The sequence below is a fragment of the Microtus oregoni genome, unplaced genomic scaffold (assembly GCF_018167655.1).
Source record: "Microtus oregoni isolate MIOR12 unplaced genomic scaffold, Mior012 000013F_ref0000133, whole genome shotgun sequence".
NCBI lineage: Eukaryota > Metazoa > Chordata > Mammalia > Rodentia > Cricetidae > Microtus > Microtus oregoni.
The window spans coordinates 8809307-8878855 of NW_024543072.1; the positions used below are offsets into that span (position 1 = coordinate 8809307).

Below are 69549 nucleotides of genomic sequence, written 5' to 3' on the forward strand. Positions count from 1 at the left end.
TTTTTGGGAGCCAAGTCCCAAGATCATACAGGACCAAATCAGGCCATGTTTCCTACTCTGTCAACCCTCCTGCCTCTGAGAAGTGAGGTTCTTCATTATTTTTATTGTTATTATTGTTGAGATAGATAATGTCTCATGCAACTCAGGATTGCATCAGACTTCTCATCCTTCTGCCAATTTGCCCTTGGTGCTGGGAGCAGTGTCATGTCGGTACACCACCACGCATGGTTTCTCATCTTTATCAGATGTTTCCTTAAGTGACATCCCTTCCATAAATTTTATTTGAGGGAACACATTAAGGGAAGATAAAGACAGACTTTTTAACAATCAGTAGCAATCTAAACAGATGCAGAAAATGGTAAATAGTAGTGGGATATTACTCACATCAGGGAAGAGAGGGGGAAGACATTTTCTCCCCTCGACTGGCACAACAGTGTCAATGCCCCCTTCCTTTGGACCTCTGTCCATCCAGAAGACATCAGATAAGATGTATATGCTCATTACCAGATCCAAATATACCTCCTTCCTCTGTGAACAATAAACCTTCCAGACTATCAAAACCCCCTCCTTAGCAGCATGCTTCCCTTCCCTCATCCAACCTCTGTCCAAAATCTGGAGAGAAACTTGTTTTTCCTACATTAATTTGTCATGAATGTCTACTGTCATGAATGGTCATTCACCAGTCTGACCGTTAATAAATTTTAATAAATAAGAGGCTTATATTCAGATACTGAAGCCAGATCTACACCAGGGACTCAGGATTCCCAAGTGGAGTGCCCAGCGACATCAGCGAGGGATTTATCAAGTCAAAGAACATTGTTTATGTGCAAACAGAAGGTTATCTTGAACAAAATAAGCTTTGGTTTACAGAAGCAGAAAGAGCTATAAACCTTATGCTTATCTTGCATAAACAACAATTTTGTTAATTGTACAAGACCAGGCAATTTCAAAAACAATCTTTATCAGCCCTTTAGAATTAGAAGTCTGGGCTGGAGAGATGGCTCTGTGGTTTGGAGAGATGGCTCAGTGGTTAAAAACACTGACTGGGTTCAAATCCCAACACCTTCATGACAGCTAGCAACTGTCTGTTACTCCAAGATCTGACACCCTCACACAGACATACATGCAAATAAAATAAAAATAAATGAATTGCTTTCAAAAAAGAATTAGAAGTCCAATTTTGCTTTTTAGTTTTCTTAAATACAGTAATGTAAGTTAGCATCAACATAACATTGGCTATCATAGCCACCTCGCTAGACAACCCAGTGTTTAGAGTTTTGAAATCTTTTCCCCAACATTCATTACATTTATTTATTTGTATGTATACCTACATAAGTGGGCACACTTGTGTCATAGCATGTGTGGGGGCCGGAGGACAACTTATGGGAGTTGGTTTTCTCCACTCACCATGCTTGTCCTAGGGTCAAATTCAGGTTGTCAAGTTTGGCAGCAAATGCTGCCTTTGCGCACTGGGCTGTCTCAATGGCTCCTGGTTTTGAAATTTTTTTTTTTTTTTTTGGCTTTTCGAGACAGGGTTTCTCTGTGGTTTTGGAGCCTGTCCTGGAACTAGCTCTTGTAGACCAGGCTGGTCTCGAACTCACAGAGATCCGCCTGCCTCTGCCTCCCGAGTGCTTGGATTAAAGGCGTGCGCCACCACCGCCCGGCTGGTTTTGAAATTTTTATGTTTGTACTTTTTCTTCTGTGGTGAGATGTGTGTGTGTGTGTGTGTGTGTGTGTGTGTGTGTGTGTGTGTGTGCAACCTGTTTGTTTTGGAGTTTTACCTGGTGTAGCCATGCTGCATGCTCTAGTCTATCCGACAAACACACTTCAAGTAACTAAGCAATTCTGCTGACAGTTCATTTGAACTGTACATCATATTTCATGATGACTAACTGTGTTGCTCTCAGGCACACAGCTCTAGAATATTTTGGGGTCAGGGTATTGGTAACTTTCACTTTGTCAAGTACCGCCTCTGTTTTCTGAAGGAATCTATCATGTCTGCTTCTGGGCACACTCATCTGGAGTTCATCTTCCTCTATGACAGCAAAGCAGTGTGTTTTAACAGGGCGGTAATATCACCTACACACCCTGAGTGAATCTAAACAATGTGCTAGAAAAAAAAAATGGAACAGTGAGGATACAGGAGGGATTAAGTTCAAAGTTTAGTGGCTACTGTAAGGGCTAAATTATGTTTTCTTTAAGTGACAGAATTCCCAAATAATAGAGTATAAGTAGATTCTTTCCTTGTATAAATGAGGCCTAGATGTCAGCGCTCCAACCTCTCCACAGCACAGACTCCCTTGCACCAGCTGTGCGGCTTTAGCTCCAGCCCACAGAGCTGTATTCTTACTCACAAGCGGAGGTAACAGGCTGGGCCTGGTGCACAAATCTGTAATCCTAACACTGAGGATAGTGGAGTAGGAGGATTGAGTCTAGGCTAGCCTAAGCTACAAAGGGAGAACCTGCATCAAAAGAAAGAAGGAGAGAAAGAAATTTTTTAAACATTCGTTATGTTTGGGGCTGAAGAGCCTAACAGTTGAGATTGCTCTTCCAGAGGATGTGTGTTAAGTTGCGAGAACCCACATGAACTCAACTCCAGTTCCAGTAGAAACAGCACCCTTTTCAGGCCTCTGCAGGCACCAGGAAGACAGGGCATGCACACATGTACATGCAGACAAGATACCCTAGCTGGGCATGACAGCTCACACCTTTAATCCAAGCACTCAGGAGGCAAAGGCAGGAGATTCTCTGTGAGTTCAAGGCCAGCCTCATATATAGAGTGAGTTTCAGGACAATCAATGTTGTACAAAGAAACTCTGTCTTGAAAAAAACTAAAAAACACCCTGCCCATAAGAAAATAAACCTTAAGGTTTTGTCCTTTACATACTTTTTTTTTGGAATTTTTTTATTGATATTGATTGAGCTCTACATTTTTCTCTGCTCCCATCACTGCCTCTCCCCTCCCCCTGAAATCCTCCCCCAAGGTCCCCATGCTCCCAATTTACTCAGCAGATCTTGTCTTTTTCCACTCTCTACTTCCCACATAGATTAGATCTATGTAAGTCTCTATTAGTGTCCACATTGTTGTATAAATTCTCTGGGATTGTGGTTTGTAGGCTGGCTTTCTTTGCTTTATGTTTAAAAGCAACCTATGAGTCAGTACATGTGATAATTGTCTTTCTGTTCTGGGTTACCTCACTCAAAATTCGAGCTATTGTTATTTTTTCTGCTGTGTAGTACTCCATTGTGTAAACGTACCACATTTTCCTTATCCATTCTTAAGTCAAGGGGCATTTAGGTTGTTTATAGGTTCTGGCTATGACAAACAAAGCTGCTATGACCATAGTTGAGCACATGTCCTTGTGACACGATTGAGCATCCTTTGGATATATACCCAAAAGTGGTATTACTGGGTCTTGAGGAAGGTTGTTTCCTACTTTTCTGAGAAATCACCACACTGACATCCAAAGGGCCTGTACCAGCTTGCATTCCCACCAGCAATGCAGAAATGTCCCCTTTCCCCCATAACCTCTCCAGCATAAGCTGTATTCAGTACTTTTTGATCTTAGCCATTCTTACAGGTGTAAGATGGAATCTCAGAGTTGTTTTGTTTTGCATTTCTCTGATGACTATCAGCCATGTTAGATTCCTCTGTTGAGTTCTCTGTTTAGGTCTGTACTCCATTTTTTATTGGATTATGTGATCTTTTGGAGTCCAATTCTTGAGTTCTTTGTATATTTTGAAGAGCAGACCTCTGTCTGATGTGGGGTTAGTGAAGATCTTTTCCCATTCTGTATGCTGTCATTTTGCCTTGTTGACCATGTTTTGCTTTACAGAAGCTTTTCAGTTTCAGGAGGTCTCATTTATTAATTGTTTCTCTCAGTGTCTATGCGACTGGGGTTATATTTAGGAAGTGGTTCCCTGTGTCAATGCATTCAAGTGTACTTCCCCCTTTCTCTTCTATAAGGCTCAGTGTGGCTGGCTTTATGTTGAGGTCTTTGATCCATTTGGACTTGAGTTTTGTGAATGGTGATGGATATGGGTCTATTTTCATTCTTCTGCATGTTGATATCCAGTTATGCTAGCACCACTTGTTAAATATGCTCTTTCCATTTGATATTTTTTGCTTCTTTACCAAAGATCAGGTGTTCAAAGATGTGTGTTCATATCCAGGTCTTCTATTCGTTTCCATTGGTCCTCCTGTCTGTTCTTCTGCCAATACCAGGCTGTTTTCAGTACTGTAGCTTTGTAGTAGAGTTTGAAGTCAGGGATATTGTGATGCCTCCATAAGTTCTTTTACTGTACAGGATTGTTTTAGCTTTCCTGGGTTTTTTTGCTTTTCCATATGAAGTTGATTACTGTCCTTTTGAGGTCTTTGAAGAATTTTGCTGGGATTTTGATGGGCAGTGCATTGAATCTGTAGATTGCTTTCGGTAAGATTGCCATTTTTACTATATTAATTCTGCCTACCCAAGAGCATTTGATATCTTTCCAATTTCTGGTGTCTTCTTCAATTTCTTTCTTCAAAGATTTAAAGTTCTTGTCATACAAGTCTTCTACACGTACATTTGGTTAGAGTCATTCTGAGATATTGTATGATATTTGTGGCTATTGTGAAGGGTGTTGATTCTCTGATTTCTTCCCCAGCCCTTATATCATCGGTGTACAGGAGGGCTAATGATTTTTTTAAGTTAATCTTGTATTCTGCTACTTTGCTGAAAGTTTTTATGAATTGTAGAAGTTCCTTGGTAGAATATTTGAGATCACTTATGTAAACTATCATATCATCAGCAAACAGTGAGAATTTGACTTCTTTTCCAATTTGTATCTCCTTGTTCTCCCTTTGTTGTCTTATTGCTCTAGCTAGGACCTCAAGAACTATATTGAATGGATATGGAGAGAGTGGACAACCTTGTCATGTTCCTGATTTCAGTGGAATTGCTGGGAGTTTCTCTCCATTTAGTTTGATGTTGACTGTTGGCTTGCTGTATATTGCCTTAATTATGTTTCGGTGATGTGGGAGTGTCATCTATCTATCTGTTGCTTTCATTGGTTAAGTAATAAAGAAACTGCTTGGCCTTTGATAGGATAGCCCTTAGGTGGGTGGAGTAGACAGAACAGAATTCTGGGAGAAAGAAAGCCGAGTCAAGCAGACGCTATGCCTCTCTTCTCCAAGATGGATGCCAGTTAAGATCCTTCCTGGTAAGGTACCACCTGGTGGTGCTACACAGATTATTAGAAATGGGTTAAGCAAGATGTGAAAATTAGCCAGAAAGAGGCTAGAGCTAATGGGCCAAGCAGTGTTTAAAAGAATACAGTTTCCGTGTAATTATTTCAGGTAAAGCTAGCCGGGTGGCGGGGACGCAGCCTGCCGCTACTTCAACATTTAGGTATGTTCCTTGTATCCCTGCTCTCTCTAAGACCTTTATCATGAAGGGATGTTGTATTTTATCAAAAGTTTTTTCAGCATCTAATGAGATGATCATGTGGTTTTTATTTTTCAGCTTATTTATATGGTGGATTATGTTGACAGATTTTTGTATGTTGAACCAACCCTGCATCTGAGGGATGACAGGACTTCTTATAGCTTAATAGCCTGAATTTAATCTTACTGACATAAGCCACTGTAAAATAAATGCTGGGGAATGCTGTCTTTCCTGGTAGCCAAAATGCGCAGTTAAAAGCTGGGACTTGCAGAGCTAGCCTGGTCTAGAAAATGAGACCCTGACAGCATGGAAGAAAAACATACTATGTAATTGATTGTTTACTTTGTTTTGTTTTTATGAGACCCGGACTTACTATGTACTCTCATGATCTGAAACATGCTATACAGACTAGGCTGGCATATCTCATAGAGATCTGTGTGCCTCTTCTTCCCATGGTGTTAAAGCATGTGTCACCACAGCCCACTAGACTTTTGTTTCTTGCAGAAATTGAGAGAATCAGATTACCTGGGCTGTGGCATAAGTGAACCTGGTGTACACAGAACAGGAAAGTAGGATCAGATCCCTATATCTTATCATGTTATTATAAGGAAATAAGGAGAAGCAAGAATAATCCATGTGATCTGGGAAGGGAAGAACCTCAGGAATGTTTTCCAGAAAAAGGAAGTTGTGGCCACGGTCATTTATTTCTGGCCCTGGACCAACCCTACTGAGCACCTTCAGCACAAACAGGCACAATATCTCAGGAGCAAAGCCTCTGAGACAGCCGTGTTCATTGTTCTCCTACGTTGCATGGACCCCAGACCCAAAGGCATTAGGCAATCATTGTTAGAAGCCTGAGAAGCCATTAAAAACTCAGAACTGGTCCCCAGCCAGCCCCGCACTGGCTATTTCCTACTGTCAGGGTGATTTACTCCCCCAAATCGCTATCTGCTGCCAGCCTGGGCAAATGCTTATAACTTCACATCCCTTTGATTTTTTTTTTTAATTGAGAAAAGAAGAAAAAAAAACATAAACAAAAAACAAGTTTCCACCTCCTCCCAGCCTCCCATTTCCCTCCCCCTCCTCCCACCCTTCTCCCCCTCCTCCCACCCTTCTCCCCCACCCCCCACTCCTCTCCCCCTCCCTCTCGAGTCCACAGAGCAGTCCGGGTTCCCTGCCCTGTGGTAAGTCCTAGGTCCTCCCCCCTCCGTCCATATCTAGGAAGGCGAACATTCAAACTGGCTAGGCTCCCACAAAGCCAGCACATTAAGTAGGATCAAAACCCCGTGCCATTGTCCTTGGCGTCTCATCAGCCCTCATTGTTCGCCATGTTCAGAGAGTCCGGTTTTATCCCATGCTTTTTCGGTCACAGTCCAGCTGGCCTTGGTGAGCTCCCAGTAGATCAGCTCCACTGTCTCAGTGGGTGGGTGCACGCCTCGTGGTCCCGACTTCTTTGCTCCTGTTCTCCCTCCTTCTGCTCCTCATTGGGACCTTGGGAGTTCAGTCCAGTGCTCCTGTGTGGGTCTCTGTCTCTATCTCTATCCATCACCAGATGAAGGTTCTATGATGATATGCAAGATATTCGTCAGTATTGCTCTAGGATAGGGTCATTTCAGGTTCCCAATCCTCAGCTGCCCAAGGAACTAACTAGGAACCTCATCTTGGGCACTTGGGAGCCCCTCTAGGTCAAGTCTCTTGCCCACCCTAAAGTGGCTCCCTTAACTAAGAAATTGTGGTTCCGTGCTCCCCTATCCACCTTTCCTTTATCCCAATTCTCCTGTTTCCCCAAGTCCCCCCTCCTTCCCTTCTACCTTTTCTCTCCCCATCTCCCCTTACCCCCATCCCACCCCACCCCCAAGATCCCAATTTTCTCCCCGGCAATTTGGTCTACTTCCCTTAGCCAAGAGGATAACTATATGTTTTTCCTTGGGTTCACCTTCTTATTTAGCTTCTTTAGGTTCACCTATTGTAGACTCCGTGGCCCTTATTTATGGCTAGAAACCAATTATGAGCGAGTACATCCCATGTTCATCTTTTTGGGTCTGGGACACCTCACTCAGGATAGTATTTTCTATTTCCATCCATTTGCATGCAAAATTCGAGAAGTCATTGTTTTTTACCGCAGCGTAGTACTCTAGCGTGTATATATTCCATATTTTCTTCATCCATTCTTCCATTGAAGGGCATCTAGGTTGTTTCCAGGTTCTGGCTATTACAAATAATACTGCTATGAACATAGCTGAACAAATGCTTTTGTCATATGATAGAGCATCTCTTGGGTATATTCCCAGGAGTGGTATTGCTGGGTCGAGGGGTAAGTTGATCCCGAATTTCCTGAGAAACCGAAACACTGACTTCCACAGTGGTTGCACAAGATTGCATTCCCACCAGCAATACATCCCTTCGATTTTGCAGCGGGTGTCTGCCTGAAATGAGACAGACTAGTGCTGTACATTCTCTGGCTCTGAGTCTGAGTAGTAGGATAAACATTTCACTTCTAAGAGGCGTGTAGATGGCATGATAAGACAGTGCAGGTGACCTGGAGCAGCTGGGCATCATTCAGGCCACCTCATCCTCATTACAGATGGCACCAAGCTCCAGGGAGGCATCAACAGGGCGCAGGTGTTGGTAGAGGCCGCTAGTTCGTTTCACAACCACTGTGACTTAAAGTAATCACACAGAAACTGTATTTATTACAACACTGCTCCCAGAAAACTCTTACATCTTAAATTAACCCACCCCTCATCTGCCATAAGATGGAGTGGGCGAAGAAGAGAAAACCTCCCCCATCCCCACCCATCACAGCCCAAGTCAAGTGGGACAGTAGGCCCTGAGCTCATGAGAGTGGGTGAGCTGCCACCATCCCTTGCTGGCTGCAGCACACAGGAGAGCAGGACCTGCACCTCACCTGGGCATTACAGTAAAGCTCATCTGGTAGGGGGAATTGCAGGTGCACCAGACCTGAGGGCATAAGAGCAGGGAGCTGACCATGCTCCCTCCCCCATCCGCCATGCAATGGCATGGGTGAGGGAAAGATGCCCTTCCCCACCCCACCCCTTGTCACCTGCTGCAGGTAGGAGAGCTGGTCTTGGGGTCACAAAAAGTGTAAGAGCTAGCCCTGGCCCTCCCTGACTGCAGCACATGGAAGAGCAGGCCCTACACCTTGCCTGGGCAGCACACTAGAGCGGACCCTGATAGTGGGGATGCAGGTGAGCCAGACCTGAAGGTATGAGAGCAGGAGAGCTGACCCCCCCCCCATCATGTTCCCCCTACAACAATCAGGAGAGCAGGCTCTGCCTGCACCATATCTGAGCAAAACAGTAGAGCTGGCCCTGGTAGTGCAGGTAAGCCAAACCCAAGGGCCTGAGAGCAGGAAAATGGCCCTACTCCTTGCCGCCTGCTGCACTTGGTGAACTAGCTGGGGGAACACTAGTTTGCTCTGGTAGTGATGATGAGGGAAAGCTGGTAAGCTGACCAACCCAACTTACCACTCAGGCCCACAACAAGGGATATAAGCTGGTTCACCCCAACATCCACCTCATCTTTGAACTGCTGGAGCATGTGAAAGGGCTGGATATTCAGATCCAAAACTGCAGGATCTCCTTGACACAGGACAACAACAGAATATCCAAGCAGAGTCCCAGTGAGGGCTGATTATCAATAGTGTAGCAGAAGCCAGAGGCCTCAAACCACTGACTCATAGCAATGGACACTTACAAGTGAAGATCTATAGACTAAAGGGTAAAATGTGTGACTCCACATAAAATAAAAATGAATAAACATTTTTTAATGTCTTGAGTATATCTTTACTGACAAGCTCACAACCTCTTTTCATGCGGGTTCATGTGTTATGCCTTTTCTGATAACTCTTTTTGCTGCTGCTGCTGCTGTTTGAGACAGGGTTCCTGTAGATAGTCCTGACTGGCCCAGAACTCACTATGTAGACAATGCTGGCCTGAAACTTACAGAAATCTAAAAGCCTCTGTGTCTAATATTAAAAGTGAAGGCCACTATGCCCTGTCTGATCAGGTTTGGGTTTTGTTTAGCTGGGTTTTTTGTTTGTTTGTTGTTTGTTTGGAGGGAGGGAGGTTGTTGTTGCTATTTTTGAGACAGAATCTCACTATGTAGCCCTGACTGTCCTGGAACTCGCTATGTAAACCAAGCTGGTTTCAAACTCACAAGAGATCTACCTGCCTGTGTCTCCCAAGTATTGGAATTAAACACATGCGTTACCAGGTCTGGCATAACTTTCTATGAGTTTTTAATAGATGGAGGATAAGTGAAGGGCACTAAAAATAAATCACACTAGCTCAGAATTGAGTATAATAGTCATTTATTTAGGGATAGACACACAGATCACAGTCCTCTGCATGCACGGGGAAACAGGAACCAAATTCAGTAGCTGGAAGAGAGAGCGAGCATTAACTTTACATCGGCACTTGGAGTACAAGAGGCCATGCCCAAATGGGCTGGTAACTTAAAGGCTACTGGCTCATGGAGTTCCTACAGCAGATAAGGCATACTGATAGGCAAGAATTCCAAAACTACAGACTTAGCCTAGGGAATCCTTTTGTTTTTAGATGGACTATGATACAGGTTCCAGTCTCCAATTCAGATCTCCGAGCCCTCATTTGGATGATCACCCACGAATTCCTGCATGTTAATCTCAGTTCATATTTGGTTTTCAACATTATCAGATGGAGAAGAAGAATATTCTATACTCATCCGCTTTGATTGGGTTTGGTACTTTTGGGCAGCCTTGCTGAATGCTGAAGCAGCGATGGCCAGGAGGAGGTCACGTTTCTCACAGACACCCTTTGTTTGGATTCAGTAAGCATGGCTGCTGCTGGGTATCTGCATTGTCTTCAGTGCAGGAACTACAGAGCCTCAACACATTCATTTAGGGAGAAAGTGAAGCCACCAACAAGCTGAGAGACACAGGCTCAGGCTTGGACCCTGTGCTGTTAGCATGATGGTGAAACATAAGTCACATGCCCTTCCTTGTTCATAGGTAGAGACATGAACTTGACAATAATCTGAGTTTGCCTTTGTGAGACTTCTAGAAATTAATAAAATGTCACAGCATGCCAGAGGATGCATCCAAACCTCCTGCCCATCCTGGAAACTGATTAAGAGGAAATGTCCTGTCTGAACCAACTCTAAACTCTCTAGTCTTTTCTATGTGTGAAAAAATAGTGAGCATTTCTCTGCTATTTTAATGCCTTGCATTCTTTTGTAGAAATTTGAGCACTTGACAAACTGCAACAAAAAAATACAACAGCTTCTCCCAGTTTCAGTACCATGGCTTTGTTTAAAAGAAGATTATCAGTCAACCTGGATAGAAACTGTGTGCCCCTTAAGCCTAGTCTGGCTTGTGTGTGTAGGGTTTTTGTTTGTTTCGTTTTGTTTTTGTTTGGTTTTTGGTTTTTCAAGACAGAGTTTCTCTGTAGTTTTTGAGCCTGTCCTAGAGAGTGTGTAGTTTTTCTCTTGAGCTTTGTTTAGGCTCTTCTCCATAACCTACAATGTGACCCACACCGCCACCTGGTGTCTGTTGGCAATACTGCAATGTCTTTGACTCTAGAACAACTAACACCCCTTTGGAAATTAAATTGGCTTTCCACTGATCATCTAAAGAATGCTATTTTTCTCTACTCAGTATTTGTGTTATTTGAGACTCATCCACAGGCAGTTCTAATCTGGGTATGTTCCCACAAATATTTAAAAAATGACCATCAATAAAAAATGCTTTCCAAGAGCAGCAAGTGCTCTTAATGGCTAAGCCATTGCTTTTGTGCTAGAAACTTTAAAGCATCTTGAGGGTGAAAGATGTGCCTCAGGCACCCCCCCCCCCAAACACACACACATGACTTCAGAGTCATTCTGACAGACTGCAACCGCACAGAGTGGACCAAGAGATGAGCGATAGCTCCCCAGCTGAACAGTCCAATCTCTAGGACCTAGCTCCCAAACCAGCACCCGGGGCCCCTCCAGCACATGCCTCAGCCTCACTAGCCAGCTAGTAGGCAAGCATCCTGCAGGTAGGCTGTCACAACAGCTGCATATTATTTTTTTAATTTATTTATTTATTAAAGATGTCTGTCTCTTCCCCGCCACCGCCTCCCATTTCCCTCCCCCTCCTCCAATTAAGTCCCCCCCCCCCAGCCCAAAAAGCAATCAGGGTTCCCTGTCCTGTGGGAAGTCCAAGGAACCCCCACCTCCATCCAGGTCTAGTAAGTTGAGCATCCAAACTGCCTAGGCTCCCACAAAGCCAGTGTGTGCAGTAGGATCAGAAACCCATTGCCATTGTTCTTGAGTTCTCAGTAGTCCTCATTGTCCGCTATGTTCAGAGAGTCCGGTTTTATCCCAGGCTTTTCCAGTCCCAGGCCAGCTGGTCTTGGTGAGTTCCCAGTAGAACATCTCCATTGTCTCAGTGTGTGGGTGCACCCCTCGCGGTCCTGAGTTCCTTGCTCGTGCTCTCTCTCCTTCTGCTCCTGATTTGGACCTTGAGATTTCTGTCCGGTGCTCCAATGTGGGTCTCTGTCTCTGTCTCCTTTCATCGCCTGATGAAGGTTAATATTCAGGAGGATGCCTATATGTTTTTCTTTGGGTTCTCCTTATTTAGCTTCTCTAGGATCACTAATTATAGGCTCAATGTCCTTGGTTTATGGCTAGAAACCAAATGTGAGTGAGTACATCCCATGTTCCTCTTTTTGGGTCTGGGATACCTCACTCAGGATAGTGTTTTCTATTTCCATACATTTGCATGCAAAATTCAAGAAGTCCTTGGTTTTTATTGCTGAGTAGTACTCTAATATGTATATATTCCATACTTTCTTCATTCATTCTTCCATTGAAGGGCATCTAGGTTGTTTCCAGGTTCTGGCTATCACAAACAATGCTGCTATGAACATCGTAGAGCATATACTTTTGTTGTATGATAAGGCCTCTCTTGGGTATATTCCCAAGAGTGGTATTGCTGGGTCCAGGGGTAAGTTGATCCCGAATTTCCTGAGAAACCACCATACTGCTTTCCAAAGTGGTTGCACAAGTTTGCATTCCCACCAGCAATGGATGAGTGTACCCCTTTCTCCACAACCTCTCCAACAAAGGCTATCATTGGTGTTTTTTATTTTAGCCATTCTGACAGGTGTAAGATGTTATCTTAAAGTTGTCTTGATTTGCATTTCCCTGATTGCTAAGGAAGTTGAGCATGACCTTAAGTGTCTTTTGGCCATTTGAAGTTCTTCTTTTGAGAATTCTCTGTTCAGCTCAATGCCCCATTTTATAATTGGGTTGGTTAGCCTTTTACGGTCTAGTTTCCTGAGATCTTTATATATTTTGGAGATCAGACCTTTGTCAGTTGCGGGGTTGGTGAAGATCTTCTCCCAGTTAGTGGGTTGCCTTTGTGTCTTAGCGACAGTGTCCTTTGCTTTACAGAAGCTTCTCAGTCTCAGGAGGTCCCATTTATTCAATGAGGTCCTTAATGTCTGTGCAGCTGGGGTTATACGTAAGAAGTGGTCTCCTGTGCCCATGTGTTGTAAAACCCAGGATAGCCAAAACAATCTTATACAACAAAGGAGCGTCTGGAGGCATTACCATCCCTGACTTCAAACTCTACTACAGAGCTACAGTATTGAAAACAGCTTGGTATTGGCATAAAAACAGAGAAGTCGACCAATGGAATCGAATAGAAGACCCTGACATTAACCCACAAACCTATGAACACCTGATTTTCAATAAAGGAGCTAAAAGTATACAATGGAAAAAAGAGAGCATCTTCAACAAATTGTGCTGGCAAAACTGGATGTCAACCTGTAGAAGAATGAAAATAGATCCATATCTATCACCATGCACAAAACTCAAGTCCAAATGGATTAAAGACCTCAATATCAGTCCGAACACACTGAACCTGATAGAAGAGAGAGTGGGAAGTACTCTACAACAGCTGCATATTTATCAGACTCTGCAGTCTACAAGTTCCACTCCACTCCCAAACGCACACATTTCTCATGAACTCACTGACTCTCCGAGACACAGACAACAATTGCACAGAGCAGACCAAGAGGTGAGCTACCATCTCCACAGATGGACAGCCCAGTCTCTAGGGCCTAAGTCCCTGCAAAACCCCAGATCCCTCAAAAGCCCGCTGCAGCTGTGCTAGCTGGCCAGCAAGCAAGCCTCCTGCAGGCAGGCTGCTCCAACACCCTCCCATCAATCAGACCCTGTAATCTACAAATCCCACTCCACCCCTATCCCCAGAGATGTCAACTGCTCCCTGAGAAACAGACAGTGACTGCAAAGAACAGACCAAGAGTGACTCCCTAAGACATAGACAGCAACTGCAGTGTTTGCTCCAAGAGAGGATCACTGAGACATAGACACTGACTGCAAGGTACCAAGAGGCAAAGATACTGCCTGCACCAATTAGAGGAAGAGATGGATAGGAGCCAATGCAAGAATACATTTTTAATTGATATTCATTGAGCTCTACATTTTTCTTTTATCCCCTCCTTACCTCTCCCCACCCCCTTCAATCCTCCCCCAAGGTCCCCATGCTCCCAATTTACTCAGCAGATCTTGTCTTTTTCTACTTTCTACTTCCCATGTAGATTAGATCTATGTAAATCTCTCTTAGTATCCTCATTGCTGTCTAAGTTCTCTGGGATTGTGGTTTGTAGGCTGGCTTTCTTTGCTCTATATTTAAAAATCACCTATGAGTCAGTACATGTGATAATTGTCTTTCTGTGTCTGGGTTACCTCACTCAAAATTCAAGCTATTGTTATTTTTTTCTGCTGTGTAGTACTCCATTGTGTAAACGTACCACATTTTCCTTATCCATTCTTAAGTCAAGGGGCATTTAGGTTGTTTATAGGTTCTGGCTATGACAAACAATGCTGCTATGACTATAGTTGAGCACATGTCCTTGTGGCACGATTGAGCATCCTTTGGATATATACCCAAAAGTGGTATTACTGGGTCTTGAGGAAGGTTGTTTCCTACTTTTCTGAGAAATCACCACAGTGACATCCAAAGGGGCTGTACCAACTTGCACTCCCACCAGCAATGCAGAAATGTTCCCTTTCCCCCATAACCTCTCCAGTATAAGCTGTATTCAGTATTTTTTGATCTTAGCCATTCTTACAGGTGTAAGATGGAATCTCAGAGTTGTTTTGATTTGCATTTGTCTGATGACTAAGGATGTTGAACATTTCCTTACATGTCTTTCAGCCATGTTAGATTCCTCTGTTGAGTTCTCTGTTTAGGTCTGTACTCCATTTTTTTATTGGATTGTGATCTTTTGGAGTCCAATTCTTGAGTTCTTTGTATATTTTGAAGAGCAGACCTCTGTCTGATGTGGGGTTATTGAAGATCTTTTCCCATTCTGTAGGCTGTCGTTTTGTCTTCTTGAGCATGTCCTTTGCTTTACAGAAGCTTTTCAGTCTCAGGAGGTCCGATTTATTAATTGTTTCTCTCAGTGTCTGTGCTGCTGGGGTTATATTTAGAAAGTGGTTCCCTGTACCAATGTGTTCAAGTGTACTTCCCCCTTTCTCTTCTATAAGGTTCAGTGTGGCTGGCTTTATGTTGAGGTCTTTGATCAACTTGGACTTGAGTTTTGTGCATGGTGATAGATATGGGTCTATTTTCATTCTTCTATGTGTTGATATCCAGTTATGCCAGCAACACTTGTTTAATATGCTTTCTTTTTTCATTTGATATTTTTTGCCTCTTTATCAAAGATCAGGTGTTTGAAGATGTGTGGATTGATATCCAGGTCTTCTAATCATTTCCATTGGTCCTCCTGTCTGTTCTTCTGCCAATACCAGGCTGTTTTCAGTACTGTAGCTTTGTAGTAGAAGCCAGAAATTGTGATGCCTCCATAAGTTCTTTTATTGTACAGGATTGTTTTGGCTATCCTGGGTTTTTTTGCTTTTCCATATGAAGTTGATTACTGTTCTTTTGAAGTCTTTGAAGAATTTCCTGGGATTTTGATGGGCACATTAAACAGTTCATAGAAGCAACATGGCAACATCAGAACCCAGTGGTCATACAGGAAGATATGTATATCTTAACCCAGATGAAGCAGAAGAAAATGGTTTTAAATATAAATTGATGAAGATGATAGAGACCCTTAAAGAGGAAATGAAGAATTCCTTTAAAGAAATGGAGACAAAGACAAATAGAAAATTTTGAAGAAATCAATAAATCTCTTAAAGACGCCCAAGAAAACCAAGGAAAAACAACCAAACAGGTGAAGCAAATAGTTCAAGATTGAAAACTGAAATATAGGCAATAAAGAAAACATAAACTGAGGGAATTCTGGAAATGAAAAATATGGGTAAATGCACAGAAACTACAGATACAAGCATAACCAACAGAATACAAGAGATAGAAGAGAGACTCTCAGGCAATGAAGAATACAATAGAGGAAATAGATTCATCAGCCAAAGAAAATGTTAATCCAACAAATTCTTAACACAAAACCTCCAGGAAATCTGGGACACCATGGAAAGACCAAACCTAAGATATAGTAGGGATCGAAGAAGGAGAAGAACTACAACACTAGGCCAGAGAAAATATATTTAACAAAATCATAGAAGAAAACTTCCCCAACCTAGAGAAGGATAGGCTTATGAAGGTATAAGAAGCTAACAGAACACCAAATAGACACCAAAAAAGGCCCCTTGCATATGATGATCAAAACATTAAAGATACAGAATAAAAAATTATTAAGAACTGCAAAGGAAAATGAACAAGTAACACATAAAGGCAGATCTACCAGAATTATACCCAACTTCCAAATGGAAACCCTGAAAGCAAAAAGGTCCTGGACAGATGTACTACAGACAATAGAGACCACAGATTCAAACCCAGACTACTAAACCCAGCAAAGCTTTCATTCACCATATACAGAGAAAACAAGAAATTTCATTGCAAAGCCAGAATTAGAAAAATACCTATCCGAGACCTAAGCCAAGACCTCTGTGAGTCTGGTCGTGAGTCTAGGACCTCTGAGAAACTAGGCCTAAGCCATGACCCCTGCCAGTCTGCGAGTGAATCTGAGACTTCTGAGGCAGTAGGCAGGAACCAGAGATCTCTGCAGGTCCAGGTATGAGTCTGGAACCTCAGAGGGAGTAGGCCTGAGCCAGGACCTCTGTGGGTCCGGGCATTGGTCTAGGACATGAAAGGGAATAGGCCAGAACCTGAAACCTCTGTGGGTCCAATCTTGAGCCTGGGACCTCTGAGGGAGTAAGCCTAAGCCAGGACCTTTGCAGTTCTGGGTGCACCTGAGCCTGGGAACCCCGAGGCAGTAAATCTGAGCTAGATACCTTTGCAGAACCAACTCCAAGACAGGGACCTCTGCAGTAGTGGATCCATACCAGGATTTACAGAAACGCAGCAAAGCCTAGGCCAAAGTAGACCTGAGATAGCATACATCAAGGGAGTGGAGCAAAGCCCAAATGCTGAGCTATCTCCAGGAATAATCAATGTGCCACTAGAACTGTGGCACTGACTGTACCATGAGGAACAACCATCTGAGCTTTGGATTTACTGGCCTAGAAGATTAATCAACAGAATCTCAGACAGCCCAAACCACACCTATTAGAGGAAAAGATGAGTAGAAAAGGTAAAAACATAAGCAGCATCACAAAGAGCAACACAACACCAGCAAAACCTAAACACTCTACAACGGCAAGACTTGAACAAACAAGTATAGATGAAGCAGAAGAAAATTACCTAAAAAATAACTTCAGGATAATATTTGAAACTCTTAAAGAGGAAATGAGAAATTCCCTCAAATAAATGGAGTAAAAGACAAACAAAAAATTGGAAAGCATCAGCAAATCCCTTAAAGAAAACCAATAAAAAGTAATCAAACATATGAAAGAAACTATTCAAGAATTAAAAACTGATATAGAGACAATAAAGAAAACACAAGCCAAGGGAATTATAGAAACAGAAATCATAAGAAAATGATCAGGAACAACAAACACAAACATGAATAGCAGAATACAAGAGATGGAAGAGAGAATCTCAAGTGTGAAGATACAATAGAGGGAATAGACTCACCAGTTAAAGAAAATATTAAATCTAACAAAAGCTTAACCCAAAATACCCAGGAAATATGGAACACCATAAAAAGGCCAAATCTAGGAATAATAGGTATAGAAGAAAGAGAAGTTCAATTCTAAAGCACAGAACATATACTTAACAAAATCCTAGAAGAAAACTTTTCCAACCTAAAGAAAGACATGCCTATGAAGATACAAGAAGCTTACAAAGCATCAAACTGACTGGATCCAAACAAAAGTCCCCCTGCCACACAATAATCAAAATATTAAACATACAGAGTAAAGAAATAATATTAAGAGCTGCAAAGCAAATAGGCCAAGTAACATATAAAGGTAGACCTATCAGAATTATACTATACCTGACTTCTCATTAGAGACAATGAAAGCCAGAAGGGCTTGGTCAAGCATTATTCAGACATTAAGAGACCACAGATGCCAGCCCAGACTACTATACCCAGCAAAACCTTCAATCACCATAGAAGGGCAAAACAAGATATTCCATGACAAAACCAGATTTAACCAATACCTAGCCACACACCCAGCCCTACACAAAATACTAGAAGAAAAACTCCAACCCAAGAAGTTGGCTAAACCAACAAAAACACAGACAACTGATGGTCTCATAGCAGCAAATCCCAAAGAAGGGAAAAACACACAAATTAACATCACCACCAGCGAAAACTAAATTAACAAGAGATAGCAACCACTGGTCATTAATATCCCTTAATATAAATAGATTCAACTCACCTATAAAAAGGCTAACAGATTGGATACAAAAACAGAATCCATCATTGTTCTGCATACAAGAAACACATCTCAACCTCAAAGACAGATATCGTCTCAGAATAAAGGGTTGGGAAAAAATATTCCAATTAAATGTACCTAAGAAACAAGCGTGTGTAGCTATCCTAATATCTAACAAAATAGATTTTAAGCTGAAATCAACCAAAAGAGACAAAGAAGGACATTTTGTATTAGTCACAGGAAAAATCTATCAAGAGGAAATCTCAATACTGAACATCTATGCCCAAAATACAAGGGCACCCTAATATGTAAAAGAAACACTTCTAAAGCATAAATCATATATTAAACCCAACACACTAATAATGAGAGACTTCAACACTACTCTCACACCACTGGACAGGTCAATAAGACAAAAAATGAAATGAACAGAGAAATAAGGGAACTAACAGACTCAAATGGACTTAACAGATATCTATAGAATATTTCATCCAAACAGAAAAGAATATACCTTCTTCTCAGTACCTCATGGAACCCCCTTAAAAATTGACCACATACTTGGTAATAAAACAAACCTCAACAAATACAAAAAAATTAGAATAACCTAATGAATCTTATCAGATCACCACGACTTAAAACTAGAATCAAACAACAATACTAATTCTAGAAAACTCACAAATACATGGAAATTAAACAATGCTCACCTGAATCATCAATGGGTCAAAGAAGAAATAAAGAGAGAAATTAAAGACTTCCTAAAATTCAATGAAAATGACAACACAACATACCCAAATTTATGGGACACAATGAAAGCAAGAGGGAAGTTCATAGCCATAAATGCCTACATAAAGAAGCTGGAAAATCCCACACTAGTGAGTTAAAACTCTAGAACAAAAAGAAGCAAATTTACCCAGGAGTACTAGATGGCAGGATACAATCAAATTGAGTGCTGAAATTAATAAAATAGAAACAGAGAAAAAAATACAAAGAATCAATGAGACGAAGAGTTCTAGAATCATAGAATTGATGGAATAAATCACTCTCTCCTTCAATGAATCCATGTATGTATTTAATATGTATATCTATCTATCTATCTATCTATCTATCTATCTATATGGGGATTGATTGGAATGTTTTACAGGATGCAGTCCAAAGGGGCTAGCAGTGAACATAAAGTCTAAGAATCTAGATCTGTTCAGTCCCTCAAGGCTGAGTACCTCAGCTTGTATTTTGTATAGGCTGGAATCCCAAAGAAGTTGGCTTCAATGCCAGGGAAGAAATGGATGTGCTGCCAAAGTGAGAGAAGGCAGAGGAAGAACCTTCCTTCTTCCATTGTCCTTCCAGCAAAAGGTGTGACCCAGATGACAGGTGTGCCTTCCAGCCTCAGGGTCTGGAGTGAGGTGTGAGTCACCCAGCCTCAGGATCTGGATCAAAAGCACTCTGTCTTCTTGCCTCAGAGTACAGATCATAATTCTGCCCTTTATTTCTGAATTATGGTTCATTCCAGATATTACCAAGTTGTCAACCAGGAATAATCATTATAACAGATTCAAGGGAATGCCTATCAAAATCCCAGCAAATATCTTCAAAGACCTTGAAAGAACAGTACTCAACTTCATTTGAAAACCCAAAAACCCAGGATAGCATATTTAACAAGCGGTGCTGGCATAACTGGATATCAACATGTAGAGAAATAAAAATAGACCCATATCTATCACCATGCACAAAACTCAAAATCAAATGGATCAAAGACCTCAACATAAAGCCAGTCACACTGAATTTTATAGAAGAGTGGGAAATGCCCTTGAATGGATTGGCACAGCGAACCACTTCATAAACATAACCCCAGCAGCACAGACACTGAGAGAAACAATTAATAAAGGGGACCTCCTGAAACTGAAAAGCTTCTGTAAAGCAAAGGACATGCTCAAGAAGACAAAACGACAGCCTACAGAATGGGAAAAGATCTTCACTAACTCCACATCAGGGAGAGGTCTGATCTCCAAAATATACAAAGAACTCAAGAAATTTAACACCAACAGATCACATAATCCAATAAAATATGGAGTACAGACCTAAACAGAGAACTCAACAGAGGAATCTAACATGGCTGAAAGACATTTAAGGAAATGTTTAACATCCTTAGTCATCAGACAAATGCAAATCAAAACAACTCTGAGATTCCATCTTACACCTGAAATAATGGCCAAGATCAAAAACACTGATGACAACTTTTGCTGGAGAGGTTGTGGGTGAAAGGGAACGCTTCTGCACTGCTGGTCAGAATGCAAGTTGGTACAACCCCTTTGGATGTCAGTGTGGTGATTTCTCAGAAAATTAGGAAACAACCCTCCTCAAGACCCAGTAATACCACTTTTGGGTATATATTCAAAGGATGCTCAATCTTGCCACAAGGACATGTGCTCAACTATGTTCATAGCAGCATTGTTTGTCATAGCCAGAACTTGGAAACAACCTAAATGCCCCTTGATAAAAGAATGGATAAGAAAAATGTGGTATATTTACAGAATGGAGTACTACACAGCAGAAAAAATAATGACAGCTTGAATTTTGCAGCAATATGGAAGGAGCTAGAAAACATTATTTTGAGTGAGGTAACCCAGACACAGAAAGAGAGTTATCACATGTACTCACTCATAAGTGGTTTTTAAACATAAAGCAAGGAAAGCCAGTCTACAAACCACAATCCCAGAAAACTTAGACGACAATGAAGACACTAAGAGAGATTTATATAGATCTAATCTACATGGGAAGTAGAAGGTAGAAAAATACAGGATCACCCGGGTAAATTGGGAGCATGGGGACCTTGGGAGAAGCCTTAAAAAAAGAAAGCATAGTAGGGACAGAGACCAGTCCTTGGGAACAAGAATAGCAGGAGAGAGAGAGACAGACAGACAGACAGACAGACAGACACACACACACACACACACACACACACACAGAGAGAGAAAGAGAGAGAGAAAGAGACAGAGACAGAGAGACAGAGAGAGAGACAGAGAGCAGTTCATGGATTCTGGTCATAAAAGAAACCATACCACAGCTGGGCTGTGGTGGCTCACGCCTTCAATCCCAGCACATGGGAGGCAGAGTAGGGCAGATCGCTGTGAGTTTGAGGCCAGCCTGGTCTACAAGAGCTAGTTCCAGGTCAGCCCCATTCCACAATTTTATCAGGCCAGTCTCTTCAGGCTGCTGTGTAATGTGGTAAGATCAGTAGGTTCCATAACTGTGGGCCAACTGTCAAGCTTCTCTGCCAGATACAAGACTATGTTAAATAGTGTATTGGTGGATGTGATAGTCTCTAAATCCATTGATGGTGATTTTGGCAGAGGCATTACATGGATGAAAGTCAAATCCATAAGCAGAATTAGTACTACTTATTTCAGGACAAAGAGTTGCCTTTTCCATGGAGGAAGAGGTTCAACCTGCCACTAGGTTGCAGGCTGGTCACCCCAGGGAATGGTGCCATATCTGGGACTCAGCCTTGGACTCTGCTGTTGGCTGATCTACACTCAGCAGCAGCTGCAGCCAAGTCAGCTGTAGTGAGTGGAAGTCCATGCCTAACCCCCATCTCTGCCACCATGGTCACTTTGTTCAGGGACCCATTGGGCAATGACATGAACAATTGGAAAAGAGTCATCCTATTGACTTTTTCAATGAACTCCTTGTTGAAAGACCCTCAGAGAGGACCTTTTCCTCCAATGAAGTCCCCAGAACCAGGACACTCTGAGTCCAGACCACAGGATGCAATTAGCAAGAGGTTTATTGAGTAAACACAGGTACCTGCGGGCAGCAAAGTCTTTCGGAGGACTTGCGGGCCTGCCAACTGGAGGGCGAGCTTTTTATAGGGGAGAGCAAAAGCAAGTTTACAGAAGCAAAAGCGTGGTTATTGGTCGATCGGAATGAGGCGGGGGCATGAATGGTTTCCTCTCTCAGCATGGATGCCTGGCCTATCTTATAGATATCCTGTTTTGTAGTCAACCTGCTTTGTTGATGTCCTATCTTATTGACATCCTGCCTTGCAGTCTTCCTATCTCATAGACATCCTGCTCTCTCAAGCACATGGGATGTTCTTACGAGAGCAGGCTGGCTGCTGATCCGGAAAATTTTTTTTTTAAAGCAAACAGGGCATTCCCCCGGGAGCATGCTAGCTGCGGGTTTTGAGGAGGGGGTCTGTAGGGTCTTTCACTTGTCAGCTGAAGTCACTTTTTAGTGAGCACTTACGTGGGATTTACAAGGATCTTCACACCCTTTTCCCATTTGGTGAGATCTATCCACGTACTTATTCCCAGGTATCTTTTCTCACCAATTTTCCAATCATGCTCTTTCCAAGTCCCTGACCATCCTGTCAATCCATTGGCTACAGCCCATTAACTCATAAGTAGTTGCACATTTGGCCATTTCTCCATCCAAACCATCTGTATAATGATGTGTACTGTGTGCACTCTGTCTACTATGAAGGTTTCCCCTCACCAGTATCTTTCATGGTTTTCCCAGAATGGGGCTATAATGCTGTAGCTGTCCACTTATGCATGTTGCTTGCATGATGTACAGAACCATCAGTAAACCAGGCACCATGAGGCTATAGGTGCATGCATGGCAGCAGAAGGCATTGCAACAGGAGTGGAAGCCATGGGCATTTGGACAACTTCTTCAGGTAGCTTGCTTGAGCCTTCTGGACCTGCCTAGGCCTGATCTCTTACATACCACTATCATTTGATAAGAGATTACTGCTGTGCACGTTCTACTTTAAGATTTTCAGGGTACGATAACACCTAGTTCATGAGAGACATTTGAGATTGCATGGTAAGATGGTGGCCCACTGTCAAATATTCAGTTTCTCCAAGATACCAGGATTAGCAGCCTGTGCTCAAATGCCTGGCCATGTATATTTTTGAAAATGATTCCATGGGCACCAGTGGTAGACACTTGAATTTACTTTATGAGATAGGATATTGTCCCAAGTCTTCAATGTTCCTTTTCTTGTATTTATTCAGTTTTTTCTTTTCGTGTGTGTGTGTGTGTGTGTGTGTGTGTGTGTGTGTGTGTGTGTGTGTAGACTATGTGGTGCAGGCTTTAAACCTCAAAGTGATCTCCCTGCCTCTGTTTCCAGATTGCTGGTACTAAAAGAATGCACCAGCACACACAGCTTGTAAAATAATTTTTATTGTGCAAGTCTTCTCTTCTGATGGCCCAGGGGGCCAGGAGATGGTATCAAAACCCCTGATACTGGAGTTACAGACTGTAGTGAGCGTCCACATGTACTGAGAATGGAAGCTGGATTCGTTGAAAGAAGTTTTTGTGCTCTTAACTGCTAAGGTATTTTCCACCCTGTTTTCTATTCTCAATTGTGTTTCTTGTCCAAGGCAACATAGTCAGTATCAGACACCTGATGCTAATTAAAAAGTGGAATTCTCCTCCATTTGAGAGAATTAGCCTCAGTCAGGGATTAGCTTCCAAAAGTCATCCAGTGTAATGTGGCCTGTCCATTATTCATATTTATTCAGCCTACAAAAATGGATGCAGCAGGTCGTCCTCATGTATTTCAGCATGTTTATTCCCTGGTACTTAATAAGGAAGAAATTGGAAGGGTTTCAGAAGGGATGGCATGAAGAGATAAAGAGGAAAAGTGATGTGATATCTTTTAATTAATAACTTATGGAAATAAATTTTAAATAAAAAAGAGGCATTAGATAGATGCTTCAGCGGTTCAGAACACTGTGTTGTTACAGAGGACTCGCATTCCTTTCCCAGAACCCACATGGCAGCTCATCATTTGCTGTAACTTCAGTCCCACGCATCTCCTGCCTTGTTCTGGCCTCTGTAGGTACTGTGTACAGGCACACACAGGCAACATGTCAATAACTAATTTTTTTTTTGATGTTTCTAATCTCATGGTTTTTTTTTAAATTTTATTTATTTATTTATTTATTTATTATGTGTACAATATTCTGTCTTGTGTGTATGGCTGAAGGCCAGAAGAGGGCACCAGACCTCTTTACAGATGGTTGTGAGCCACCATGTGGTTGCCGGGAATTGAACTCAGGACCTTTGGTAGAGCAGGCAATGCTCTTAACCACTGAGCCATCTCTCCAGCCCAATAACTAATTTTTTTAAAAAAGTAGAATAAGGAAAGAATAAAATTCTTTATAGTGATGTCATAGCCCTGAGAAAGACAGCAGCTAGGGTTTGTTAAAATTATTTTCTTTTGGTCTTGCATGGAAGTAGCCATGGCCTTCTGCCAAGCCTGACCGCTCAGAGGTGAAAGCAGATGGTTCTGAGGTTAGTAGAGGTCATCATTACCTTTCATCTAAAAGCAGAATATACAGTGCTGTTGGGTGTCTTTCTCTTCATGTTTTCTTATTGTCTTCTCTGTCTTTTGCATCTGTGAGAACTGTGGCATTGGTACAGTTATCTTGAATTCAGATCAAGGATCAAGACTGACAGCCTGCATTGGTGATGCCAAAGCAATTGACTTTTATTTGTGTCATTTACTCGATTTTCAGGTATTTCTTTCCACCGTTTTTATAATTTAAATGACCCTGACAGACTTTTATGCAAGAGGGTCCCTATGTCCCTAAATGTCTTTAATTTTCAATTGTGATCTCGTTCAGAAGTGGATTTGTCATCTGAGCAAGCTTAGCTCCAGGGAGAGCTCCACCTGAGCACATGCAGATTCCCTAAGTAAAATCCCCATTATTCCTCTGTTTAGGAAAAGCATTGTTTTGGAAACAACTCCCATGCTCTCCTTGCCTCCTGCAGGTAGGAACTCTTTCTCATTTTTCTGTCTTGGATGTTGTGATGGCTATTCTTGGTAGTCAAATTGATTACTTCTGAAATTAAAACCCACAGAGTTGGGTACACTGCTAGGGATTTTTCTTAAGATTTTGAAATTAAGACCCATATTTAATCTGGATCATTTGAGATGATAATATCCACATTTAGCTGCTTGGTGGCAGTGCACACCTTTAACCTCAGCACTCAAGAGGCAGAGGCAGTCACATTTTCTGAGTTTGAGGCCAGTCTTGTCTATGGAATGAGTTTCAGAGCCACCCAGATAAACCCTTTCTCAATAACACCAAAAACACCCCCCCCCAAAAAAATCAAACAAAGAACAAAGTCCATTTTAATCTGAATTGCACCTCCTGAAGCAACTGACTTATTTTAAGGATATTGAAGAAAGAATTTCTCTATTTTTGCATGCTTCACCATTATTCGTTACCAAATTCATTTCTTTAAATGTTAATGTTGCAGGATGCTTCCACCTGTGTGACAGCATAGTATAGTGGGCTGTACATGCTAGCTAGACCTATTGTGTCCAGCAGGAAGAAGGGGAAGACCCTATGGAGTGCAGGAAGATAGCAGGGTCTGCTGCTATTTCAAGACCATGTGAAATTGATCTACTGAGACAGTTTGCTTGAGCTCACTAACTACAACTAGACTAGTACTCAACTTGAAGGGCACTGACAGTTGGGGCAGTCTGAGCGGCCACGGGTAATGACACTGTGATTTGTCATTACAGCATCTATTGGCTTCTTGGGATCCTATTCTCTTCGGATGCAAGCCTTGCTCAACGTAGATGTAGTAGGGAGGGCCTTGGACTTTCCACAGGGTGGGGTGCATGGCCCTCTCTTATGATTGGAGTGGATGGGTTGGGATTGTCTGTGGAGGGGGTGATAACTTGGATTGGTATTTTTTAAGTAATACAATAATAATAATGATAAAAAGAATTAAGTAAAGAGAACAAAGGTGCAAGTTAAAATAACAAAACACAAGTATAGATTAGTACAGGCAGGGAGTTCCAGTGAATACTGAAATCTGCCTGTGTTTAATTTTCCAGACATTTTTTATTTTTATTGAGCTCTACATTTTTCTCTGCTCCCCTCCCTACCTCTCCCCTCAATTTAACCATCTCCCGGTCCCCGGTCTCCCAATTTACTCAGGAATCTTGTCTTTTTCTACTTCTCATGAGGATTAGATCTATGTATGTCTCTCTTAGGTTCCTCATTATTGTCTAGCTTCTCTAGGATTGTGATTTGTGGGTTTGTTTTCCTTGCTTTATGTTTAAAAGCCACTTATGAGTGAGTACATGTGATAACTGTCTTTCTGTGTCTGGGTTACCTCACTCAAAATGATGTTTTCTAGCTCCATCCATTTTCCTGCAAAATTCAAGATGTTATATTTTTTCTTCTGTGTAGTACTCCATTCTGTAAATATACCACATTTTCCTTATCCATTCTTCAGTCAAGTGACAATTAGGTTGTTTCCAGGTTCTGGCTATGACAATCAATGATGCTATGAATATAGTTGGGCACATGTCCTTATGCACGATTGAGCATCCTTTAACTATAAACCCAAACAGTGGTATTGCTGGGTCTTGAGGATGGTTGTTTCCTAATTTTCTAAGAAATTGCCACACTGACATCCAAAGGAGCTGAACCAGCTTGCATTCCCACCAGCAATGCAGGAGTTTTCCCATTACCCCATAACCTTTCCAGCATAAGTTGTCATTAGGGATTTTGATCTTGGAAATTCTTACAGGTGTAAGATGGAATCTCAGCATTGTTTTGATTTGCATTTCTCTGATGACTTAGGATGTTGAACATTTCCTTAAATGTCTTTCAGCCATGTTAGATTCCTCTGTTGAGTTCTCTGTTTAGGTCTGTACTTCATTTTTTTTATTGGATTATGTGATCTTTTGGTGTCCAATTTCTTGGGTTCTTTGTATATTCTGGAGATCAGACCTCTGTCTGATGTGGGGTTAGTGAAGATCTTTTCCCATTCTGTAGGCTGTCATTTTGTCTTGTTGACTGTGTCCTTTGCTTTACAGAAACTTTTCAGTTTCATGAGGTCCCATTTATTGTTTCTCTCAGTGTCTGTTCTGCTGGGGCTCTATTAGAAAGTGGTCTCCTGTGACAATGCATTCAGTGTACTTCCAACACTCTCTTCAATAAGGTTCAGTGTGGCTGGCTTTATGTTGAGGCCTTTTATCCATTTGGACTTGAGTTTTGTGCATTTTTCTATATGTTGATATCCGGTTATACCAGCACCATTTGTAAAATATACTTTCATTTAAAAATTAGATATGTTTTGCTTCTATGTCAAAATCAGGTATATGAAGGTAAGTAGATTAACATCCAGGTCTTGGATTCAATTCCATTGGTCCTCCTGTCTGTTCTTATGTCAATAACAGGCTGTTTTCAGTACTGTAGCTCTGTAGTACTTTGAAGTCAGGGATTGTGATCTTTCCAGAAATTCTTTTATTGTACATGATTGTTTTGGCTATCCTGGGTTTTTTCGCATTTCCATATGAAGCTGAGTACCATTCTTTCAAGTCATGTGAAGAATTTTTCTTGGATTTTGATGGGCATTACACTGAATCGATAGATTGTTTTGGTAAGATTGCCATTTTTGCTATGTCAATTGTACATACTAAAGAGCATGAGAGATCTTTCCACTTTCTGGTATCTTCTTCAAATTCTTTCTTCAAAGATTTAAAGTTCTTCTCATACAATTCTTCCACTTGTTTAGTTAGAGTTACTTCAAAATATTTTATGCTATTTGTGGCTATTGTGAATGGTAATGTTTATCTGATTTCTTTCCCAGCCCTTTTATCATCTGTGTACAGGAGGGTTATTGATTTTTTGAGTTATGGTTGTATCCTGCTACATTACTGAAAGTGTTTATGAGTTGTAGAAATTCCTTGGTAGAATGTTTGGGTCGCTTATGTAAACTATCATATCATCAGCACATAGTGAGAGTTGGACTTCTTTCCTGATTTGGAGCCCTTTGATCTCCTTTGGTGTCTTATTGCTCTGGCTAGGAGCTCAAGAATTATATTGAATAGATATTGGGAGAATGAACAACCTTGTCTTGTTTCTGATTTCAGTGGGATCGCTGTGAGTTTCTCTCCATTTAGTTTGATGCTGGCTGTTTGCTTATTGTATATTGCCTTAATCATGTTTAGGTGTGTTCCTTGTATCTATGCTCTCTCCAAGACCTTTATTATGAAGGGATGTTGTATTTTATCAAAAGCTTTTTTGGCATCTAATGAGATAATTATGTGGTTTTGATTTATCACTTTGTTTATATGGTGGATTACATTGACAGAAATTTGTATGTTGAACCATCCCTGCATCTCTGGGATGAAGTTGACTTGAACATGGTGGATTATGGTTCTGGTGTGTTCTTGTATTCAATTTGCCAGTATTTTATTTAGTATTTTTGCATCAATGTTCATGAGTAAGATTCTTTGGTAATTCTTTTTAGTAATGTATTTTTGTGGTTTCGGTATCAGGGTAATTGCAGCCTTATAAAAAGAGTTTGGCAATGTTCCTTCTGTTTCTATTGTGTGGACTAATTTGAGGAGTATTGGTATTAGTTCTTCATAAATCTTGTGGAATTGTTAGCTGAATCCATCTGGTCCTGTGCTTTTTTTTTTCCATTTAGAGACTTTTGATGACTGTTTCTATTTCTTCAGCAGTTATATGTCTGTTTAATTTGATTATCTGGCCTTGATATAATTTTGGCACCTGATATTTATCCAGGAAGTTGTCCATTTCCTTTAAGTTTTCCAACTTTGTGCAGTACAGGTTTTTGAAATATAATCTTATGATTCTCTGTATTTCCTGTGTCTATTGTTATTTCCCCCTTTTAATTTCTGATTTTCTTTGGTTAGTTTGGATATAGGTTTGTCAATTTTGTTGATTTTCTTGAAGAACCAACTCTTTGTCATATTGATTCTTTGAATTGTTTTCTTTGTTTCTATTTTCTTGATTTCACCTCTCAATTTGATTATTTCCTGCTGTCCAGTTCTCTTGGGTGAGTGTGCTTCTTCTTCTTCTTCTTTTTTTTTTTTTTTTTTTTTTTAGTTTTTCGAGACAGGGTTTCTCTGTAGTACTGGAGCCTTTCCTGGAACTAGCTCTCGCAGACCAAGCTGGCCTCAAACTCACAGAGATCCACCTGCCTCTGCCTCCCAAGTGCTGTGATTAAAGGCGTGTGCCACCACTACCAGGCGAGTGTGCTTCTTTTTGTTCTAGAGTTTTCAAATGTCTTGTTAATTCACTAGTGTGGGATTTTTCCAGCTTCTTTATGTAGGCATTTAGTGCTATAAACTTTCCTCTTAACACTGCTTTCACTGTGTCCCATAAATCCATAAATTTGTGTATGTTGTGTGGTCATTTTCATTGAATTTTTATGTCTTTAATTTTCCCCTTAATTTCTTCCTTTACACATTAAGATTCAGGTGAGCATTGTTTAATTTCCATGTGTTTCGGGGCTTTTTGAATTAGTATTGCTGTTGACTTCTAGTTTTAAACCATGGTGATCTGATAAGATAAATGCCTTTATTCCAATTTTTTGTATTTGTTGAGATTTGTTCTGTTACCGAGCATATGGTCAATATTTGAGAAGGTTCCATGAGGTTCTGAGAAGAAAGTATATTCTTTTCTGTTTGGGTGAAATATTCTATAGATATCTGTTAAGTACATTTGAATCATAACATCTGTTTGTTCCCTTATTTCTCTGTTCATTTTTTTTTGTTTGACTGACCTGTCCAATGGTAGATGTGGAGTGTTAAAGTCTCCCATTAATTGTGTGTGGGGTTTATTGTATGTTAAATCAAACAAGAAATGATAATTTATGTTAAATCACAAAGCTTAAATGCTTTAGAAGTGTTTCTTTGACATATGAAGGTGCCCTTGTACTTGGGGCATAGATGTTCAGTATAGAGTTTTCCTTTTCATTGATTTTCCTTGTGACTAATAGGAAATGTCCTTCTTTGTCTCTTTTGGTTGATTTTAGTTTGAAATCCTCTGTGCTAGGTATTAGGATAGCCACACCCACTTGTTTCTTAGGTCCATTTGATTGGAATATTTTTTTCCAACCTTTAAATCTGAGATATGTTTATCTTTGAGGTTGAGGTGTGTTCCTTATATCAGATAAAAGATGGGTTCTATTTTGTATCCACTTTGTTAGCCTGTTCCTTATAGGTGAGTTTAGTACATTTATATTAAATGATATTAATGACCTGTGATTGCTATCTCTTGTTAATTTAGTTTTCATTGTTGCTGCTATGAGATCATGAATTGTCTGTGTTTTTGTTGGTGTAGCCAACTTCCTTGGATTGGAGTTTTCCTTCAAGTGTTTTGTGTAGGGCTGGGTTTGTGGATTAATATCCAGGTCTTCAATTCGATTCCTTTGGTCAATATCTCTGTTTTTATGCCAATACCAAGCTGTTTTCATTCCTGTAGCTCTAGTATCTTCTTCAATTTCTTTCTTCAAAAACCTGAAGTTCTTTTCAAATAGGTCTTTCACATCCTTTATTATTACCCCCAAGATATTTTATGTGAGTTGTGGCTATTGTGAAAGGTGATGTTTCTGATTTCCCTCCCAGCTTCTTTATCCTTTGTGTATAGGAGGGTTACTGTTTCTTTTTTTTTTTTAGTTGATCTTGTGTCCTGCTACTTCACTGAAGGTATTTATCAGCTGTAGGAGTTCTCTGGTAGAGTTTTTAGGGCCACTAAAGTACACTATCATATCATTTGCAAATAATGAAAGTTTGACTTCTTTTCCAATTTGAATCCCCTTGATCTCCTTATGTTTTCTGATTGCTATTTCTAAAACTTCATGCAATATGTTGAAGAGATATGGAGAGAACAGACAGCCTTATCTTGCTCCTGATTTTAGTGGAATCGCTTTGAGTTTCTCTACATTTAATTTGAAGTCAGCTGTCAGCTTGCTATATATTGCTTTTATTACATTTAGATATGATCCTTGTATCCCTAGCCTCTCCAATACCTTTTATATGGAGGGGTGTTGAATTTCACCAAAAGCTTTTTCCACATCTAATGAAATGATCATATGGTTTTTTTGTTCTTTCAGTTTATTTATATGATGGATTACATTGATAGATTTTTGTATGTTGAACCAGCCCTGTATCTCTGGGATGAAGCCTACTTGATCATGATGGATGATTTTTTTGATGTGTTCTTGGATTCTGTTTGCCAGTATTTTATTGAGAGTTTTTGCATTGATGTTCATGAGTGAGATTGGTCTGGAATTCTCTTTCGTGGTTGAGTCTTTGTGCGGTTTTGGTATCAGGGTAACTGTAGCTTCATAAAAAGAGATTGGCAATCTTCTGTTTCTATTATGTGAAACATTTTGAGGAGTATAGGTATTAGCTCTTCATGTTAGTTCTGGTAGAATTTTGCACTAAAAGCATCCAGCACTGGACTATTTTTGGTTGGGAGGTTTTTGATAACAGCTTCTATCATCTCGTGGTTTATAGGTCTATTAAATGGCTCACCTGGTCTTGATTTAAGTTTGGTAGATGGTATCTATTTTAAAAAATTTTTAAAAAGACAATTGTCCATGTCTTTTATATTTTCCAATTTTGTGGAGTACAGGTATTTAGAGTAGGACCTAATAATTCTCAGAATTTCCTCGGTGTGCACTGTTATGTCTCCCTCTTCATTTCTGATTTTGTTAATTTGGATATTCTCTTTCTGCCTTTTTATTAGTTTGGATAAGGGTTTATCAATCTTGTTGATTTTCTCAAAGAACCAGCTCTTTGTTTCATTGATTCTTTGTATGGTTTTCTATGTTTCTGTTTTATTGATTTCAGCCCTCAATTTGTATCCTGTCTTCTACTCTTCCTGGGTGAGTCTACTTCTCTTTTTCTAGAGCTTTGAGGCATGCTGTTAGGTCACTGATGTGAGCTTTCTCTGTTTTCTTTATGTGGGTACTTATTGCTATGAAATTTCCTTAGTACTGTTTTGATAGTGTCCCATAGGTTTGGGTATGTGCCATCATTTTTGTTGAAATCAAGGAAGGTTTTAATTTCTTTCTTTCTTCCTTCCTTGACCCAGGGGTGGTTCCATAGTTGACTGTTCAATTTTCATGAGTTTGTAGGGTTTCTGGTAGTAATATTGTTGTTGAATTCTAACTTTACTCCATGGTGGTCTGGAGTAAGACCAGGGGATTATTTGAAGTTTTTTATATCTGTGGATGTTTGTTTTGTTACTGAGAATGTGATCAATTTTAGAGAAGGTTCCATGTAGTGCTGTGAAGTAGGTATATTCTCTTTTGTTTGAATGGAATGTTCTATAGATGTCTGTTAAGTCCATTTCATTCATTACATTTGTTAGTTCTCCTATTTCTCTCTTAAGTTTCTGTTTGTTTGACCTGCCCATTGTTGAGGAGTGTTGAGATCTATTTGTATGTGGGGTTTAATGTGCAATTTAAGTTTTAGTAATTTTTTTTACATAAGTGGGTGCTCTTATATTAGGGCATAGATATTCAGGATTGAGACTTCATCTTGATGAATTGTTCCTGTTATGAGTATAAAGTGTCATTTTCCATTTCTTCTGATTGATTTTAGTTTGAAATCAACCTTGTTAGATGTTAGGATACCCACCCCCGCTTGTTTCTTAGGTCCATTTGATTGGCAAACATTTTCCCAACCCTTTACTCTGAGATAGTGTAAGTCTTTGAGGTCGAGGTGTGTTTCTTGTAAACAGTAGAATGCTGAATCCTGTTTTCACATCCATTCTCTTAGCCTGTGTCTTTTTATAGGTGAATTGAGTTCATTGATATTAAGCAATATTAACGACCAGTGGTTGTTAACTCTGGTTATCTTTCAGTAGTAGTGTTTGTGTGTCTCCCTTCTTTGGTGGGGAATTATCATATATCTGTTTTTGTGGGTATAGTTAGCATCTGGGGTTGATGTTTTCCTTCTAGTACTTTCTGTAAGTATTCATATTGTTTACATCTGTTTTTGCCATTGAATATCTTGTTTTCTGGATCCATGGTAAATGAAAGCTTTGTTGGGTATAGTAGTCTGGGTTTGCATCCATGGTCTCTTAGTGTCTGCAGCACATCTATCCAGAATCTTCTGGCTTTCATGGTTTCCATTGAGAAGTCTGGAATAATTCTGATAGGTTTACTTTATGTGTTACTTGACCGTTTGTCTTTGCACCTCTTAATATTCTTTGTTATGTATGTTTTGTGTTTGTACTATTATATGGCGAGGGGATTTTTTTTTGATCCAGTCTATTTGGTGTTCTGTAGGCTTTTTATACCTACATTGGATATCTTTCTGTAGGTTGGGAAAGTTCTATGATTTTGTTGAATATGTTTTCTATGCCTTTGAGCTGGAGTCAGGTGTAATTCTGATAGGTTTAACTTTGTGTTACTTGACCTTTTTTCTATTTTCAGCTATTAATATTCTTTCTTTGTTCTGTATGTTTTGATTATTATATGGAGAAGAAATGTTTTTTTTCCATCCAGTCTATTTGGTGTTCTATAGGGTTTTTATACATTCATATGGATATCCTTCTTTAGGTTGGGAAAATTCTCTTCTATAATTTTACAAATGTATTTATTATATGTGAATTGGTGTTTTTCCATGAGTGTCAGGTGCCCTGGAACTGGAATTATAGACAGTTGTGAGCTGCCCTGTGGGTGATGGAAGTTGAGCCTGGGTCCTCTGGAAAACAGCCAGTGCTCTTTACCATTGAGCCATCTCTCCAGCCCCCCCCTTTCTATAATTTTATTGAATATATTTTCTATGCCTTTGAGCTAGAGTTCTTCTCCTTCTTCTACCCCTATTATTCTTAGGTTTGGTCTTTTCAAGGTGTCCCAGATTTCCTGAGTTTTTGTGTTAAGAAATTTTGGATTTAGTGTTTTCTATGACCAATAATTCTATTTCCTCAATAGTATTTTCAGTGCCTGAGATTCTTTCTTCTAGCTCTTGTATTCTGTTGGTTGTACTTGTCTCTGTAGTTGCTGTTTGTTTACCCAGATTCTCCATTTCCTGAGTTCCCTCAGTTTGTGTTTAATTTGTTACATCCATTTCAATCTTCAAGTCTTGAACTGTTTCCTTCACCTGTTTGGTTGTTTCTTCTTTGTTTTCTATGAGGGATTTATTAATTTCTTCTAGCTTTCTGTTTGTCTTTTTTCCCTATTTCTTTAAGGGAGTTTTTTTTTTCTTTTTTTTTTTAATAATTTTTTTTATTAAGAAAAGAAGAAAAAAAAACATAAACAAAAAACAAGTTTCCACCTCCTCCCAGCCTCCCATTTCCCTCCCCCTCCTCCCACCCTTCTCCCCCTCCTCCCACCCTTCTACCCCTCCCCCCACTCCTCTCCCCCTCCCTCTCCAGTCCACAGAGCAGTCCATGTTCTCTGCCCTGTGGTAAGTCCTAGGTCCTCCCCCCTCCGTCCATATCTAGGAAGGTGAACATCCAAACTGGCTAGGCTTCCACAAAGCCAGCACATTAAGTAGGATCAAAACCCCGTGCCATTGTCCTTGGCGTCTCATTAGCCCTCATTGTTCGCCATGTTCAGAGAGTCCGGTTTTATCCCATGCTTTTTCGGTCACAGTCCAGCTGGCCTTGGTGAGCTCCCAGTAGATCAGCTCCACTGTCTCAGTGGGTGGGTGCACGCCTCGTGGTCCCGACTTCTTTGCTCATGTTCTCCCTCCTTCTGCTCCTCATTGGGACCTTGGGAGCTCAGTCCAGTGCTCCAGTGTGGGTCTCTGTCTCCATCCATCACCAGATGAAGGTTCTATGATGATATGCAAGATATTCGTCAGTATTGCTCTCGGATAGGGTCATTTCAGGTTCCCAATCCTCAGCTACCCAAGGAACTAACTGGGAACCTCATGTTGGGCACTTGGGAGCCCCTCTAGGGTCAAATCTCTTGCTCACCCTAAAGTGGTTCCCTTAACTAAGAATTGTGGTTCCGTGCTCCCCTATCCACCTTTCCTTTATCCCAATTCTCCTGATTCCCCAAATCCCCCCTCCTTCCCTTCTACCTTTTCTCTCCCCATCTCCCCTTACCCCCATCCCACCCCACCCCCAAGATCCTAATTTTCTCCCCGGCAATTGGGTCTACTTCCCTTAGCCAAGAGGATAACTATATGTTTTTCCTTGGGTTCACCTTCTTACTTAGCTTCTTTAGGTTCACCTATTGTAGACTCCGTGGCCCTAATTTATGGCTAGAAACCAATTATGAGCGAGTACATCCCAAGTTCATCTTTTTGGGTCTGGGACACCTCACTCAGGATAGTGTTTTCTATTTCCATCCATTTGCCTGCAAAATTCGAGAAGTCATTGTTTTTTACCGCAGCGTAGTACTCTAGCGTGTATATATTCCATACTTTCTTCATCCATTCTTCCATTGAAGGGCATCTAGGTTGTTTCCAGGTTCTGGCTATTACAAATAATACTGCTATGAACATAGTTGAACAAATGCTTTTGTCATATGATAGAGCATCTCTTGGGTATATTCCCAGGAGTGGTATTGCTGGGTCCAGGGGTAAGTTGATCCCGAATTTCCTGAGAAACCGAAACACTGACTTCCACAGTGGTTGCACAAGATGGCATTCCCACCAGCAATGGATGAGGGTACCCGTTCCTCCACAGCCTCTCCAGCAAAGGTTATCCTTGGTGTTTTTGACTTTAGCCATTCTGACAGGTGTAAGATGATATCTCAGAGTTGTTTTGATTTGCATTTCCCTGATTGCTAAGGAAGTTGAGCACGACTTTAAGTGTCTTTTGGCCATTTGAACTTCCTCTGCTGAGAATTCTCTGTTCAGTTCAGTGCCCCATTTTTTAATTGGGTTAATTAGCATTTTAAAGTCTAGTTTCTTGAGTTCTTTATATATTTTGGAGATCAGACCTTTGTCTGTTGTGGGGTTGGTGAAGATCTTCTCCCAATCAGTAGGTTGCCTTTGTGTCTTATTGACTATGTCCTTTGCTTTACAGAAGCTTCTCAGTTTAAGTAGGTCCCATTTATTCAATGTTGCCCTTAATGTCTGTGCTTCTGGGGTTACACATAGGAAGCGATCTCCTGTGCCCAGCTCCTGTAGGGTACTTCCCACTTTCTCTTCTATCAGGTTCAGTGTGTTCGGGCTGATATTGAGGTCTTTAATCCATTTGGACTTGAGTTTTGTGCACGGTGATAGATAAGGGTCTATTTTCATTCTTCTACAAGATGACATCCAGTTGTGCCAGCACCATTTGTTGAAGATGCTTTCTTTCTTCCATTTTATGCTTTTAGCTCCTTTATCGAAAATCAGGTGTTCATAGGTTTGTGGGATAAAATCCGGGTCTTCTATACGATTCCATTGGTCGACTTCTCTGTTTTTATGCCAGTACCACACTGTTTTCATTACTGTAGCTCTGTAATAGAGTTTGAAGTCAGGGATGGTAATGCCTCCAGAAGATCCTTTATTGTATAGGATTTTTTTGGCTATCCTGGGTTTTTTGTTTTTCCATATAAAGTTGATTATTGTCCTCTCCAGATCTGTGAAGAATTTTGATGAGATCTTGATGGGGATTGCATTGAATCTATAAATTGCCTTAGGTAGAATTGCCATTTTTACTATGTTGATCCTCCCAATCCAAGAGCAAGGGAGGTCCATCCATTTTTTGGTATCCTCTTCAATTTCTTTCTTCAATGCCTTAAAGTTCTTGTCAAATAGATCTTTCACTTCCTTGGTTAGATGTACCCCAAGATATTTTATGCTGTTTTTGGCTATTGTGAATGGTGAAGCTTCTCTGATTTCCCTCTCTGCTTCCATATCCTTTGTGTATAAGAGGGCGACTGATTTTTTGGAGTTGATCTTGTATCCTGCCACATTACTAAAGCTGTTTATCAGCTGTAGGAGTTCTTTGGTGGAGTTTTTGGGGTCGCTTATGTACACTATCATATCATCTGCAAATAACGAAAGTTTAACTTCTTCCTTTCCAATTCGAATCCCCTTGATTCCATTATGTTGTCTTATTGCTATTGCTAGAACTTCAAGCACTATATTGAAGAGGTATGGGGAGAGTGGACAGCCTTGTCTTGTTCCTGAGTTAAGTGGGATGGCTTTGAGTTTCTCTCCGTTTAATTTGATGTTAGCTGTCGGCTTGCTGTATATAGCTTTTATTATATTTAGGTATGACCCTTGTATCCCTAATCTCTCCAAGACTTTTAACATAAATGGATGTTGAATTTTGTCAAATGCTTTTTCAGCATCTAATGAAATGATCATATGGTTTTTTTCTTTCAGTTTATTTATATGCTGGATTACATTGATAGATTTTCGTATGTTGAACCAGCCCTGCATCTCAGGAATGAAGCCTACTTGATCATAATGGATAATTTTTCGGATGTGTTCTTGGATTCGATTTGCCAGTATTTTGTTGAGGATTTTTGCGTCGATATTCATGAGTGAGATTGGCCTGTAGTTCTCTTTCCTGGTTGAGTCTTTGAGTGGTTTTGGTATCAGAGTAATTGTGGCTTCATAAAAGGAGTTTGGTAATGACCCTTCTGTTTCTATCTTGTGGAATACATTAAGGAGTATAGGTATTAGATCTTCTTGGAAGATCTGGTAGAATTCCGCATTGAAACCATCTGGTCCTGGGCTTTTTTTGGTAGGGAGGTTTTTGATAACCTCTTCTAATTCTTCGCGACTAACAGGTCTATTTAGATTGTTCACCAGGTCCTGATTTAACTTTGGTATATGATATTTATCTAAAAAAGTATCCATTTCCTTTACATTTTCCAATTTTGTGGCATATAGGCTTTTGTAGTAAGATCTAATGATTCTCTGAATTTCCTCTGTGTCTGTGGTTATGTCCCCCTTTTCATTTCTGATCTTATTAATTTGCAAATTCTCTCTCTGCCATTTGATTAGCTTGGATAGTGGTTTGTCAATCTTGTTGATTTTCTCCAGGAACCAGCTTTTTGTTTCATTGATTTTTTGTATTGTTTTCTGTGTTTCTATTTTGTTGATTTCAGCCCTCATTTTGATTATTTCCAGTCTTCTACTCCTCCTAGGTGAGTCTGCTTCTTTTTTTTCTAGAGCTTTCAGGTGGGCTGTTAAGTCTCCAATGTGAGCTTTCTCTGTTTTCTTTAAGTGGGCACTTAGTGCTATGAACTTTCCTCTTAGGACTGCTTTCATAGTGTCCCATAAGTTTGAGTATGTTGTTTCTTTATTTTCATTGAATTCCAGGAAGACTTTAATTTCTTTCTTTATTTCTTCCTTAATCCAGCTATGGGTCAGTAGTTGACTGTTCAGTTTCCATGACTTTGTATGCTTTCTGGGGGTAGCATTATTGTTGAATTCTAAATTTAATCCATGGTGATCTGATAAGACACAGGTGGTTACTAATATTTTTTTGTAACTGTGGATGTTTGCTTTGTTACCGACTATGTGGTCGATTTTCGAGAAGGTTCCATGAGCTGCAGAGAAGAAGGTATATTCTTTCCTATTTGGGTGGAATGTTCTATAGATGTCTGTTAAGTCCATTTGATTCATTACCTCCACTAATTCTCTTATTTCTCTGTTAGGTTCCTGTCTGATTGACCTGTCCATTGGTGAGAGAGGAGTGTTGAAGTCTCCTACTATTAGTGTGTGCGGTTTGATGGCTGCCTTGAATTTTAGCAATGTTTCTTTTATGAACGTGGGTGCTTTTATATTAGGGGCATAGATGTTCAGGATTGAGACTTCATCCTGATGAACTGTTCCTGTTATGAGTATAAAATGCCCCTCTCCATCTCTTCTGATTGATTTAAGTTTAAAGTCAACTTTGTTAGAGATTAGTATGGCCACACCTGCCTGTTTCTTAGGTCCATTTGCTTGATAGGCCTTTTCCCAGCCCTTTACTCTGAGTAGGTGCCTGTCTTTGTGGTTGAGGTGTGTTTCTTGTAAACAGCAGAATGTTGGATCCTGTTTTCTTATCCAATCTCTTAGCCTGTGCCTTTTTATAGGTGAGTTGAGTCCATTGACATTAAGTGATATTAATGACCAGTGGTTGTTAACTCCGGTCATTTTTTTTTAGTCGTAGAGTTTGTGTGTTTCCCTTCTTTGTTTTGTGTTGGTGAAGGGTCTCTAGATGTCTGAGTTATTATGGTCATTGTTGGAGTCCTTGGTTAGTGATTTTCCTTCAATTACTTTCTGTAAGGCTGGATTTGTGGCTGCGTATTGTTTAAATTTGTTTTTATCCTGGAAGATTTTATTTTCTCCATTTATAGTGAATGAAAGCTTGGCTGGGTATAGTAATCTGGGCTTGCACCCATGGTCTCTCAGTTTCTGCATTACATCTATCCAGGACCTTCTGGCTTTCATGGTTTCCATGGAGAAGTCAGGTGTAAGTCTGATAGGTTTACCTTTATAAGTAATTTGGCCTTTTTCCTTTGCAGCTCTTAATATTCTTTCCTTATTCTGTATGCTTTGTGTTTTGATAATTATATGGCGAGGGGATGTTTTTTTTTGATCCAGCCTATTCGGTGTTCTGTATGCTTCTTGCACCTTCATAGGAAAATCTTTCCTTAGGTTGGGAAAGTTTTCTTCTATAATTTTATTAAATAGATTTTCTGGACCATTGAGCTGCCCTTCTTCTCCTTCTTCTACTCCTATTATTCTTAGGTTTGGTCTTTTTATTGTGTCCCATATTTCCTGAATGTTTTGTGATGAGAGTTTGTTGGACTTGCTGTTTTCTTTGATCAGTGTGTTTATTTTCTCTATGGTATCTTCAGAATCCGAGAGTCTTTCTTCTATCTCTTGTATTCTGCTGGTTATGCTTGTTTCTGTAGTCTCTATTCGTTTACCTAGATTTTCCATGTCCAGACGGCCCTCTGTTTGTGTTTTCTTCTTTGCCTCCATTTCAGTTTTCAGGTCTTGAACTGTTTCCATTATCTGTTTGATTGTTTTTCCTTGGTTTTCTATGGTATCATTCACTGATTTATTCAATTCTTCAAACTTTCTGTTATATTTCTCATCCATTTCTATAAGGGCGTTTTTTACATGCTATTTAAGGGTGCCAATCACTTTCATGAAGTCAATCTTTTCTCCTTCCTCTTGATTAAGGGGTTCTTGTCCTCCCGTTGTGAGGTCGCTTGTTTCTGGTAGCTTCATGTTGCTTTTCAGCTTGTTGGGCGAATTCTTGCCTTGACGTCGGCCCATCTCTTCTTCCAAATGCTCCCTATGGATCTTCTTTTACCGGATTAGGTCTCCTTGCCTACCAAACGCTGTCTCTCCCCAATGTTGGCTCTCCCAATGCTGGGTCTCCTGGCGCCGAAAGATCAGGCCTCCGTGCTGGTTGGGCAGCTCGCAGACAAAGCGCCTACCCCGCTTGGTGCAGGCAGGCCACAGAAACAAAGGAACTGCTGCCCGCCCGGGAGCCCCGGATACTCGGACCCTGCGCCCAGATAGGCTGGGCTGGGCGATGCCACGCGCCCCAATGCTGGGTCTCCTGGCGCCGAAAGATCAGGCCTCCGTGCTGGTTGGGCAGCTCGCAGACAAAGCGCCTACCCCGCTTGGTGCAGGCAGGCCACAGAAATAAAGGAACTGCTGCCCGCCCGGGAGCCCCGGGTACTCGGACTCAGCGCCCAGTTTAAGGGAGTTTTTAACTTCCTCTTTAAAGGTCTCCATCATTTTCATAAAGTTATGTTTAAAGTCATTTTCTTCTGCATATTCTGGGTTAGGGTGATTAAGTCTCCCTGTTGTGTGTCTTCTGGGTTCTGGTGTTACCATGTTGTTTTTTTTAGGTTGTTGGAGGAATTCTTGCATTGGTGCCTACCCATCTCTTCCTTCAACTGAGGCTGTCTTGGCTTAGTGGTCCAGTTTTTGCTGTGACTGTCTCTTAGGTCCACTCAGTGTTGGAGCAGGCTCTTAGGTCGGCTTAGTATTATTGCAGACTGTATTTCGCAGGGTTTCATGGAGCTCACAGGAAATGGTGGGTTAGAGGTGGGGTGGATTGAGGGCTAGCAGGTAAACTCCCTGCTGACAGCTAGAAATGCCAAGGGAACTCTTATGTCCTCAAAGTATTGGGACATGATGTATGGCAGGGTCCCACTGAGCTCACTGAGAATGGTGAGTTGGGGGCAAGATGGATTGAGGGCTAGCTGGAAAACTCCCTGCAGGCAGCTAGAAAGGTCAAGGGACCTGGGTTGGGGTCCCTGGCTTTTCTCCCACATGGAAGGCTTAGGAGTTGAGGATCTGGGGCCAACAAGGCCACTGCATACTCACCTCTTATGTCCTCCAAGTATGGGTGCAGGATTATGGGAGGGTTCCACAGAGATCACAATGAATCTTTCCTTATTTTTCTAATCCCTATGCTCCTATGTGGTAAGTGGTATCCTTGTCAAAACTGGTCTCCGATATATTCTGACTATAAGGATCTCTAATTATACCTGAAGCGGTGTTCCAGTGGGGGATATTCTCCCTGTAGGATGTAGCAATCCTGCTCCTCTCCAACAGAGAACTTTTACAGCTGGGCCATGCTTGACTCTGCTAAGAGTGTTTCAAAGAAGAGATCCCATTGTTGCTCTGTTCCACTGCACCTCCTGCTTTTGTTTATATAAGAGTTTCAAACCCAATACAAAACTATATACAACAGGAACAGATATCAATTATAATTAGAATTACAAGCAGCATAAACAATATTAAGCAAGGAATGTATACAAAATGTTTTATTTTTTTATTTTTTATTTTTTTATTTTATTTTTTTATTTTTTTGTTTTTCGAGACAGGGTTTCTCTGTGGCTTTGGAGCCTGTCTCGAACTCACAGAGATCCGCCTACCTCTGTCTCCCAAGTGCTGGGATTAAAGGTGTGCGCCACCACCGCCCGGCGTACAAAATGTTTTAATAAACATTCTATCCTAGGAGTCTAAGTCTTGTATAAGAAATGGCTTGGCTAGATCCTAAGAGTACAATAAATATGACTATAAAATCTTCAACCCCACTGAAGGCCTGATAAGGGAGATAATATTATTTGAGCAGGAAGAAAGTACAGTAATCTGCTTCCAAATTGAGCAGTATATGGCATAGACAATTAGCTATCTGAGTCATCACCCAAAGTCTCATTTTGTAACATTGAAGCAATGTTGGCTAAGGCCTGGTGTAATTGACAATCCATTTTCAGAGGTAGAAAAATTTTCAGAACCATCTTACCCTGTCTAGGCAAGATTTGGCAGTCTTTCTCCTTGTGTCCTGCTTATCCATATCTGGAAACCATGTATGTTGTCAGTGGTTGAGGTATGGGCAGTTTCTTGCCCAAATGTCAATTGTGCCATGAAGAAAACAAGCTATAAGTGGAGTGTCTTTGGTGTTCAACATTCTCTTGGGAGTAGATTGATGCTGTCAAGAGCAATCATGTCTTATGTCAACAGAACCCTAAGTTATTTAAACACCATGTTCTACAAATCCTTGAAGTGGTTGAAAATTGCCTATCTAGACAAAATACAATATGTATCTAAAGGACCCAATTGATCTGAATGTAAATACAACAAACATGAACAACTATTGAGCAATAATGTTTAATATCTGTTTAACTTAAAGACTAAAAATTCATGTCCAAATATTAAAGAATCAGTAAACAAATGTGCAACAAATGAGAATAATGACTTCAAAATGTAAACAATGTATAAGTATGGCTTCTTTCATGTATGTGAAGATTACTGTGACACACAAGGCTTTACCCCATTGATTATGTTAATAGGGTTTCTCTCTTATATGGGTTCTTTCATGCTGTTCAAGACTTCTGCGATTTGTATAGGCCTTACCACACTGATTACAATCATAGGGTTTCTCTCCAGTATGGGTTCTTTTATGCCTTTGAAGATGACTGTTCTGTGCAAAGGCTTTACCACACTGGTTACATTCATAGGGTTTCTCTCCAGTATGGATTCTTTCATGACTCTGAAGATGACTGCCATGTGCAAAGGCTTTACCACACTGAATACATTTATAGGGTCTCTCTCCAGTATGGATTCTTTTATGACTGTAAAGATGACGGCGACCTGCAAAGGCTTTACCACACTGATTACATTCATAGGGTTTCTCTCCAGTATGGATTCTTCTTACATGCACTTGAAGAGACGTATGGACTGCAAAGGCTTTACCACACTGATTACATTCATAGGGTTTCTCTCCAGTATGGATTCTTCTTACATGCACTTGAAGAGACGTATGGACTGCAAAGGCTTTACCACACTGATTACATTCATAGGATTTCTCTCCAGTATGACTTCTTTCATGCCTGCGAAGAGTGCTGCAATCTGCAAAGACTTTACTGCACTGATTACATTCATAGGATTTCTTTCCAGTATGGGTTCTTTCATGTATTTGAAGATGACTGTGTTGTGCAAAAGTTTTACCACACTGATTACTTTCATAGGTTTTAGCTCTAGTATGGATTATTTCATGCTGCCTAAGATGAGTGCAATATGCAAAGGCTTTACCACACTGACTACATTCATAGGGTTTCTCTCCAGTATGACTTCTTTCATGCCCTCGAAGAGTGCTACGAAGTGCAAAGGCTTTACCACACTGACTACATTCATAGGGTTTCTCTCCAGTATGACTTCTTTCATGCCCTCGAAGAGTGCTATGAAATATAAAGGCTTTACCACACTGATTACATTCAAAGGGTTTCTCTCCAGTATGGCTTCTTTCATGTCTCTGAAGATAATAACGAAGTGCAAAGGCTTTACCACACTGATTACATTCAAAGGGTTTCTCTCCAGTATGGCTTCTTTCATGTTTCTGAAGATAAACACGAAGTGCAAAGGCTTTGCCACACTGATTACATTCATAGGGTTTCTCTCCACTGTGTGTTTTTATATGCCTTTGAAGAGTACTGTGACGGGCAAAGGCTTTACCACACTGATTACATTCAAAGTGTTTCTTTCCAGTATGGGTTTTTTTATGCACTTGAAGAGTACTGGGATGCACTTTTGTAAATGCAAAGGCTTTACTAGACTCATTGCATTCATAGGGTTTCAATTTATTTTGTGGTTTTTCATGCCTCTGAAGATGACTGTCACGTGCAATGTCTTTAACACATTGAATATATAAAGTTTTCTCCCTAAATTGACTTCTTTCATTCCTGCAATGATAATGGTTCATGTCAAAGAATAACCACATTCAATACATTGTTGAATATTTTCATTTGTATGAATTAATTTAAATATTTGGTTCAATTTTAAAAAGGAATTCTATCTTAAGGTTTTATCACTGTGTTTAAACTCATGTTGATCCCCTACATTAAGACTTGTTTTGTGGCCGGGTGATGGTGGCACATGCCTTTAATCCCAGCACTTGGGAGGCAGAGGCAGGCGGATCTCTGTGAGTTTGAGACCAGCCTGGTCCACAGAGCTAGTTCCAGGACAGGCTCCAAAGCCACAGAGAAACCCTGTCTCGAAAAACCAAAAAAAAAAAAAAAGACTTGTTTTGCATCTTTGAAGATGAATGATAATAACATCCATTATTACATAGTTCACATTTACAGAATCTTTTTTCTTTACAAGAATTTTCACGTATTTGAAAAGAAATGAAAAAAAATCAAAACTTTACCACCCTTATTGCATACATAAAGTTTTCTATACTGTGAGTGATACTATATTTCCTAAGTAAACTATGACAAACACAAGTTTTTACACAGTCCTAATAAATACTGCTAGTATTCATAGCATTCCTAGTCCTATTACTTGTACACTTGTTCATCAAATTCAACAAGTATATGTAACATGAGGACCACTACACATCTTCTAATTGTTGTGAGAAAGAAGTATAGCTACTCTACCCTATGCTCACATGGCTTGTATATAGAGTAGCATATGATGTACCTACTAAAGGAATAATAGTTACCACATTTTCCCAGTATAACTTTATGTCCTCATAGACTTATGGATCTAGATTTATGTTTCTGCATTTCTGTATACCAACTGTCCTTTGATGCTTTACTCTGACTGCCCCCTCTCTAAAGTTAGCATAGTCACAAGTACAGGGGTTACATTAGCTTTTCTATGGACTATTAGTGTAGTAGATAGTTTGAGAGATAAATTTATCACTTTTCAAAATGTATACCTTTTATTATATGAATAGTATTAAATAAATGGATTGACAATTCTACAACATAGCTCTTGTTGTATTATGATTCAAATGGTTATATAGGTTAAGGCATTGTTTCCTTAACTTCTTTCTTTTAAAAAATGGCCTGCAAATGCAGTTTGGTTACCTAAAATTGAGGTATATGATTCTGTGAGAATTCAATAAACATTGGCACACTTTATTATTTACATCGTTGCTTCTTTTTAAAACATTTAGGAAACATTGCAAATTCTTCAAAGGTACATTCCTCTCAGCTTATACATTGAAAATTACCTTTTATGTCTTCTAGTACTTTGCCAATGTTCTTTAATATTATGGTCTTCCCAATTGTATCCTAAAATATAGTGCCAGAAAATATATGTTATGTAGTGAAATTTTTTAAAAAAATTTTAGTTACTATTTTCAGTGAACCTTACAACCATGCCTGACTTCTTCTTCTTCTTTCTCAGTCACATTACAAAAGAGCATCAGTTCTTTCCTGATTTTGAGTACTTTTTCATTTGATACAGGGTTTCTCTGTGTAACAGTCCTGGCTGTCCTGGAACTAGCTCTTGTACTTAACCCTTATTTTGAAACATGAAAGAAAATTCTGTCTTACCTATAGCAGTAAGGTTTCCGTAGGTCTCCAGCATCACATCTTTGTAAAGATTCTTCTGGGAAGTATCCAACAAACTCCATTCTTCCCAAGTGAAGTCAACATGCACATCATCATATGTCACTGTATTCTAAAATATCCCATACATGTGTAAAACAAAAAGTATGATATTGACAACACTGTAAATGTATACTTCTTTGACGGTATGATCATAGAAATGTGGTGTTCTCTGTACTCACTCCATGACACAGATATCATAGTTTAATCACCAACACTTGAGAAGCAAACTAAATAGGAGTTTCACCTGTCATTTCTGAACCCTTTGAAAGTGAGATCACCTTGCACAAGAAATGCCTATTAGCAAACAATGAAAGACACGTGAACAAATGAACAGTACATGATACATGTGAGAGATGTTCTATGGATGATTAATTCCTAACTACAAAAGAAAAAAATAAGACAGTCAACAAGCTGGATGCCTTGGGTCATGCCTTTAATCCTACCTCTCAGAAATTGGAGGCAAGTATATCTGCCTCTCAGTTGAATGCCAGCATAATCTATGAAATCACTTCTAGGACAGTCAGAAATACATATTAACTCCCTGTTTACCATGAAAAATCAATCAAACAAACATAAAAGATAGAAAGAACTCAGAGTTTTTTTCTGAATTTACTACAAAGAGCTATGCATTCACTCCAGATCTATATCCATATTCCAGAAACTTAAAGTGCCTCAATTTAAATTGTAAGATCAATAAAATCTTACTAAAAGGCACTGTGTACTCGAAAACTTACAAATAACCAAATAAAAACATTAGCAATATTTATGATGTTCACAAATAATCAACACTGTGCAGGAAATATGGCTCAACAGTAAAGAGCCCTCCTGGCCTTGCATACAGGTGGACTCAAGGACTTACATGGCAGATCACAACTTTCCATCATTCCAAGTTCGAGGTTTCTTGTACCATATTTTGATCACTGTAAGGACCAGGTACATACATGGTGCATATGCATGTACGGTGTGGGAAGTCCTTCTGTATATGTGTTGCTTTTATTGGTTAATTAATGAAACTGTTTTTGGCCAATGGCTTACCACAGTAAAGTCAGGAGGGAAATCAGAATGGAGATGGAGAGAGAGTAGGCAAAGTCAGGGAGAAGCCATGTTGATGACACGGGAGACAGATGCCCCCACCAGAGACAGCTGGAAACTTGCCAGTAGGCCACAACCTCGTGGTGATATACAGATTAATGGAGATGGGTTAGTTTAGAAAATAACATCTAGCTAGAAGTACTCTTAAGCTATTGGCTAAATAGCACCGCAAATACTGTAGTTTCTGTATGATTACTTTGGCTCTGGGCATCTGAGCATGAACACCTCCACCTAGAAACTGGCACCAATGTGACTGACTACATTCAGAAAGCCTGAGAGAGCTTGGAAAGTAATTCTAGGCAGAAAAAAATCCAACAACAGAGTTAAACACCACTTCTTGGTAGCTGGTATTTATTTTATTTTTTGGATGGGCTCTATTTGCTGGTGGCAAATAGGTGCCATGGGTCCTTTAAGAGAGGTCTTCCTGATTTAGTGGTAGCAGAAATAAATGTGGCTTTAAATGGTGGCTTCCTGGTTCATGCTGGCAGCACAAACTCTGGCTCTTTCGGGAAAACAAGCACTAAAATGGGGTCTGTGAACAAGTGTTACACATTGCTTAAAGGTGACACAATCCCACTGCAACCCTGAATTTAGTGCAGAGCGAATGGCTCCCAGAGATAGTGAACATGCTTCCTGGTCAACCAGCAAGGTACCAACTGGGAGCTGGAGTCTTTCCCCTCTGGCGCTCCATGGTTTATCCACAGCTGCCATTTCCTTTTCATTAGCATTAAAAACTTTTAAAGATAATAAACTACTGTGTAGTCTATATCTGGAAGTCTTAATTTCCACTTTCTGTTTATTAAGCATGTCTTCCAGAGGGGCAGATGAAGTGTTAACTAATTAATCTTTATCATTATAAATTGGAAATCAGATATCAGCGTTATCAGAGAAGCAGTGGAGAAGCCAACAGGGACTCTTACCTTTTCCATTCCGACATCCAAAAAAATCCCATGATCTCTCATCCCAATCATACTTCTTCTTGTCTCCTATCTATTGATAGCCCTCCAAACCCCTATGCCATTTTTGGTCAGTAAATAGGTAAGCTCTGCTCTCCGACTCCAAACATTCTTCATTATCAAACTATGATCAAAATATCACACAGCACCCTGCAACCTCTCATGTGCCTCACTCTTGCAACTTCCATGCCCCTATGCAGTTCTCCATGGCAGATGCCTCATAGCTTGGGTATCTCAACATCACGTGGTCTGAAATGCAACCCAGCTTCGTCTTCACCATTTCGTGTAATGAACACTTACAATCTCTTCTTCACTGGAGCTAATGAATGCTTACAATCTCTTCTTCACTGGAGCTCTGACTCTGCCAAACATAGATGGGTACAGAAGAAGAACCCATGACCTTTACATTTTACAACTTTCTTGTTTTCTGTATCAGTATGACATAGGTGATCCTGCCAAGATTTGATGGACCACACCAAGTTTGGGCCAAATTTTCTGCAAGTTCTATATGATGTTGTTTTTGGAACAAGAATTACTTTACATACTCCTTCCATAAATTAAGGGCTTTACTAGAAGCAGTCTTACACCTGGAGCATGTTCCTAGGCTTCAAATATACAGTCAGGCTCTAAGCTTTGATGGTACTGAAATTCCTGACAATGTCTGCACCTTTTTCACCACTGGACTGCCATCTGAAACTACCTAGTGTTGTTTTTCTTAACAAAACACTTTTCTGATGTGGGATTTCCTTCTGCATGCTGTGAATATGTGTTGCTTTTATTGGTTGATGAATAAAACTGTTTGGCTGGTGACAGGACAGAATATAGCTAGCTGGTAAATCCAAGTGGATACAGAGAGAAAGAAGATTAAGCCAAGAATCCAAGAGGCACAGGAGAAACAAGATGTGAGATAACAAGCCATGAACCATGTGGCAAAGCATATATAAAAAATGGATTAATTTAAATGTAATAGCTAGCCAATAATAGTTTGAGCCATTGCCCAAATATCTGTAATTAATATAAGCCTCTGAGTGGTTATTTGGTAGCTGGCAAACAGGAGAGAAACTTGCAGCTGCATTTTTTTATTTCTTTCTACTTGTTTCTTTTTCGCTCTAGACCTGAATGAGCCATCAGTAATAACCATCGAATAGAAGCAATATTTTGTATAAGAAATAAGTCTATTCCTTTTTAATTCTGCCTTGCTCACTTTCTTTGGACATTGAGAGAATAACAAATATTGGGGCAAAAATATCACACAAATGATCTCTAGACAAAATTTTCATGAAGTCTTCTAAGCACTTACCAATCTACAAACACCTTATGGGGCCACAAGGAAGAAAGCCAGACATGGGCTGGAAAGGCTATGACTGTCTTGAGAGCAATCAGACTCTATTTCTTTTCTTTTTTTTGACCCATTTTTATTATTGCTTTAAAAAAAAACAATCCAAATTCCCACTCTCTCCCCTCCTCCCATTACCCTCCCAATCCAACCACAGACCCTCGAACACCACCCCCTCCAATCCTAAAGACAGCAATACACCCCATCCTGTGGAAAGTCCAAGGCCCTCCCTACTACATGTTGAGCAAGGTATACATCCAAGAAGAATAGGATCCCAAGAAGCCAGCACATGCAGTAGAGACAAATCTCATTGTCACTATCAGTGGCCCCTCAGTCTGCCCCAACTGTCATCCAGAGGGACTTGTTTGTTTCCATACTCATTCACTCCCAGTCCATTTGGAATTGGTGAGCTACCATTAGCTCAGATACACTGTCTAGGTGGATGAACACATCATGGTCTTGAATTCCTTGCTGACTCTTTATTTCTTTATCAGAAACAGAAGAAAATGGAAATTTCTAGGATCCACAGAGTTGTAGTTTCCAGGATACAATAAAGTTTGCATCCTCTACCACATATACAAGATTAATGTCTAAGTCCAATTGTCCTTTTAAACTTTCATGATTCAGGGGCTGGAGAGATGGCTCAGCAGTTAAGAGCATTGCCTGCTCTTCCAAAGGTCCTGAGTTCAATTCCCTGCAACCACATGGTGGCTCACAACCATCTATAACGATGTCTGGTGCCCTCTTCTGGCCTGCAGGCATACACACACACAGAACATTGTATACATAATAAGTAAATAAATAAATATTTTAAAAAATGCTTTCCTGACTTTTTGATTACTAAGGGATCATACAAAGAAGCACAAATCAGCCTGAATATTTCACTGCCTGAGGGAATGCAATAGTCTGTCAGGACCTTGGAGGCACATTGTGTCCCAGAAACCCCAGATTTAACCTGAAATACCCATGACACTGGTCTCTCAAGGCAGGTAGGTCAGGTCAAAACCACGGTTCCCTAGAGAGCCTATTGCCCACTAAAATCCTATGACATTGACCTCCACTGTCCATCATTCAACATTCCCTTCTGCTTTGTCCTATGAGAAGAGCTGATTAAGCTCTTTGTCCAGCTCTCTATGGCTTTTGCCATCTAAAGTTCTGATATCTTCAGCATTCTCCCAGGAATCAACATTCCCAGGAACCTAGCAGCAACAAAATCTCCTTTGAGTCCCATGTTTGTTCCAACTTTCTTCTCTGTTGCTGTTATTAAATTATCTAACCAAAAGCAACTCAGGTAATGAACAGGTTTATTTGGTTGCTACTCCTATTTTATAATCCTTCCTTATGGGAGCTTATGATAGGAACTCAAGCTAATACCTAAGAGCAAAACATGTAGAATCACTGTCTCCTGGCTTTCTCTCTTGCTTTGTCACTGTCTTGTGCACAGCTGGGTCTCCTATCCATCCCTGGTTTGCTTGGTCAAGATATTGCCAACTCTATGGAAGAGAGAGTTCAAAATCAATACAATCTCTCTCAGACACATTAATCAGATATTCTGATCTAGGCATACCCTCTATCGGTGTTCCCTCAGGTCACTCTAGGCTCTGCCATGTTGATAGCTGAGGCTATTTAGGAAAAAGAGACAATAATATACGAGAAGGCTTGCTTTAAAGATCCAGAAATCAATGGACTAATCATATCCATCACATAAGCAGAAAAAACACAAGCATGGAAATAGATATGCCAAGAAACGGAAAAAGGCAAGCATCTATGATCAAGAAGAGAAACCAAAACTGTCTCACTTCCCAAACCAACACAAACTCAAGGACCTCATAACATGAGAAATTTTCTAAACACAAAATTGGTGAGACCATTATTTTTTTGAATATTAACAATATACTTAGATAACAATTAATAAAATAACAACATAAATGGGCACCACTGACAAAAAACAACACAAAGACAGACCTACAAATACATAGTATGGTTCCTTAAATAAGAACTACAAGTTTGATACAAAAATAAAACCCCAAGAAGCTGGGCGATGGTGGCGCATGCCTTTAATCTCAGAACTCGGGAGGCAGAGGCAGGCGGATCCCTGTGAGTTTGAGACCAGCCTGGTCTACAAGAGCTAGTGCCAGGACAGGCTCCAAAACCACAGAGAAACCCTGTCTCAAAAAAAAAAAAAAACCTCAAGAAATCACTGAGCAGAACTCATCCTATGCACTCTGTTGTTCCCTTGCAACACTACAACTCCCAACATCCCTCTGGACTCCAGCACACGGCAAGCGTGGGACACATTTCCCAGAAGCCTTTGCATCCTCTGTTAAAAGCAAGGACAAGCCACAAGTTCGCCCCTTTTATTATCCCTTCCCTTTGTCCCTTCCTTTCACTTTTCCTAGTGTGTTTTCCCCTCTCATTAAAAAGTGTACCACGTGGTACCGCCGCGTGTCTGTGTCTTTTCTAGCGTAACCCTCGTCTAACCCGCAGGAATTAAGAACAACCCGCAGGAAATTAAGAACAACACACTCCAGTTTACTCTTTTTAACAATAGCAAACAATCCTGAGTTCCTTGCTTGTGCTCTCTCTCCTTCTGCTCCTGATTTGGACCTTGAGAATTCAGTCCTGTGCTCCAATGTGGGTCTCTGTCTCTGTCTCCTTTCATCGCTTGCTGAAGGTTAATATTCAGAAGGATGCCTATATGTTTTTCTTTGGGTTCTCCTTATTTAGCTTCTCTAGGATCACTAATTATAGGCTCAATGTCCTTGGTTTATGGCTAGAAACCAAATATGAGTGAGTACATCCCATGTTCCTCTTTTTGTGTCTGGCTTACCTCACTCAGGATAGTGTTTTCTATTTCCATCCATTTGTATGCAAAATTCAAGAAGTCCTTGTTTCTTACTGCTGAATAATACTCTAATATGTATATATTCCATACTTTCTTCATCCATTCTCAGGACCATGAGGGGTGCACCCACACACTGAGACAATGGGGATGTTCTACTGGGAACTCACCAAGACCAGCTGGCCTGGGTCTGGAAAAGCCTGGGATAAAACTGGACTCTCTGAACATAACGGACAATGAGGACTACTGAGAACTCAAGAACAATGGCACTGGGTTTCTGATCCTACTGCACGTACTGGCTTTGTGGGAGCCTAGGCAGTTTGGATGCTCAACTTACTAGACCTGGATGGAGGTGGGGGTTCCTTGGACTTCCCACAGGACAGGGAACCCTGATTGCTTTTCGGGCTGGGGGGGGGACTTAATTAGGGGAGGGGGAGGGAAATGGGAGGCGGTGGCTGGGAAGAGACAGAAATCTTTAATAAATAAATAAATAAATAAATAAAAACAATAGCAAATAATGACTTTAGTATAGAGAGTTGTTCCACAAAAATTGTAGAGATTCACTTGATGCCTTGTTATGTATTAACTTTGTAGACAATAGTATTGACTACTGTTAGGAGCCAATTTCCTCCTAAAATCATTACAGGAACCATCACCCTGGGGAGTCTGCAGAGAATCCCACACCCTTAATTGTGTTAGGAATAGTTCTATTGACAGAGCCTACCCCACACCCAAATTGGCTGTTAATGAGAGCTATCTGTTAGCAGAACCCACCCCACATTCCAAACTATCTAGGGATCTAGGTGTGTCAACTCGTGACTTCTTGGCCTATAGTGACCTGACCGAAGATAACCTCCTGCCTACGTGACCAACTCGGACCATGTGACCAACGTGAACCACGCGGCAAGAGCCCAGGCCCCTGTGCCCACCCCCCAACTCTTTACCCTATAAAAGTTGTACCCCGTCTCTAATAAACTGAGGCTTTGACAAGAATTCTCGCTTAGCCTCCTTCCGCTTTCCTAGCCCATTATCTTCCAGGTGGTGCCTCTCTGTGACCCTGGAATAACTGAACTGCCGGGTGGGTTACAACCCCTAGACTGAGTAGCCCACCCAAAGGCAATCAACAGACTACTAATAGGATCTCATTTTCTATGATAAAGAAAAGAATGTCTGGAGCTCTGAGCCAGCAACCTGGTCCAGAGCACCAGAGACAGCAAAGTGCAAAGGAAAAGGTACAGGGGAGTAACCGCTGAGTGACTGAGCCAGAGCCAGAGACTGCTGACAGTAAGGATGTGAATCTGGGACCTTCAAGGGAGTAGACCTAAGCCAGGACTCCTGTGGGTCTGGGCATGAATATGGGACTTCCAAGGGAGTAGGCAGGAACCAGACTTGAGTGTGGGACCTCTGAGGGATAAGCCTGAGTTAGGTCTTCTGTTATTAAGGGTGCACCCAAGCCTGGGAACTCTGAGACAATAGACTGGAGCCAGAGACATTTACAGGACCAACTCCAAGCCAGGGATTTCTGAAGGAATGGATCCAGACCAGGATTTATAGAAATGGGTCAAAGCTGACAACATAGGCCAAAAATGGGCCTGAGACAGCAAACTCCAAGGGACTGGAGCAAAGCCCAGGAGTGCTGAGCTATTGCTAGGAACACAGAGTAACCAATGGGGTAACTAGAACTGTGGCACTGACTATACCAAGAGAAACAACCATCTGAGCTTTGGATTCATTGGCTAATCAACAGAAGACTAATCAACAGATAAAAGGGCTAGGGAAGAAATCAGAGAATCAACACCCTTCACAATAGCCACAAATAGCATAAAATACCTCAGAGCAACTCGAACCAAACAAGTGGAAAATGTGTATGAAAAGAACTTTATATCCTTGAAGAAAGATACTGAAGAAGACACCAGAAAGTGGAAAAAATCTGCCATGCTCTTGGGCAGGCAGAATTAATATAGTAAAATATGGCAATCCTACAGAACAATCTACGGATTCAAAGCAAGGCCATCAAAATCCCAGCAAAATTCTTCAAGGACCTCGAAAGAATAGTACTCAACTCCATGTGCAAAAGCAATAAACCCAGGATAGCAAAAACAATCCTGTACAATTTCTGGAAAGATCACAAGTCCTGACTTCCAGAATCTGGAAACAATCTAAATGGCCCTCAACTGAAGGATGGATAAGGAAAATGTGGTACATTTACACAATGGAGGACTACACAGCAGAAAAAAATAATGACAGTTTGAATTTTGCAGGAAAATATATGGAGCTGGAAAATATTATTTTGAGTGAGGTAACCCAGACACGGAAAGACAATTATCACATGTACTCACTCGTAGGTGGTTTTGTAACATAAAGCAAAGAAAGCTAGCCTACAAACCACAATCCCAGAGAATTTAGACAATAATGTGAACACTAATTGACTGCCAAAGCCAGGCGGTGGTGGCGCACGCCTTTAATCCCAGCAGTTGGAAGGCAGAGGCAGGCGGATCTCTGTGAGTTCGAGACCAGCCTGGTCTACAAGAGCTTGTTCCAGGACAGGCTCCAAAACCACAGAGAAACCCTGTCTCGAAAAAAACAAAACAAAAAAAAAAAAAAAAGAAAGAAATTGGACACCAAAAGATCACATAATCCAATAAAAAAAAATGGAGTACAGACCTAAAAAGAGAACTCTCAACAGAGGAATCTAAAATGGCTGAAAGATACTTAAGGAAATGTTCAACATCCTTAGTCATCAGAGAAATGCAAATCAAAACAACTCTGAGATTCCATCTTATACCTGTAAGAATGGCCAAGATCAAAAACACTGACAACTTATGCTGGAGAGGTTGTGGGGAAAAGGGAACACTTCTGCATTGCTGGTGGGAATGCAAGCTGGTACAACTCCTTTGGATGTCAGTGTGGTGATTTCTCAGTAAATTAGGAAACAACCTTCCTCAAGACCCAGTAATACCACTTTTGGGTATATATCCAAAGGATGCTCAATCGTGCCACAAGGACATGTGCTCAACTATGGTCATAGCAGCTTTGTTTGTCATAGCCAGAACCTGGAAACAACCTAAATGCCCCTTGACTGAAGAATGGATAAGGAAAACGTGGTACATTTACACAATGGAGTACTACACAGCAGAAAAAAATAACAACAGTTTGAATTTTGCAGTGAAGAGTCCAAGAATAAAATAAAAATGTAGATTCCAAAAATAAGAATGTAAAAAAAAATATAAAGTTCTAAGTCTAGGAGAACGAGAACAGACTGTCAGCAGCTTTCTCAGCAGATCAAGAATCATTCATTCACAGTGAGCTATTTTCTCAGATGCTTGGGAAGCTTTAGGTCATTTTACAACTGGCTGTTTTATTTACAAGGCCAGAGCTTCTCTCTACAAATTGAGAGTAGTGTCCTGGCCATCCCTGGTAAATGACAGATGTGAACTGAGTTAACCTTTAGGAGACAGAGATATGTGACCGTTGGATTAGACACTGTTTCCATTATGAAAAACTGGTGTCACTAGAGGACAGGCATAAGACTCCAATTTACACCTGGAGGTATTGGAGACAGTGGACAAAGACAATGGTTTAATTGATGAGCTCTGCTAATGGAGGCTGTAAAGTATGGCAGTCAGTATCTGAGTTTTACCTTGAGATAGTGTGAAAAGCTTTCTGCTATCTCCTAAGTTCTCAGCCTAAGAACCAGTTAATCCTAATTTATTAACCTTCTAGTATTACTAGCAGTCCCTTTCTGAGTAATTGCTAAAAGACGTCTGTTTTCTCGCAATTAGTGACCTTCGTAATCTCTGAAACGTATTTCATGATGGCTGCCCAGTTACCCATTAGCACTCACTCGTCTCTTTAGGGTCTCCACTGACCAACCCAAGGGTCAGGGCAAGGTTGTAAATATTCCTTTGTTCAGAGCTAATGCTTGGTGTCCCTACTATAAAAAGTGGGTTCAAAAACCTGCCTTTCACCACAATCTAACAAACACCATCTCTGGCTGTGGTCTCAGCTAACTGATAAGCTTCTGTGCCCCACAGTGTTTTATTTTTACTTTTTATTTTTAAGTTTGCTTCTGGTTTTCCTAGGATTTGGTTTCCGGAATAAAGTTTGCTTCTGGTTTATTAGACTTAGTGGTGTACTCATTTTTGCGCGACTCCCCTGGACCCACCAGCAGGAAAATGGATGGAGCTAGAAAACATTATTTTGAGTGAGGTAACCCAGACACAGAAAGACAATTATCACATGTACTCACTCGTAGGTGGTTTTGTAACATAAACCAAAGAAAGCCAGCCTACAAACCACAATCCCAGAGAATTTAGACAACAATGTGAACACTAAGAGAGACTTACATAGATCCAATCTGCACGGGAAGTAGAAAGTAAAAAAAGACAAGATCTCCTGAGTAAATTGAGATTATGGGGACCTTGGGCGAGGGCTGAAAGGGGGAGGAGAGAAGAATTGAGGGGAGTAGAGAAATATGTAGAGCTCAAAAATTTCAATTAAAAAAAGAAAAAAAACACATTAAGTTAAAATACAAAGTGCTGAACATCTAGCAAATAGTGGGGAAAACAGGCCTCTCTGTTCTCCATGAACACACGTAAAGCACGCTGATGTTTTACACACAGCTCTCTGCGCCCTATGCTCTCCGTATAGAGTCCACAGAGCTAAGTTATTCAGAGGCTTACTCCTAGGTCCAGGGAGTTGCAAGGACCACGTGGGACCTCACAGGACAGGGAATATGGCTGCAGGTTCCAAACCTGATACGGGGAGGCGTCACCACACTGTCTCCTACACCTCACCTTCTTCTCCTTCCCATCTGGGAACAACAGCCCCTACTCACCATGTCGTGATCTCCCAGCTTGCCCAAGCTTTCCGCTCAGCTCCCTGTAGGATAACTTGCAGCACAACACACAAAGCCACTAGTGCCAGCTCCTCTTCAAAGACAAGCCTAAAACCTGTGCAGGAAGGGCCCTGCCCAACTTCTGACTGGCAGGTCGTCTGGAGGACCTGATTGGCCAGTGAGGCCTGAGTGACAAGAACACCTCCCATAGGGTTAGGCTGTGCTTAAAGTCACAGCACAAGGCTTCCTGATCCTGCCTTCCACACCAGACAAAGACCTTTTCTGGATCAGCAGGGGAAATGCATTTCAATAGCAATTGCCCCTGGATCCAATAGCTAGCCGACCCTGCTATCTTCCTGCAATCCACAGGCACTTCCCCTTCTTCCTCCTGGACACAACAGGTCTAGCAAGCTTGTACAGCCCACTATCACACAGGTGCTGTGCTGTCACACAGGTGGAAGCATCCCGGAATATTAACATTTAAAGAGACATTTAAGGAAACAAAAGGATATGTTTGCTCTGTGGTTTCACGCTGAAGTCATGTGGGGGAGGGGGGTTCAGACAACCAGGAAAAGCGGGAACCTGACCTCAAACAAGATAATAAGTCTTTCTCCAATCATAAGGCTGGGTGATGGCTCTATGCTTTAGTAGTATTATTTCTGAAACTCAGAACAAACTCTTGACAAATGAATAATAAAAACAGCAATCTTTGTGCAAAGTTGACTACTTAGAGAATAATGGAGCTAGGCTTAACGTGTTTATGAACACTATTGTTTGCTAGCACATCTTCTGTGAGCAGGTGATAAAAAAACACAGCTGCATTATTCTAGGGTGTTTTTGGTGAGAAAGGGTTTATCTGAATGGCTCTGGAACTCATTCCATAGACCACGCTGGCCTAAAACTCAGAAAATGTGACTGCCTCTGCTCCTGAGTTATGAGGTTAAAGGTATGCACTGCAACCAAGCAGCTAAATGTGGATATTATCATCTCAAATGATCCAGATTAAAGGTAGGTCTTAATTTCAAAATCTTAAGAAAAATCCCTAGCAGTGTACCCAACTCTGTGGGTTTTAATTTCAGAGGTAATCAATTTGACTACCAAGAATAGCCATCACAACATCCAAGACAGAAAAATGAGAAAGAGTTCCTACCTGCAGGAGACAAGGAGAGCATGGGAGTTGTTTCCAAAACAATGCTTTTCCTAAACAGAGGAATCATGGGGATTTTACTTAGGGAATCTGCATGTGCTCAGGTGGAGCTCTCCCTGGAGCTAAGCTTGCTCAGATGACAAATCCACTTCTGAACAAAATCACAATTTAAAATCAAAGACATTAAGGGACATAGGGACCCTCTTGCATAAAAGTCTGTCAGGGTCATTTAAATGAAAAAATGATGAAAAGAAATACCTGAAAATCAAGTAAATGACAGAAATAAAAGTCAATTGCTTTGGCGCAAAAGCAGTCTTGTCAGTCTTGGTCCTTGATCTGAAAAATAACTTTACCAGCGGGGCGGTGGTGGCGCACGCCTTTAATCCCAGCACTCGGGAGGCAGAGGCAGGCAGATCTCTGTGAGTTCGAGACCAGCCTGGTCTACAGAACTAGTTCCAGGACAGGCTCCAAAACCACAGAGAAACCCTGTCTCGAAAAACCAAAATAAATAAATAACTTTACCAATACCACAGTTCTTACAGATGCAAAAGATAGAGAAGACAAATAAGAAAACATGAAGAGAAAGGAACCCAACAGCACTGTATATTCTGCTTTTAGATGAAAGGTAATGATGATCTCTACTAACCTCAGAACCATCTGCTTTCACCTCTGAGCAGGCAGTCTTGGCAGAAGGCCATGGCTACTTCCATGCAAGACCAGACGGAATTCATTTTAACAAACCCTAGCGGCTGTCTTTCTCAGGGATATGACATCACTATAAAGAATTTTATTCTTTCCTTTTTTTACTTTTTTTTAAAAATTTATCGAGACAGGGTTTCTCTGTAGCTTTGGAGCCTGTCCTGGCACTAGCTCTTGTAGACCAGGCTGGTCTCGAACTCACAGAGATCCGCCTGCCTCTGCCTCCCGACTGCTGGGATTAAAGGCGTGCGCCACCACCGCCTGGCTTTTACTATTTTTTTAAAAAAATTAGTTATATGGCATTTTTCCTGTATGTGCCTGCACACAGTAACTACAGAGGTCAGAACAAGGCAGGAGATGCGTGGGACTGGAGTTACAGCAAATGGTGAGCTACCATGTGGGTTCTGGAAAAGGAATGCTAATCTTCTGTAACAAGACTCAGTGTTCTGAACTGCTGAACCATCTCTCTAATGCCTCTTTTTTATTTAAAATTTAGGTCCATTAGTTGTTAATTAAAAGATATTACATCACTTTTCCTCTTTATCTCTTCATGCCATCCCTTCTGAAACCCTTCCAATTTCTTCCTTGTCAAGTACCAGGGAATAAACATGCTGAAATACATGAGGACGACCTGCTGCATCCATTTTGTTGGTTGTGTAAATATGGATAATGGGCTGGGCACATTGCATTGGGTGACTTTTGGAAGCTAATCTCTGCCTGAGGCTAATTCTCTCAAATGGAGGAGAATTCCACTTTTTGATTAGCATCTGGTGTCTGATACTGACTAAGTTGCCTTGGACTAGAAACACAATTGAGAATAGATAACTTTGGGTGGAAAATATCTTAGCAGTTAAGAGTGTAAAAAATTCCTTCAAAGAATCCAGCCTCTATTCTCAGTACATGTAGCAATTCACTACAAGCTGTAACTCCAGTATCAGGGATTTTTTTTTTTTATTGAGAAAAGAAGAAAAAAAAACATAGACAAAAAAAAAAAACAAGTTTCCACCTCCTCCCAGCCTCCCATTTCCCTCCCCCTCCTCCCACCCTTCTCCCCCTCCTCCCACCCTTCTCCCCCTCCCCCCACTCCTCTCCCCCTCCCTCTCCAGTTCACAGAGCAGTCCGGGTTCCCTGCCTGTGGTAAGTCCTAGGTCCTCCCCCCTCCGTCCATATCTAGGAAGGTGAACATCCAAACTGGCTAGGCTCCCACAAAGCCAGCACATTAAGTAGGATCAAAACCCCGTGCCATTGTCCTTGGTGTCTCATCAGCCCTCATTGTTCGCCATGTTCAGAGAGTCCCGTTTTATCCCATGCTTTTTCGGTCACAGTCCAGCTGGCCTTGGTGAGCTCCCCGTAGATCAGCTCCACTGTCTCAGTGGGTGGGTGCACGCCTCGTGGTCCCGACTTCTTTGCTCCTGTTCTCCCTCCTTCTGCTCCTCATTGGGACCTTGGGAGCTCAGTCCAGTGCTCCTGTGTGGGTCTCTGTCACGATCTCTATCCATCACCAGATGAAGATTCTATGATGATATGCAAGATATTCGTCAGTATTGCTCTAGGATAGGGTCATTTCAGGTTCCCAATCCTCAGCTGCCCAAGGAACTAACTGGGAACCTCATCTTGGGCACTTGGGAGTCCCTCTAGGGTCAAGTCTCTTGCCCACCCTAAAGTGGCTTCCTTAACTAAGAATTGTGGTTCCGTGCTCCCCTGTCCACCTTTCCTTTATCCCAATTCTCCTGTTTCCCCAGGTCCCCCCTCCTTCCCTTCTACCTTTTCTCTCCCCATCTCCCCTTACCCCCATCCCACCCCACCCCCAAGATCCCATTTTCTCCCCGGCAATTTGGTCTACTTCCCTTAGCCAAGAGGATAACTATATGTTTTTCCTTGGCAGTATCAGGGATTTTGATACCGTCTCCTGGCCTCCTTGGCCATCAGAAGAGGAGGAGAATTGCACAATAAGAATTATTTTTTAAGCTGTGTGTGGTAGGGCATTCTATTAGCACTAGCAATCTGGACACAGAGGCAGGAAGATCATCTTGAGGTTTAAAGCCTGTGCCTCATAGTCTAAACACACACATACACACACACACACACACACACACACACACACACACACACACACAGGAAAAGAAGAAAACTGAATAACATACAAGAAAAGGAAAATTGAAGAAATGTGACAATATAATACCTCATTAAAGTAAATTATTTTCTTTTTTTTAAATATTTATTTATTTATTATGTTTACAATATTCTGCCTGTGTGTATGTCTGCAGATCAGAAGAGGGCACCAGACCTCATTACAGATGGTTGTGAGCCACCATGTGGTTGCAGGGAATTGAACTCAGGACCTTTGGAAAAACAGGCAATACTCTTAACCACTGAGCCATCTCTCCAGCCCCTCCAGCCCCAAAGTAAATCATTTTCAAAAATATATATGGCCAGGCATTTGAGCACATGCTGGTAATCCTGGTCTCTTGGAGAAACTGAATATTCAACAGTGTGCTACCACCTTATCAAGCAATCTCAAATGTCTCCCTTGACATTGGATTCTCCCAAACTCAAAGACAGAGTGGCAGAGTGGGATCAGTAACTGGACTCCAGTGGCATCCCCCAGGCTGCCTTGTCCCTTCAGGAGTCACACACTTCTTTCCTCTCACAGGAGATCACGTTACTGGGCACCGTGTTACTCAGGGCTCTTCAGAAACACAGACCCAACAGGATACATGGGAGCTACAAGGAGTGACCTGTTCAGGAGTGTTGGGGGAACTGGCTCAAGATTAGAGGCTGAACCATCTCAGAACAGGCTGCCTATAATGCCTATCATCAGAGACCCTGCAGGCTTGGCTGCTCTCAGGACTCAGCCCAAGTCTCCAGACCCCAATGTCAAGGATAAAGCCATGCGGTGTAGGCAGCTGCTCATATGCTTTGGAGTCCCAAGTCAGGAAAGCTTGAGTTCCTGTTGTCCAAGGGTAGGGAAAACAATCTTCACACCAGGAGATGGATGGAGATACGTGTTCTATCTTGGCCAGACTGGGTATGTTAGGTCCAGGGTGGGTTATACAAAGATGGAGACAGACCACCAAAGTCTAATAAACCAGAAGCAAACTTTATTCCAGAAAACAGAATCCAGGAAAAAATAAAATAAAATAAAAAATCTCCATGGGGCACAAAAAGCTTATCAGCTAGCTGAGACCACAGCCAGAAATGGATTTATGTTCAGCTGTGACAAAGGCCAGTTTTTTTTTTTTTGGTTTTTCGAGACAGGGTTTCTTTGTGGTTTTGGAGCCTGTCCTGGAACTAGCTCTTGTAGACCAGGCTGGTCTCGAACTCACAGAGATCCGCCTGCCTCTGCCTCCCGAGTGCTGGGATTAAAGGCGTGCGCCACCACCGCCCGGCCAAAGGCCAGTTTTTGAACCCAGCTTTTTATAATAGGGGCACCAAGCATTAGGTCTGAAGAAAGGAAATTTTACAGTCTCGAGGGAAAACTCAGATACAGATTGTCTTACTCACAATCCCCATTAACAGAGCTTTTCAGTTACACTAGTGTTTGCACTTAATCTGTTGTCTTCCTTGGTACTTCCAGGTGGTGTTTGCTGAAGACCGTGGCCTCTTCTTTGATGCCGCCAGTTTCACATAGCAGGGATAATGTGTAGCCCAGAGGTCATGTATCTATTTCCCAGATTGACTCAGCTCATATCTGTAGACTAGCTCTCAGTTTGCAGAGAGATACATTGACCTTGTGAATAGAGCTGTGGGTTGTAAAGCGGAGTAACCCACTGTTGATACTTAATCCTCAAGGTGCTGACAGTCTGTTCGCATTCTCCTAGGCTTACAACTTTGTATTTCCTTATTTCTACATTCCTATTTCTGGAATCAACATTTTTGTATTATTACTCTTGTACCCTTTAGGTAGTGTCCATCTCCTTGGCGGGAGTCCCTTTTCCATTTAACCCATCAGCCGCCATACACCTCTCTCCTCTGATATGGTCCCCACAGTTGCTACCCAGTGCAACTTTCCCCATGTGCTTCTTGACACAGTCACATTGACCCCAAAGGCCATGTCAGTCATAAGAATTCATGACTCTGAATTTTCACCTTTCCAGGTCATTACTACCATCTCATCTTTCAGATGAAGAATCTCAGACACATAGAAACTAGGGACTCACTGAAGACTTGACTGTCTGTGGCACCTCTAGCATACCACTTGGTTTTTGTTTGTTTGTTTTTTGTTTTGTTTTGTTTTTAGTTTTTTGAAAAAGGGTTTCTTTTTGCTGAGCCCCTCCCCCAGGGTTGGGATCTGGAACTGGGTATTTTTCCCACAACAACCACATGTTCCATACGCCTGAATGTGATTTCTACAGCATGATCTCTATGTACACCACCAGCTTCAGTTGGTAAATTTCCCCCATTCTGCTCAGCTTAACTGTTTCTCTGAACCCGAGGAATTGACCATTGAGCTCCCGAAAATCTTCTGGTGTTCCTAGAAATGGGGGGACTGCCCCCAACCATGGTCTTTAAGACTGTAGTTGTGCCCTTTGCTGAAATTCATCTCTGGATTGCTTCCCTTAGCTAAAATTGTGTTTGGATGACCTGGGGCCAGTCCTCCTGTGACTGGGGGCACAGGGTCTCTCAGATTCTTCTTTCTCTTTTCTTTTTTCCCCCCACCGTGTTGTCTGTTTTGTTTTTGTTTTGGTAAAGGCTGCTCAGAGTGATCTCTGGCCTCTCCAGCTTCCTAGTTGCCCTGACCGGATCAAGTCAGGCAACAGCACCCCACCCGGGGGCAGGGGACACTCTCCCATGGGTCTTGCAGTGTTCACACCAATTTACATCCCCCCTATAGAGGAAGAGATGTCTCCCTGCATTCCTTGTGGTGTCACCATTTCGCGGGTTTTCACAGTTTCAGCTATGGGTAGCAAGCCATCCATGTCCATTCCCCTTAGGATGGACGCCTTTTAGAGGCCCTAAAACCTCAGACCTTAAAGCTCTACTTCTTCAGCTCCTACCCTTACTCCACCAGTGTCCTGCCAGCTTCACTTTTACAGGACTTTTCTAACTACTGTCAGTGTACAGGCAAATGGAAGAAGTTTCCTAAAACTGTCCCTGCTACTGCTACTGCTGCCAATAAGATTGGTTGGATCCATGAGGCAGCTGTTTTTAATGACAGCCTTTTGCTCACCACCGCAATAGGGCAATAGGCTCAGCAATAGGGCAGATCCTACCTCTAGGTCTCTCTTATTATTAAATTTAAAGTCCCTGCAGCTCGAAAATTATGGCTTTTCCATACACCATGTGACTGCTGCCATTTTGACTAAGGTCAAGTGACCTTACCATCATCTTAATTGAGGTCAGGTGACCTTACTGACATCTTAACTGAGAGTCAGTTCAGGTGACCAAGTCCTGTCATCTTTACTGAGGTAAACCCTGCCTGGTCCCCTGGTTTACTTATGTTTTTATCTCTAAATTTCTCTTGATGACTCTATTGCATGTGTGTTTTGCACAGTGGCATGCCTTTGATAGGGCCCACCAAGAGCACCCACTTCACCCAATTCCTGTTTGCCCTGTGTGTGTGTTCATACATGTAACTTAAATGCATCTATGTTTACTGTTAAATGTTATAATTGTCTGTTCATTGTATATCATTACAGACTACAAAGCAATAAGTCTCATGCTTTAAACTGGTATGTACTTTTAAGTCTCTTTCAAAAATACTTTATATTTAATCCAACCCTGCTTTACCTGTTAAGAGCCAATACAGTCAAGCTTAGACCCAGCTCTCCAGGCAGATTCTATACAGTAGTTACACCTGATAAGTAGTCCTCAACTGCTCAGAGATCTAGGGAATATGGCATTTAAATATTTAATTATTAAAAAAACTTTTCATAACAAAAAAAGACAGGTTGGCTCCTAGCAGCAGCACTCTACTTCCTCCAAAAAAGACAGAAGACAAATGGGCACAGAAAAACATCCTTCTGCAATTCACTTCAACTGCCAAACACTGCCCACTGGGCAAAACTGCCTTTTATCTGAGCCAGGTGGTAGTGGTACACTCCTTTAATCCCAGCATTCAGGAGGCAGAGGCAGACAGATCTCTGTGAGTTCAACGCCAGCCTGGGGTACAAGAGCTAGTTCCAGGACAGGCACCAAAGCTATAGAGAAACCCTATCTCAAAAAAAAAAAAACAAACATGCTGGGTGATGGTGGCGCACACCTTTAATCTCAGCACTCGGGAGGCAGAGGCAGGTGTATCTCTGTGAGTTCGAGACTAGCCTGGTCTACAGAGCTAGTTCCAGGACAGGCTCCAAAACCACAGAGAAACCCTATCTCGAAAATACAAAAAACAACAATTAAAAACCCAACAACAAACAAACAAAACCCAACATCCCTACCAAAAAAACCAAAACTGCCTTTTAATCTAAACTGAAGATCTCAATATGTGGAGAGAAACAGTGGAATCGACAGCCTAGCTGCTCAGGTCAAGGTAGGCTTGTCTTCCTAAAGATTTCTTAGCCCACAGGATCTTCTGGAGCCTGGCAGGCCCTGCACTAAACAGCAAAAGGCAAACGCGACCTTCAGTGACCATGGAGGACCCTGAGGAGTAGCTCAAGGTGCCAACCAAGTAAGTTCTCTGTTGATTTTTAATCAGGAACTCAAGTAAAATTTCAGCCTTCTGAAAGATCTCTGATGTGGTTTGGCAGCTGAGAGGTTTTGTCAGTTTAAAAGGACAACCTCGCCGGGCCGTGGTGGCACACGCCTTTAATCCCAGCACTCCGGAGGCAGAGGCAGGCGGATCTCTGTGAGTTCGAGACCAGCCTGGTCTACAAGAGCTAGTTCCAGGACAGGCTCCAAAACCACAGAGAAACCCTGTCTCAAAAAACCAAAAATAAATAAATAAATAAATAAATAAATAAATAAATAAATAAAATAAAAGGACAACCTCACCAAACAAATTTCAGTAAAACACAAATACAAATACAAAACCTGCAAGTTATAAAGGTGTGAGAGCAAATACAAGTAATCAAATTTCTCTCTCATGCTGCCTTTCATAGTCTTAAAAATACTTTCCACTGTGCAAAAAATATCTGTCACAGTCATTTTGAAATAATTATGCTACTGTTTATACAATTTTTTTTTCTAGCCACTTTCTCTCTTCAGCAGTCATGAGGACAACCTGATCTCTGGTCAACTAGCAGCAGGAATCTATGTGTGCAGCCAGCTCTGGGTGCAGCTGCTTCCCTCAGGCCTGCTGCCCATCTCACATTCCCCAATGGCCCCATTCAGAGTGAGTAAAGGCCCCTGGGAGAGTTGAGAGGAAAGATGCTTCCTCCTTCACTTTCTTTGCTTCCTCTTCTCACCCCTCCCACTTTCTACTTCTTTCTTTTCTGTTCTGTACTAGGAGAGGCAGTTCCAGCGTAGTCTTCCCAATGGGTTTAGAACATGTCCAGGGGCTCTGTCTCCTCCTTCCTTTTAGGTTGGTTCCCTGTTTGGTGTTTCCTTTCATTTCCATGGATACTTACCACTGATCTCTTTCAGTGGAGCTGAGAAGGTTTTTTTCCCAGTGTTGGGTCTCCACTCTATCTGTGAGCAGAAGAGAGGGATATAAGCTTCCTGGAGCACGAAGCCCTTTGGGTAGGAAAAACTTGACCATTAGGGGCTGGTGTACTGGATACACATGGCCTTGCTGTGTGGGACAGAAGATGCAATTAGACATATGGTGGAGGCTTTGACAGAGCTCTCGCCAGGTTTGCAGAAGTTCTTCAAGTTCCTGTCAGTCCAGGAGAAGTGCAGGTGAGGAAATGCCAGCAGCCCTTGTTTTTAAGTTCTGAATCTGATGCTACCTGGCTGTGTTGTGTTGAATGACATCTCTGATCTTGTGTCAGTGTTTTCTGACTCCCACGCTGGATTCCCTGGCACCCACTATACTTAGCATATGTACCCAGGTCTTAATTCTTGCTTTCCACTATTTATTTGACTTTTTAAATTGTCTTATTTGAGATGGGTGACTGAACTTTAATGTGGGAAGTTCATATGTCTATCTGTTGCTTTCATTGGTTAATTAATAATGAAACTGCTTGGCCTGATAGGTCAAAACATAGGTGGGTGGAGTAGACAGAAGAGAATGCTGGGAAGAAGGGAAGTGAGGTCAGACGCGATGGAGCCAGCCGCCAGGTCAGACATGCTGAATCTTTCCCGGTAAGGCACTACTTTGTGGTGCTACATACATTATTAGAAATAGGTTAATCAAGATATGAGAGTTAGCCGAGAAGAGGCTAGAACTAATAGGCCAGGCAGTGTTTAAAAGAATACAGTTTCTGTGTTATAATTTCAGGGCATAAGCTAGCCAGGTGGCCGGGAGCTGGGTGGCAGGAACGCAGCCCGCTGCTCATCACTACAAATGGCGCCCAGACGTGGATGACTGAATCCACAGAAAGCCTGAGAAGGCTTGGGAAAGAATAGAGTAAAGCATGTTTTATTGGTAGCAGCAATTTCTCGGGTCTGCTCCACTTGCTAGAGTCAAGCAAGTGCTCGCATCTAAGAGAGGCTTCCTGGCTCAGCTTTAGCTGCAAAACCCTGCAGCTCTTTTAAGAGGTCCTGCCAGGGCTGGAGAGATGGCTCAGAGGTTAGGAGCATTGTCTGCTCTTCCAAAGGTCCTGAGTTCAATTCCTGGCAAACACGTGGTGGCTCACAACCATCTGTAATGGGGTCTGGTGCCTTCGTCTGGCCTTTAGGCATACACACAGACAGAATATTGTATACATAATAAATAAATAAATATTAAAAAAAGAGGTCCTGCCATGAAATGCTTAAACAGTGTTGATGAAAAGCTGAACACATACTTTTTGGTTTTCAGCCATAGCAGGAAAAAAGTTGCGCTGTTTTAAAATGCTGGCATTCTGGTATGTCCTGCCAGGGCAAACTCTGACTCTTTCAGACAGGCAGTCCAACTGAGTGTGGTCTGTGAGCAGAATGCTGCAGCTTGCTTGCTGGCAGGGACCTTGAAATGCCATAGAGTTGTGGCAATAAAAAATGGCTCCACCATGAGGCTGGAAATCTAAGGAATGGCCTGGATCTAGCCAGCAAAGCCATGGCTTTAATCCTACCCATATTGCCCAGTAATTTAAAGGCTCATGTGTTCAGAAAAAGAGAGAGAGATACAGTAAAGAGAGATTAAAAAAAAACCTTTAAATGATTTACAGTGTGTTAAAAAATATATGCAGGCTAAAAGTTAAAGTTCTTAAAGTAAAAAACAAAAAAAATGAAGAAAGAGAGTAGTTGGGTGTGGTAGTACACACCTTTAATCCCAACACTTGGGAGGCAGAGGGAGATTGACTTCTGAGACTTCAAGGGGCAGAGGTAGATTGACCTCTGTGACTTCAAGGTGTGGTAGCACACGCCTTTAATCCCAAATGCCTGGAAGGCAGAGACAGATGGATCTCTGAGAGTTCAAGGACAGCCTGGTCTACAGAGCTATTCCAGGACAAAGATATACAGAGAACCTGTCTCAAAAAATAAAAGTAAAAGAAATAGAGGTTAAAATAAAGCCACATAAAGATGGAAAATACACAGAGAATCTTGATACTGTATGCTTATGCTCTCTTTGAATTGTTTGAATGCTGAGGAAGGAGCAACAGCTGCTAAAAGGTATCTGTTTATAAATGCTGCTGAACTAATCTAAGATAGATATTTTGACAATACCATGACTTTGAAATTTGCATCTAAGGTTATGATGCTTTGTTCTGGGGGTGTCTACATCCAGACCAAGGCTTTGGGGACCCGCGTCGGACAAGGGTGGAGTCTTTGCTGCCAATGGCAATACAGGGAATTGAACAAAAATGTGGGAATATTCAGTGTAGTTCTAAGGGGTCTACTGGGTTTGGGAGAACAAAGTGATTATTTGATATCCCCAAATCACTGTCCACCATAGCATTTATTTATGGTTTGTAAAACTCAATACAAAGTCACCAGAGGGCCACCAGGTATCTCATTGCGACTGCCCTGTGATGTGCATTTTCTCTTTTAATGATGGCTTGTGGGATCCATGGTTAGGATGCCCGTTGCTCACATGTGGAATCTTGGCACACGTGTTATGTGATGAGAGAGCACCTTGGCCTGGACCTCAAGCAACCCACATCCTAGTCCTGCTTCTGTAATGTCCTAGAGTGGTGGTCTTAGGGAAGTCAGTTCCCCTCTCCAGGCCTTGTTTCCTTTCCTCTAGCCGTGTGTTTGTCTAGGGGAACACTACGTGTGCCATCTACCCTAGTCTGCTCTCAATTGTATGGCTTGCACAATCTCCTACTTTGTTTTCAGCAAAGTTTAATTGTGATGCTTAGTGAGAATCAACATGTGTTCAGTGGGAAGGGGACAGAAGTGCTCCCTGTCGCCTCTCCTTGCCTTAGTCGTGTTGCTTGAATTCCTTATTAACCTAAGGCCATTTATATTTCACTCATTACGGATCACCAATTCCCAAATAGATTTCAGGTCTTCACAATATAAGACACAGTTAGACCATTAAAGTATAAGTGAGACTAATGTAATTTTGATCGTCTTAGAAGCTAGAGTAAAAGTGATATATAATGCAGAAAAACTTTCAGACTTCTTCCAATCCGAAGTCCTAGAAGGAATGTATCATGTGACTTTTTATTTTACAGGAACTGCGGAAAGACATTAAAAATGACCTTTCTGGCTGAGTGATTGTTACAGGGAGTGAGGAAGAGCCAAACCGAGACAGTCTGGCTAGTTCCGATCATTAGAAAGCAGCCATCCTTTCTATTGACGCCTTAGAATTTCATACAGATAAATGCCATTCAGTAAGTCTGAGTCCTCAGAGCCAGGAGGTATTTATATCTCACAG

General features: G+C 41.2%; 1 protein-coding gene and 1 pseudogene across 2 annotated transcripts; both read right to left on the reverse strand.

Annotated features, from left to right (window-relative positions):
* Nucleotides 1-7985: 7985 nt before the first annotated feature.
* Nucleotides 7986-43425, reverse strand: LOC121455362 (annotated as a pseudogene).
* A 1986-nt stretch (nucleotides 43426-45411) lies between these two features.
* On the reverse strand, nucleotides 45412-56962 carry LOC121454933 (zinc finger protein 120-like). Of its 2 annotated transcripts, XM_041662336.1 has the most exons (3): nucleotides 56861-56952; nucleotides 45741-45867; nucleotides 45412-45476 (listed from the first exon to the last, which is right to left on the reverse strand). In XM_041662336.1, the coding sequence occupies exons 1-3, from the start codon at nucleotides 56861-56863 to the stop codon at nucleotides 45412-45414; spliced, it is 195 nt and encodes a 64-aa protein (XP_041518270.1). In that variant the 5' UTR covers nucleotides 56864-56952. The 2 variants fall into 2 exon arrangements, 1 of the variants encoding a protein (XP_041518270.1); XR_005975384.1 differs by lacking the exons at nucleotides 45412-45476; nucleotides 45741-45867 and adding an exon at nucleotides 49886-49933 and having other exon boundaries at nucleotides 56861-56962.
* Nucleotides 56963-69549: the final 12587 nt, after the last annotated feature.

Excerpts from the sequence above, each read along its gene's own strand:
- LOC121454933 (XM_041662336.1), bottom strand. Across the intron at positions 45,477-45,740 it reads CGGAAACCTTACTGCTATAG|GATACAATTGGGAAGACCAT; the intron begins GTAAGACAGAAT and ends ACTATATTTTAG.